This window comes from Meriones unguiculatus, chromosome 11 (assembly GCF_030254825.1).
Source record: "Meriones unguiculatus strain TT.TT164.6M chromosome 11, Bangor_MerUng_6.1, whole genome shotgun sequence".
Lineage (NCBI taxonomy): Eukaryota > Metazoa > Chordata > Mammalia > Rodentia > Muridae > Meriones > Meriones unguiculatus.
The window spans coordinates 75,097,659-75,168,676 of NC_083359.1; the positions used below are offsets into that span (position 1 = coordinate 75,097,659).

At 47.2% G+C, this 71,018-nt stretch overlaps 1 protein-coding gene across 12 annotated transcripts; it reads left to right on the forward strand.

The window, feature by feature from the left end:
• The first annotated feature begins 17,924 nt into the window (after positions 1-17,924).
• Positions 17,925-59,292, forward strand: Rgs8 (regulator of G protein signaling 8). 12 transcript variants are annotated; one of them, XM_060364464.1, is made up of 8 exons: positions 17,943-18,190; positions 19,265-19,353; positions 30,176-30,249; positions 32,136-32,264; positions 34,685-34,786; positions 35,684-35,748; positions 53,995-54,161; positions 54,322-59,292. In XM_060364464.1, the coding sequence occupies exons 4-8, from the start codon at positions 32,239-32,241 to the stop codon at positions 54,502-54,504; spliced, it is 543 nt and encodes a 180-aa protein (XP_060220447.1). In that variant the 5' UTR covers positions 17,943-18,190; positions 19,265-19,353; positions 30,176-30,249; positions 32,136-32,238; the 3' UTR covers positions 54,505-59,292. The 12 variants fall into 12 exon arrangements, with proteins under 12 accessions (XP_060220451.1, XP_060220445.1, XP_060220447.1 ...); XM_060364468.1 differs by lacking the exon at positions 32,136-32,264 and having other exon boundaries at positions 17,925-18,190; XM_021632885.2 differs by lacking the exon at positions 19,265-19,353 and having other exon boundaries at positions 18,129-18,190.
• Positions 59,293-71,018: the final 11,726 nt, after the last annotated feature.

The window sequence follows — 71,018 nt, forward strand, 5'->3', positions numbered from 1 at the left end:
CCTGCTGGAGCACAGAATTCATTAGAGTCCCCAAGGGACCCCTTTCTTTTAGATCTGGGAACTTTTGGGGGCAGGCATAGAGAGATATCCGCTCTGCCAGGAAGGCCCCAGGCTTGTGGCACTCCCTGAATGTTTCCCCTGATTCGGAAGCCCATGGCCACCCCCCAGGGCTCTGGGGCTCTTTCTGGATTCCTATGAACCCTGCAGCAACCAGGTCTCTCGGGGAACGGAGGCACTGGGCTCTGCGTGGAAGTTTCTGGTGTCACAGCCATATGGAGCATGTCTAGACTGCTCTGTAAAGTGTTTTCAACTTCCCCTGTGGCAAGTGTCGGTCCCTGGGGGCTGGGAGTGAGGAGAGTCTCCGGGAGGCCGCCTGCCAAGGATGCTTGGCTCCCTTAGCTAATCTCTGCTCCCAGGAAGGAGCTGTTTCCAGAAACCCTTGCTTTTTCTCCCCCGCCCCCCACCTCCCGTCCCCTTCCCCATAAACCAACCAAATGCCTTTCTTGACTTCTAAATACAGCTCGGTGCCAGGAAAAGAAAAGCCCTTCAGCGGTGGCTGCCTGGCCAATGTTTCTAATCCCAGGTAGAAGGAACGATGTGAATGAAGGCCTGCCTCAGTGGCGCTGTGACACCTGGCCCAGGTGATGGAGATTTGAAAGTACAGTCTGAGAGGTGGCCTCTGATATAAAGATGAATCCACACGCACGGATTGTAACTTCTCGGCTGTGACCCATCTTTTGCTTTACCCCTTCCAGAATTGTTAGCAAAGAAACTAAAAGCGAAACGAACGTAATTTCTTCCAAACCCCACTCCCCCCTCCCCGCCCCCTTTTCATAGACATACAGTAAATCCGAGCACTCGTTGACATTTGAATATATGTAACTCCATGTTCACTAGAGATTTGTGTATGCATTAATCTAATTCGATGATGGTTCTCATTTTGTGCATTCAAAAAAGCCAAAACAAGAACAGAGGAGGCACAGCAGGATTGAGTCACTTGCCTAACATCACACACCTTTTTGTTTGTTTTTGTTTTTTGAGACAGGGTCTCACCGGTAGCCCAGGCTGGCCTAGAATTACATAGCCCAAGTTGGTCTTGGACTCGCCTTGATCCTTCTGAGTTCAAGGACTTACAGACATCAGCTGCCACAACTGCCTCTCATACCAGCGCTGTCAAGCCCCCTGGGGGCTTTGCAGGGCTCTAGTTTTCTCCCTTTTCCTCAACTGGTTTTACATTTCCCCTCCCCTCAATCCTGCTCACTAGTAGACCCTATGACAGCGTAACAGGGGAAGACAGGACAGAAACACCAAGTCTATTCACCTTTAACAACATTTAGAGGTTCTAGTGGTCCCTGGGGTTACAGTGTCACATTGGATTCTCTGAATCCCAGACACCACGCTAAAGCGAGGGAAGCTCAGCCATCACAAACATGCTCCTTCCCTTCTCCCAGTTCAGCTCAAATCATTTTAATAAGCACACAGATGGCTTCTGGCCACAGAGACTGCTAGCCCAGTGGAGTTACAATGTCTTATTAACTGATTAGCTGAAGGGTGCATATGTTTTCGCTGTAGCTTTGAATTTTGAGGAGAATTGAGCTGGGGGGGGCGGGGGGAGGTGGGGAGGTAGTCAGCAACCTTTCCTCATTACAGGTGCACAGGGATTGTATGACTTTTTGGGTATGGGACTCTTAAAGCATGCGTGTATGTGAGGGAGGAGTTTAGAGTTGGGAAGACTGTGTAGTTTACTTCTATCTTTTCACCAGGATAAAACCATACTCTAGAAGGCCTTTGGAAGGCTCTCCTGATGTCGTTTCCCTCTCTAGGTATCTGAGTTTTGATTACAGTTGTCAGGTAGAGTTCAGATTTGTTCAGATATCTATTTTAATAATAGCTTAAGGGGTTCTATTTTTTTTTTCAAGACTAGAGAGAGATTGTTTTGTAAGGAAACCAGTTCCTGGATGAGCTGTGTATTTCCTTTCGGGGAGGAGGGAAGCTGGCTTCAGGGCTGACCCCTACCAGGCTAGGAATTGCCTGGAGATTCTTTTATTATTCTTTGGGAATCCCATACATGTGTACAATGAAATATGATCATATTCATGTTCCAGCTCCAGCGCCCTTCATAGTGCCCTCAGCACCTCTTTCTAACTGCTTTGTCTTTTTCTTCCTCCTCCTCTTCTCTTCTTTCTTGTTCCTCCTCCTCTGGCTCTTCCTTTTCTTCTTTGCTAATTCACTAACTCCAGTTATCATTGATGCCCAAATAAATGTATGTGGGTGTGGGTCATCCTCTGGAAAACCTAGCAGTGGTCACACCCTCAAAGAGAAAACAAACAAACAAACAAACAAACAAACAAACAAACGATTGCCTTCTCCCAGTAGCCTCAGTAAGCGGTGCAGCCTGAAGATCCTCTCCACCATTAAAGCTGGAGATTTGGGCTGGCTTGTTCTTGGGGGTAGTTTCTGTGTGGTGAAAATGGCTGGTGTGAGTTCATGGTGTAACAGCCACGTTCAGTCCAGGAGACAGAATTTCACAGCATCCCCCTCCACATTTGCTAGCTCTTAATTCATTGTGTCACCTCTTCCATGATGTTCCCTGTGTAACAGGAGTGTGGGTGGGGAGGCGATGGCCATTGTCTAGGGCATTGCCAAATTGGTTCTCTGGCATGAACAAAAACCCAATGACCAAGTAAAACAGAAGATGAAGCTACAGAGGAAAGAGAAATATTAACTTTATACAAAGAAGGAACTCTCTCCCTTCTTGTTTTGTACTGTCTGGGGACCACTTCTGCATCCAAGGCCATTTCTAGCAGACACTGGTTTGCATTGGAGGAAATGTTCAAAAAGCTATGATTGTCCATGATCTTGCCGTAGTTTGAAAGTTAGACCTGATGTGACAGGCCTCCTGCCCTAGCATTTCTGTGTTGTAGCAGCTGCATAGTGTGACGAGTGGAGGAGATGAAGTGGGACATGGTGATACAGGCCTCTCATCCTAGCCCTTAAAGTTGAAGCAGGAGAATGGAACATTCCAGGCCACAGAATTTTAGGGAACTGTGGTGGTTTAAATAAGAACAGCCCCCCATAGGCTCATCTACTTGAGTGCTTGGTCACCAAGAAGTGGCACTATTTGAAAGGATTAGGGGCGTGGCCTTGTTGGAGGAAGTGTGTCACTGAGGGTGGGCTTTGAGATTTTCAAAAGCCCAAGCCAGGCCCAGTGGTTCTTTCTTCCTGCTGCCTGTGGATCTGGATGTAGAATTCTCGGCTTCTTCTCCAGCACCATGCCTGCCTGTGTGCCACCATGTGCTCCACCATGATGACAATTAATAAACCTCTAAAACTGTAAGCAATCAAAGGTTTTCCTTTGTGAGACTTGCGTTGGCCATGGTGTCTCTTCAAAATCAATAGAACACGGACTAAGAAAAGAAGCTTGAGCCACAGAGTGAGATCTTGTCTTAAAACAATAACAACAAAAATCAACAAAGACCAAAGTGAAAATGGAGAAGAGGCTGTTTCTCCACAGGTCTTCACAGGTCTGTCACAGGTCTCTGGAAAATTCACAGTATGGCTCTCCGGTCTTATATGTCTGCTTTCTGTGGTGATGAAGCTCAATGCCTCCTCCAGAGTCAACAGAGCACATGAGGTGAAGACACTCCTGAAACATACCCATCAGTGCCATTTCTGATTATGGTCCTCTGGCGTTCTGGAGAATTGTTTGATGTATGTATGTATGTGGACCAATGAAAAAGCACCAAAGAAAAAGTTAGCAGTGACTACAGAAAAGTTAAAGAACCTCTCCCCCCAAAAACCTAATGCCCTAATGCAGTGTGTGTGTGTGTGTGTGCATTTCTTCATAATAATTTCTATGTATATATACTTATATATGTAAAGAATTATCCTTCATTTTGCTATCCTTTATACTTCTTTGAATTAAAATTATCTTTAGTCTATAAAATGATAGTGGTAATAAATATGATTTTTAATATTATTTGGAAAAATGAAAGATTGATAATTCTGTACTATTAAGCGAGAATTTAGAAAATTTTTGCTAGGTTATGACATACAGATGTGGAAATTCTATGGCACAAAGTGCTGGGTTTGTTAATGGGGAATATGTGTGGTAGATTAGCGAACTAATACATAAAAGAAAAAATTAAATCAGTCACTTTGAAGAAAAAAAAAGTTTGATCAGTCTTTTAGAGGACATAGTCACAAATAAGTTTTCTAATCCAGCCTGGATTTCATTAGGTTCCTGTGTCAATTTTCAGGTTTGATATTAAGAATGAAGTTGGGTTGTATACATTAAGAATGTCTGGCAGGTAACGGAGCCTCAGTGGAAAAATTTCAAGCCAGGGTCAGTGTGGGAGATAGTACAAAAGAGCATGGGTAGGCAGCACTATGAATAGGTGAAGGACTGCCATGCGAGACACCTTTAGCGCCTTCTAACACCTCAGTGATGGCTTATTGGATCACTGTGTCATTTGTTCATATTGCCTTAACAATTTATTTCAGATGAGACTTCCAGCTGGCAGGTGAAAAGTGGAACTCAGAATCGTAGAAGAGGAAACACATATAGAAAACCTAGTAAATATGGAGGCTCAAAGATCCAAGTGGGAACTGATTACATGCTTTATATGTCAGTAGTTGTAGAACCTGGCGTTTTAGTCACTGTGAAGAGACATCATAACCAAGACACCTTTTTAAAGAGAAAGAATTGCCCAGCAGTGGTGGCACATGCCTTTAATTCCAGCACTTGGGAGGCAGTGCAGGTGGATCTCTGTGAGTTCAAAGCCAGCCTGGTCTACAGAGCAAGTCCCAGGATAGCTAGAGCTATACAGAGAAACCCTGTCTGAAAACACAAACAAACAAAACCACACAAAAAAAGGAGAAGGCATTTAGTTTAGTCTATTATCTCCAGGGTAGGCAGCATAGCAGTGTGCAGATAAGTGCTAGAGGAAGAGTGAGGGGGGGTGGCTTGGCCTATGCCTCAAGGCCCATTCCCAGTGGCACACTTTCTCCAACAAGCCACACCTCCTAACCCTTCTAATCCTTCTAACCCAGTTCCACCCCTTGGTGACTGATCATTCAAGTATATGAGCCCGTGGGAACCATTCTCATTCAAACCACCACACTTGGAGAGGGATAAAGTGCCGTTTCATCATTGAGATTTTGATGAGACAAGGAAAGCAGAGTGAAACAGGAGAACTGGTTCTTGTCTTCAAGGGATATATAGTCTAATAGGGGTGCCAGAGACAGAAGAAAGACAAGATAGTACCTGCACACTGAGGATGGCTTTGTTTCTAAGCCAAGCATAGGGTGCTAAGGGGAGTGTGGGTCATGCAGATGTAGAGGGGTATCATCCAAACTCATCCAGTTTCATCAGGATTCTGTGATGACCACAGGGAGGTCCCTATTTTACAGAGAAGTACACATGGTACAGAGAGGTTAGTGAGTTATTCTAGGTCACGGAACTGATGATCGCCTGGGCTAATGCTTAATACTCAGACTCCAGGGTCCATCCTCTTCATTGTGCACGTCTGTTGCCGATGGAAACAGGAAAGCGAAAAATGAAGGTTGGGAACGGAATTCCTGGTAGGTACTTTAAATTCTGTTTGCTTCAAACAACCCGAACATACAAGGTTTAACCCACCAGCAATGCATGCACACATGTGTGTGCCATGTACCCATGCGCCCGTGGGGACCTCTGCTCATCGGCTCTCAAGTACTGGCTTGGCCTTTCATGGATTTCTACATCAACTGATACATCTGAAGAGTTCAGAAGCTTATTTTTTATTTTATTCTATTTTTTGTGTCTTTGACTATTAACTATTTCTATCCATCTGTCTACTGATCAGCTCATCCAATTTTCTTTCTATCTGGAACCTTCCGGCTCCTTCGTGCCTTAGGACTGGGCTATTTTGGTAATATTTCTGCTGTTTATTTTCTCTCTTCCCTCCAGCTGGCAGGCTCTGCTTTCTCGTGGTCAGACACACTCTTTTTCTGTTGCAGGAGGTGGCCTTCTCTACACTTTTCTTCTCCCAGGGCCTGGGCCTTAATTGTGTTCCCTGTCATAGCCAATACTGTGTGGGAGGGCAGAACCATCCTCAAGTGCAGCTAATTGATCAGAGAGCTAGAGCCATTTTTCCTGGAAGTAGGATCTGCCTGGGAAGGGAAGAGAAGGAAAAAGAGTCTAACAGGTTATTTAAAGGTGGGGAGGGAAGGAAGGTAAACTTTACATATGAAAAGCCACCATTTGGTTGGCTTTTCATTTCTGATTCTGCTTTTTAACAGTCTTCTGTATTCCTGCTTGTTTAGTATTCATTGCCCTTAGTATTTAGCTTCTACCTAAATGCAGAAATACCCTTACTGCTGCCATTGCTGCTGTACCAAATTCCACACACGCAGCAGTGACTAAGCACAAATTCATTATCATACAGTTCTGTAGGCTAGAGGTTTCACCCGCGTCCAATGGGCTAACATTAAAGTTGTTGATTGGGTTGGTTCCTTCCTAAGGCTCCAGGAGAGATCTGCTTTCCTGCTCTTTTGGCTCTTTGCATTCAATTCCCGGTGTTTGCAGACTGGACATCTTGCATCTTTGATGTGGTTTTCCAGCTACAAGCGGTAACTGTATCCCTTGGTTCTTGGCTTCTCCCTCCATTTCAAAGCCACAAAACAGGGGTCAAGCTTCTTTCATGGGTTGAATCTCTCCCACCCTTCACCTGTTTTGTCTCTCATCTTCTCTTCTGTCTCATTCTTCCACTTAAAAAATAGATTTGTTTTCATTTCATTTATGTGTGTGTGTGCGTGCGCGGCGTGTTGCAGATGCCCACGGAGGCTAGAAGAGGGTGGCAGATTGTCCTGGAGCTGAAGTAGAGGTCATGATCTGCCTGACAGGAGTGACTGGGAAACCAACTCTGGTTCCTCTGCCAGAGCAGTAAGGGCTCTTAAATGCTGAGCCATCTTGCCAGTGCCCTGTTCTCTCACTTTCAGAAACACATGTTATGGGGTGTAAAGGCGTGTCCTACCAAGCCTACTGACTTGAGTTAGATCCTGGGAGCCCACAGGGTGGAAGGAGGAAACTGACTCCTGCAAGCTGTCCTCTGACCTTCAGATGCACCCTGGGCCCTATGCACTTTACCCCAAACAAATACAAGTGTAATAGAAAGAGAGTGTTATTAGAAGGTGTTAGGATGCCACTGGGTCAGACAATCCAGGAATGGATTTCCACCCCTTCGTCATTCACCTCCGTCAAATCTGCATTCAAAACTCCCCGAGATTAGCTGCGGATCTCACTAGGGCCATCTTTCTCCCACCACACCCCGTAGCTGTGTCTCACTCCGCTCACCCACCTTCACAACCTTTTTTATATCTTCCCTTATTTCCTTTTTTTCCTCCTCATGTTCTCTGTCATTCCCATGCTTATTTCTTCCTTAAGAAACCAAGTTTTATTTGGGAGGGGTTCGTATGTATGTGACAGGCACAGAGTGGGACACTAGTAAGAAACTGATGAGGGCTGAGTTGGTAGAGTGCTTACCTGGCATGCATGAAGCTCTGGATCCTATCCCTGGGGCTAGGCACAGGCCTATAATCCCAACACCTCGGAGGTGGAGGCAGCAGAATCAGAATTTCAAAGTCATCCTTGGTTACAAAGAAAATTCGAGCCACAAGTACATGAGACATTATGACATGGGCCCTCAAGTAGCTTACAATTGGATGGAAGCATTTAGTTAAAGGAAAAAATGTAGCAGAATATGTTGCTCATTATAGCAAGTCTCTGTAATGTTCCCCTGTACTCACCAACTCTTCTTAGAGTCAAAATAGAATAAATATTGTAACTAAACACTGAAAAGGCTACACCTGCAGGTGACAGTATGCATGTCACTCAGGGAACACTTGTGAGCCTGGGTAAGTGTGTCACAGACTACAGTGTGTGCTTCTGCTGCTTCTTTCATTCCTCCACCAAGAAAAGGGTGCTTGAGCAGGGAAGTTCATGCAGCCTCAAACCTTGATTCCTTCCTCTCTGGTTTGCTTGTCTCTGTAGCCAACAGTTTCTTTTCCCTGACTCTAAAAACTCCACCTTGATATTGCTTGCCCTTAAAGCTACAGCCTCCTTTTCTCTAGTCTCATTTCTTGATTCAATTTATTGCAACATTTATAAGGTTCTTGTACTTATCTGGTACCGGGGATACAAAGAGAAAAGAGTTTCTGTTCTTTAAAGCAAAATATGTTTTTGTGGCTCTGACAAGCCAGTCACATTCTGCTGTTTGACCCCTTTTCATTTCATTTCTTTAAGTCGAGCCTTCCCAGTCCATTAGCTGAGCAGATCTCTCCATTGCTGAACTATTTCTTCTCTCGGTCCTAAGGAACCTGGATGAATCCTTCTAGTGTCCTCTACAGAAAAAAAGACATACTGGCCAGGCACTCTCAGCATCAGGAGGCAGAGGCAGGTGGAGCTCTGTAAGTATGGAGGCCAGGTTGGCCCACATACCATGTTCCAGGATAGCCACGGCTACGTAATAGAAAGATCCCATCCGAAAATGAACAACAAAACAAAATGACATTCTGCTTGTGTGACAGTGTGAATACCGTGGCACAATAATCCTCTTGACCCTGATGTCCTCATGTACAGTGTGGGGCCTGCATAATTCCCAGCGATCACTGGGAATCTGCTTGAGATGCAATATTTATAATGTTAGTAATAAAAATGTACTAAGAATATCTGGCATGGAGATTATTTTCTTCCATCTTGAGGAAAGAAACAATACTGTCTGAACCCTGCTAGACCAATGGAGAGAGGAGGAAAGTGATTCTCTGCAAGAAGGTTGGTCTTTAGTCTCAATCCAAGAAGGGTCAAGAGGGCAGGGACAGAGAGCAGAGGGATCATCACATGATATTGGGGTCCAGGTGAGATGTCATGGACCTTTTAGCTGGCCCTCAAAAGCAGGAGAAGAAACACATTTGCTCTCTCCTTGTGGGTGACATTCTTAATGATTGTGTTCATTTCTTACCCTCAATGAGACTATCATTCACCCCGTGTATCTGTGACACTTAGGGATGCAAATTCTTGGACTCTGTTCTAGCCCTACTGACTTGGCAACCTGGGGTGTTGGGCCTCCCAAATTCACTCTAGAGGGTGTGTTTCGTCTTAAGCTTGAGAGCCCTTGCTCTAAGCCGAGGTTAAGGCTCCTGCCTATAGCTACGATACAAGGTTGGTCACGTGTGCCTCTCTTCTCACCCACACTGATCCCTCTTCAGCATTTGACTCTTGTCAGTTTTCTGACGTCTGGGCTCCTTCTCCCACCTTCTCTCTACCTGACAGTTATTTTTCCCCCTAGTCTTTGTTTGGCTCTTATTTTCTTTAAACTTCTTCAGGATCTTTCCTGAACCTCTCTCTTCTCACCATTGTTGAGGGATTCCATCTGTTATGCCAACTCTTGTTTTCCCTGCCTTTCCATCTTCTCTTTATCTTCTGCTTCACAGAGCTCAACCAATCCATCCCCAGCCGAGCACTGTACAGGTTTTACCAGCCCAAAGCTGTTCTTCTCAGCATTTACAACTAGTTCTCAAAGGATAGCGTACAGTCATTCTCACATCCTCCTGGTGTTCTGCTTTTCTGAATTCAGCCCTCCTGCCAAATCAAGTCCTGTTGATTCGCCCTCCACAAATCTCTGTAGTTGCTCTCTTCCCCTCAAGCCTGTTGTCTTACTTGGCTTCTCATCCTCTCTTACCTTTGAACTTATGGTAATTTACGACTACCTTCACCTTCCTCCAATTCCTCCCAACTCAGTATGTGGGGAGCCGAGACTCAGATGCCACTAGCTGGCGCTGACATCTCGCCCTCAAAACTTAAACCTCCAGGGTGCACGCGCAGATGCGTATACACGCTAAAGATTGCGTGAGCACGCTAAGGATTGCGTAGGCACGCCGGTAAGAGTGAGCAGCCAACCAGGGTATTGACACGTCACAAGGCCGCTAGCATAATGGTCCTAGTCATCAGGCGGGGTAAAAGTAAGCAGCCAGTCAGGGTATTCACACGTCACTCAGGTGCGACCCCGGCTTATATAAACAGCGCCACATCGGGGGTCTCTCTCTCTCCCCTCTTCATCGCGTGACTAATAAAGTTTACTGCGGAAGGATTCCTGTGGTCGCGTGCGTTTCTGCCGGCGAAACATTCACGCGGCGGCTCCCAACATCTGGTGCCGAAACCCGGGAACATTGCTGGGTAAGGAGGGCCCCCTTTAGTGGGGAGGAATTCAGAACCGCAACATTAAGGTTTGTCCTGAAAGACATGTTCGATCTCGACTTATCCCGTTTCTCATTTTGGCTAGCAGAAGCCCTTATGGCCTTCTCTGCTGTGATAGCCGCCATAGCTTTCCTTTTTTTGGTCTCGTGCAAACTCAAGGACTGCCTCGGGAGAAAGAGGAGTAGCAGGAGATTAAGGATAGGGAGGTTGCAAGACAACATGCCAGAATCAGGACATGAGATGAGGTTAAGGGCCCCAATGGATAGAGATAGGGACGTCTCTAAGAAAAAAGACCCTTCTGTGGACGTTAAAGCCACGGAAGAGAGAGGTCAGGGGAAGAACACCCTGGGATTTGAGCAGCTATATCCCTCCGACAGAGAGGATTTGGAGGAAGAAGCAGCCTACTATGAGAGAAAACGATACCATCCGGATGAGCGGCCGTCACTATTATATCAAAAGCAAGGTAGTATGAGGAACAGGAAGGGCGCACTTTCTCAATCGGCCGCTCCGGTTGTCTCCAGTGCTCCCCCATCCTACACTGGGAGGCACTGTCCTGATTCCTTTTTTTCAACAGAAGATAGACACAAGATTTTTCAGACTTTTCCAGTATTTGAAGATGTGGAGGGAGGCCGTGTCCACGTGCCTATAGATTACCCTCTAGTCAAGGAGCTGGCAGAGTCAGTTAATAAGTACGGGGTGGATGCTAATTTCACAATTATGCAGCTTGAGAGGCTAGGCTCTACAGCAATGACCCCAAATGATTGGCAGACTGTAGTGAAAGCTGCCCTCCCTAATATGGGAGTATATTTGAAATGGAAAGCCCTATGGTATGATGCCTGCCAATCCCAAGCTAGGGCTAATGCCAGTGCAAAAGACAATCAACGACACTGGACATTCGAGCTACTAACAGGACAAGGTTCACATGTCCAGCAACAGACAGATTATGATTGGGGAGCGTATGGCCAAATATCCGCTGCTGCCATTAAAGCATGGAAGGCCCTTTCAAAGAAGGGTGGGACCGAGGGCCATTTAACAAAAATTATCCAGGGTCCTCAGGAGTCATTCCCAGAATTTGTGGCCAGAATGACGGATGCAGCAGGCAGGATATTTGGAGACCCGGAAAGGGTCCGGCCAATGATAGAACAGCTGGTGTATGAAAATGCTTCACCAGAATGCAAGGCAGTCATTATCCCCAGAAGGAACAAAGGACTGACAGATTGGATAAAGGTTTGCCGAGGACTAGGAGGCCCGCTTACCAACACCGGGCTGGCGGCAGCTATATTACAGAGCAATAACCGCCCAAGTTCTGAAAACAATAAAGTTTGTTTTAATTGTGGTGAAATGGGTCATTTTAAGAGAGATTGTCATGTGTCTGTGCAAAAGAAAGTTCCTGGGCTTTGCCCTAAGTGTAGAAAAGGCAATCACTGGGCTAATGAATGCCGTTCAATTAGAGATATTCAGGGAAAGCTTATCCAGCATGAGAACCCCCCTGATGAGAGGAATGAAAATATTCCAAAAAACGGATTTCAGGGCCCCAAGTCCCAGGGCCCCAGAAAAAATGGGGCACAAACAGACAGCAGGAGGGCTTATCCAGCTATAGAGCAACCAGAGGATCAGCAGGCCTGGACCTCCGTTCCACCTCCCAATTCTTATTAATGCCACACATGGGGGTGCAACCTGTCCCAGTGGAGTTTAAAGGTCCCCTGCCTGAAGGGAGTGTCGGTCTTATTCTGGGTCGCTCCTCTCTCACTTTAAAAGGACTTATGGTCCATCCTGGAATTTTAGATCAGGATTTTACAGGACAGCTCCAGGTGCTTTGTTCCTGCCCCCAAGGTATATTTTCTATTTCCCCTGGAGATAGGATTGCTCAATTAGTCTTCCTCCCAAGTCTTCACGACTGTTTCCCATCTACCGAAACACCAAGGGGCGCAAGAGGGCTCGGTTCCACAGGAACAGATTTTGCTCATTTGGTAGTTGATCTTAAGACCAGGCCTACCTTACAATTACAGATAGAAGGAAAAGGTTTTACTGGTATTTTGGACACCGGGGCTGATAAAAGCATTATTTCTTCCACCTGGTGGCCTAAGGCGTGGCCTGTTACACAATCGTCCCACTCCTTACAAGGGTTGGGATATGAGGCCAGCCCTGCAGTTAGTTCACGTTCCTTGAGGTGGCAAGCACCGAAAGGTCAAACAGGGAGTTTCATGCCATATGTTCTTCCTCTCCCTGTCAATCTCTGGGGAAGAGATATTTTGCAGGATTTAGGATTAGCATTGACCAACGAATACTCTCAACAGGCAATTGATATAATAAAGGGGATGGGTTATAAGGAAGGAAGAGGCCTTGGAAAACAGAAACAAGGGAGATTGCACCCAATTTCACAGGAAAATAATACAGGAAGACAAGGCCTGGGTTTTCATTAACTGCCATTGGGGGTTCTATACCCATATCTTGGCTCACAGAGGAAGCCATATGGGTTCCCCAATGGCCCCTTTCCTCTGAAAAGCTAGAAGCCGCTACAAGGCTGGTTAAAGAACAGGTACAGCTTGGTCATTTGGAACCATCTACTTCCCCCTGGAATACACCCATTTTTGTTATAAAAAAGAAATCAGAAAAGTGGAGGCTTCTCCATGACCTGAGGGCTATTAATGCACAGATGCGATTATTTGGAACAGTCCAACGAGGCTTGCCTCTGCTCTCAGCCCTACCTAAGCAATGGAGAATTATAATAATAGACATCAGGGATTGTTTTTTCTCCATTCCATTGTGCCCACAAGACAGACAGAGATTTGCCTTTACCCTACCTGCTGTTAATCGCCATGAGCCAGACCAGAGATATCAGTGGACAGTCTTACCTCAAGGCATGGCTAATAGCCCCACCATGTGTCAATTGTATGTGCAGATGGCTCTTAAACCAGTTAGACAGCAATTTCCTTCCTTGTTACTGATTCATTATATGGATGATATTCTCTTGTGCCATGAGAAGTTAGCCGTCTTACAAGATGCGTATCCTTTATTGCAAAAGGCCCTGCAACAATGGGGATTGCATATTGCCACTGAAAAAGTCCAAATTTCAGAAGTGGGCTCCTTTCTAGGGACTGTTATTTATCCGGAACAAATAGTTCCTCAAAAAATAAAAATTCGCAGGGATCATTTACGTACCTTAAATGATTTTCAAAAATTATTAGGTGATATAAATTGGCTTAGGCCGTTTTTAAAAATTCCTTCTGCTAAATTAAAGCCCCTATTTGATATTTTAGAAGGGGATGTTCATATTTCTTCACCCAGAGCCTTAACACCGGCTGCAAGCCACGCTCTGCGAGTGGTAGAAAACGCTTTACAGGATGCCCAATTAAAACGTGTAGATGAAACTAAGGCCTTTGACCTGTGTGTCATTAAAACTAAACATTTGCCAACTGCTGTATTATGGCAAGGTGGGCCCTTAGTGTGGGTTCATCCCAATGCCTCTCCTACAAAAATTATTGAATGGTATCCGGATGCAGTCGCTCAACTCGCACTTCGTGGGTTAAAAACAGCCATTACATACTTTGGGAGGGAGCCAAAGTCTTTAATAGTGCCTTATACGGCTCACCAAGTTCAGGTATTAACTGCTACCTCTGATATTTGGGCGGTGCTGGTTACCTCTTTTAGTGGTTCAATTGATAATCATTACCCAAAACATCCTATTTTACAATTTGCCTTAACTCAGGAGGTAGTCTTCCCGCATGTAACGTCCCAAAAGCCACTTCGAGATGGACTGGTAGTCTATACAGATGGGTCAAAAACAGGAATAGGAGCTTATGTGGTTAATAATAAAGTTATTTCTAAGCAATATCATGAGACCTCGCCTCAAATTGTGGAATGTTTAGTGGTGTTAGAAGTTTTAAAAAAATTTCCAGGTCCCTTAAATATTGTTTCTGATTCTAGTTATGTGGTAAATGCAACCAAAATCTTAGAGGCTGCTGGATTAATTAAAGCGTCTAGCAAGCTTGCAAAAATTTTTCAAAAGATTCAGTTTGCCTTAATTACCAGAAGATACCCTGTTTTTATTACACACATCAGGGCTCATTCCGGTCTACCGGGGCCCATGTCCCGTGGAAACGACCTGGCAGATCGAGCCACAAAGATGATTGCATTTGCCCTCCTTTCAAATTTAGAATTGGCTAAGGAGTTTCATAAAAGATTTCATGTTACAGCTGAGACATTGCGTAATCGATTTAACATAACTAAAAAAAAAACTAAAGATATTGTTACCCAATGTCAAAATTGCTGTCAGTTCTTACCTGTGCCTCATGTTGGGATTAATCCCAGAGGAATCTGTCCACTACAAGTGTGGCAGATGGATGTCACCCACATTTCATTTTTTGGTAAACTTCAATACTTGCATGTTTCTGTTGATACTTGCTCTGGAGTTATGTTTGCTTCTCCCCTGACTGGAGAAAAGGCAGCCCATGTTATTCAACATTGCCTGGAGGCATGGAGTGCCTGGGGAAAGCCCAAAATTCTAAAAACTGACAATGGGCCAGCCTATACTTCTCAAAAATTTAAACAGTTTTGTCATCAGATGAAAATAACCCATCTCACAGGGCTCCCCTACAACCCCCAAAGCCAGGGCATCATTGAACGTGCTCACCGCACCCTAAAATCCTATTTAATAAAACAAAGGGGAGGAGTCCAGGAGGCTCTGCCCTCAGTGCCACGAGTGATGGTTTCACTGGCACTCTTCACTCTCAATTTTTTAAATTTGGACAGTCAAGGCCATTCGGCTGCTGATCGCCACTGTTCAGGGCCTAACAGGCCCAAGGAGATGATTATATGGAAGGATGTCTTAACTGGACAGTGGAAAGGCCCGGATCCTATTTTAATAAGATCCAGGGGAGCTGTCTGTGTTTTTCCACAGGAAGAAAACAATCCATTCTGGGTACCGGAGCGCCTCACGCGAAAGCTCGTGACAGCTGAAGATGATCTTCCAACAGACACACCTGCTACTGCTGAAAGAATCAAGGACAGCGAGGAGGACCACTAATTCTACTCGAGTGGATTCATTGCCCACAGACTGGCTTTACCCTGGGTTTCTTCTGCCTTTTCTTACTTCAGATTGGGTGGGGGTCGGAATGTTTGGTGTAGCATTGTGTCGTGGCTTAGTGTTTTTTACTCTGGTTGTTCTGCAAACTCTATACCCAAAACAAACGTGACTAGGTCGCAATCGCGCAAGCACTAGCACCCTTGGAACAAGGATCGTCTCCCAAAAATTTGGTTATCCATGTTAAAAAATTAAAACAGACTGTGACACTCAGTCGATGCACCTCAGGGGTTTCACCCATTGCACTGAGTCGATGAGTGATCCAGGTTAATGTTGCCTTTGCCTAAACGGTTATGGTACCTAGACAGGAGGGTGACAGCTCTTGCACTCCCTGGAATTTTATTCCATTGCACGGGAATGAGTGTCACCTCCTTTTAAAAATCTTCTCCCCTAGCCCCTGCACCCAGAGGACTTGTTTCCATTGCACCTGGTGGGGTAAGGGAGTAATCTAAAGCTTTTGATCGCTTACTCCCCAAAGAAGGAGTTTGCTTGATCGAGCTTAGGGCCCTCTTGTACCGTGCTTATAGGCTTTTAGGCAGTTTTCATTTATTTATTTATAACAAAAAGGGAGATGTGGGGAGCCGAGACTCAGATGCCACTAGCTGGCGCTGACATCTCGCCCTCAAAACTTAAACCTCCAGGGTGCACGCGCAGATGCGTATACACGCTAAAGATTGCGTGAGCACGCTAAGGATTGCGTAGGCACGCCGGTAAGAGTGAGCAGCCAACCAGGGTATTGACACGTCACAAGGCCGCTAGCATAATGGTCCTAGTCATCAGGCGGGGTAAAAGTAAGCAGCCAGTCAGGGTATTCACACGTCACTCAGGTGCGACCCCGGCTTATATAAACAGCGCCACATCGGGGGTCTCTCTCTCTCCCCTCTTCATCGCGTGACTAATAAAGTTTACTGCGGAAGGATTCCTGTGGTCGCGTGCGTTTCTGCCGGCGAAACATTCACGCGGCGGCTCCCAACACAGTATCTTCTCAAAACATATATCCAAGGAGTAAAATGACTCCTGCTTTCTTAGAGAGATCCCTCGCTGCTTGCCAGACAACTCAGCCACCTCTGGGCTCTGTACTTCACCCAGCCATTCCTTAGCCCTGGCTTCTCCATTTCAGTCATTTTTGCTGATCAAAATCTGCCTGCGGCCATCTGTGTACTGCAAGAAGGAACCTCTTTTCTCCTGGATCTCTCAGTTGGAAGACATCCTCTACTTCCTCCCATTTCTATAATGATTTGAGCACCTCACTTTTTTGTTTGTTTGTTTGTTTGTTTTTTCGAGACAGAGTTTCTCTGTGTAGCCTTGGCTGTGCTATACAGATTTGTAGACTTAGGCTGGCCCAGAAAGTCACAGGGATCTGCCTCTGCCTCTCTGAGTGCTACCTGAATCTCTATCCCTTCCTCTAATCATCTGGCATGACAAGGATATCTGTTCCCTCAGCCTCACCTGTAGCATATAGTAGGCTCTCAGTAATGGCTTGCTATATTGATCTGACTGTGTTGAAACGGAGCAACAGTTTAGGCAGCAGCAAAATGATGATATGAGTATCTGTGGGGACAGGAGCCTGACTGGTCATCAGCGGTTTGTCTCTAGGGTCAGTGCTGGTCACATCCTTTAGAGAGATGGTTGGCGGAGGAGTATTAACTTGCAGGATGGAAAGATGGTTTCCTAGATATCCAAATCAGCCACTTTTTGCTCTCTACACCCTGCCATCTCCCTCCCAAGAAGGCCCGTGTTTGAGATCTCTTTCCTCTTTATTAGCTGTGTTTGTTGGAGCACTCCTCAGCTGCAGCTTCCTTAGGTCTCCTCTCTTCCACTATTTGTTTATTTCCTTGTCACCAGCTCTCTCTGGCTGTGTTGTAAACAGAGCCAGTGACTGTCAGCCTGGGGCTTGAGCAGTGAACCCATCACATGCCCGCTCTAGAATCCTGTGAAGGGCCCTCCCTGCTGCTCAAAAGCAGCTCTGGGCACTGGCCCAAACTAGCCAGAAGGTTGTGCTCCTGACCACCCAAATGGAACTTTACAGACAGAAGCATCACATGCCACCTTCTCTCTACTCCTCTGAACCTCTCTTTTGATCCTGTTCTTGACAGCACAGGCCCTGCTAGGTCATTGTCCAAGTGGCACAGGGAATAGTGTGGGTTGCCTCTGCATAGGGTGACAAAAGACACTGAGCACTTCCTGTCTAATACCCATCTATTCTAATATCTTCCTTGTCGTTGAGAAAGTTGGAGCTGTGCTTGACATGGATTGCCTGGCTATTCTAAATCCTAAGTCTAAATGGCTTTTCCTAGTTATGGAAGGGGAGAGGGATAACCTTGAAGCTAGGCCAGGAATGTGGGGTTGTATTTCCTCCTTCTCCATATCTCCAAGCCAATGCCCCTGCCTTGGTGGGATTCTTTCTCCCAGGTTGCTGACCTCAGCCACCCCCTTCTGCTCTCTGCTCCTGGCTGAACTTGCAGAGCACCCAGTGCTTGTGTTCAAGCCACCAACAGAGATCCACACAGGCGCTGCCATCCTGCTGGAGCCGGCGGTCCTCCCCCAACTGCGTGGCTGCGCATCATCTGTCAGAGTGCCCCTCTCCCCTCCCTCTGCCTCCCCGCCCCCTCCTCTGCGCTCGCTCCCTCGCTCGCTGGCTCCTTTGCTCTTTCCCTTTTCATGAGATGCAAAGCCTGGCGCAAAGCAGAGCTCTCGGAGCAGCATGTTGCAGGGGCTCTTCTAGGGGCCCGAGGTGAGGCGGCCGCGGCCCACCACCCTCACCCATGTACCAGGAGAGGGCTGACTCTGTCACTCACGGCTTCACCGAGCCATGCCCAGCTGGGGCCGACACCAGCCACATCTTTCCAGCTGCGCTGCCCATTACCAGACAGGTAAGAGAGACTATTTCTCACAGGGAGCCAGATGTATCTCCGGATAGGCCAGAGAGAAGCAAGACAGACAACAGAGAGCAGAAAGGCACTTCCCTCTGTCACAATCTCCACTTATTTTCTCTCAGAGCTCCTCGCAGCAGGGCAAGCCTGCCACTCTGGTCCAGAGCAAGGATTCAGGAATACCCTGTTCTTCCTAGTTAGTGGAGGATGAACTGTGCTCTTTCTTTTCTTTTCTTTCTCTTTAAATTTCTTTCTTCCTTTTCTCGTTTTTGTTTTTGTTTTCTATCTGTCTCCACCTCAACTCCCCAGGACACCCCCCCCCCGAAGTCTGCTTTCTGTCAGACAAGGATCCTGTTTCTGGCTACCAATTTCCTGGGGTGGGGTGTCCCTAAAAATGCTGTCAGTTGATGTCTGGACGGTGCCAAAGGCTTCTTATTTTTAGTTTCATTCATGCCTTGCTCAGCTGTTGTTTGGAACGGGGGTCGCCGGCACAGCAGCCTGGCTGCGCATAGCATCTGTCTTGTTTCAAGTCAGCCAAGCAGGTCGGCTGCTGGTGACCCAACACTAGTGACACATTCCGATGCAAAGGGACTCACAGTGACAATGAGTCTGAGGGAGATTAAAATGCATCGGAGGGTACCAATTCCTAAGTGGCAAGTTAAGGGCACACATACCAGCTACAGGAGGTGATAAGTCCCTGGCGTGGTAGCTGGTGATTCTTCTTTTTTGGGGGGAGGTGCTGTGTTGGAGGGGAGGAGCATGCTGCATTGGGGAGGGTGTTAGTTCTTCTCTCTGTCAGAACTGCTTGACGTCCATCCGTTGTCTGACCATGTACTGAAAATCACGCTCTCGGGTCTCAGTGTACTCTGAATTTAGGAGGCTTCTATCTGCAGCAAGGCAGGAAAGCTTAACCTAGCCTGAAACTTGACTTAAGTCGGGACCGCTTGTTCTGGCAGATTAGAGGGTACAGGGGGTGGGCTGGGGAATTGGGGGTGTGACAACTATTCATGAGGCACATTAGTGATTTGGAAAAGACAAACATCTAAAAACAGGCCACGCTGTATTGTCCTGAAGGCAGCTCTTATTATCCTCTCGGAAACCACCACAGCCCATGAGCCATCCACGAAGCAGTCCAGTCCACATCTCGGCACTGACAGGCCAAGGTGAGTGCTCCTGGCTGTCAGACCCTCCTTGTTTTATTTTATCCCTATTAATTTTTTTTTTTAATGTAGTGCCTGGATTAACCACTTTTCCTGTTGCTACGATAAAATGCCTGACAAGAGCAACTTGAAGGAAGCGTTTATTTTGGCTCACGGTTTCAGGGTGCGCAGCCCGCTATGATGAGGAAGGCATGGTAGCAGGAATGTGAGGCCGCTGGTTACATTGTATTTGCCGTAGACAGCAGAGTGTCGCCATGTTCTGTTTGGGACACCAGCCCATCAAATGGTGCCACCCACAGTTAGAGTTGGTTTTTCTACCTCGGTTCACCCCATGCAGACGTGCCCAGAGGTTTATCTCCTAGATTTTAGATCTTGCCAAGTTGATAATTTATCATTCATCACAGTGACGAGCACACAAAAGGAACCTGGAAGGGTAATCAGATTCTGTGTGTTAAACCTCCTGCTTATGGCAGCAAAGCCTTTCTGTCATGGGTCAGTGAGCTCTGACCTGGAGATACAATCTTAGCCACCATGGCCTTATGACGAATGCCAGGTACTCACGGCAGAGATGCTGGCCAACCGGTTAAGCAGAACATGCTTTATGAAGACCCTTCTTCCCAAAACTGTGGATCTCAATGACGGGGCAACAGGTGGACATGAAGACAGTGTGCTGGTAGGGTGGAAAAAACCTCTGGTGATCCTGGATTGCAGACTTGACTTTGGTAATCTGAAAAATGGGAGCAATCACAAGTGCTCGGTTATTTCTGAAGGTTTGTGTGTGTGTGTGTGTGTGTGTGTGTGTGAGTGTGTGTGTGTGAGCCTCGGCTAAAAGGGGTATGATAAAACAGCCTCCTGTGATGAAGACACACTGAGAAACGCTGCTAGGAACTTTCCCTTTGTTGTGAGGCGTAATCTCCAACTTCTTGGGAGATAAGATAAGGCTCAATGAGGTTAAAAACCATGATCAGGTTCGGCTGAGAAGGGCAAGCACTTTGTAAGTCTCGACTGTGTTGCACAAGTGAAAGATCTGTGATGTGCTCATGACTTCGCAGCTGCTGATACCTTTCCTGACTTACTGAGATGGAGGTCAGGGCCTCATTCATGCTGGCCTAGCACTCTACCTGAGTGAGCTGCCTCCTTAGAGGTAAAATAGCTTTCCTGTGAGTCCTAGCACAGGCTCCCTATTTTGTGGTTTCTCACACCTTCTTCACCCAAAGACCTACATCACTGGAAAATGCTCTGCTCTAGAACTTGTAGGTTAAGATTGTCCACTATCCAGAAATTCCAGCCCTCTCCTTGGGGGTCTTTAAAAACTGCTGCAGTTTCCAATAGCCTTTTGCAGTTTTCAGTAAGAGGTTCTAGAAGGAAGAGTGTCTTGGAAAAGGTTTAAGGTGGTTTTCTTGCCAAGGCCTTGCCTGTCTAGGCAGAGGGTCAGTGAGAATTTGCTTGGTATCCCTGTACAGCCCCGTCCCTCCTCCCATCCCCTGTGCCATCACTAATGTGAGCCGGGCATCTGCCTGGAAGTGAGGCATCTCAGGGAGAACACTCATTTCCCAGAGGGCTCTGGATTCAGGAGCACATCCAGAGGGCCACCCCTCTTCAGGGTCCCAGTGTGCACAGCAGTATTTCCTGTGGCTATAGCCGTGCCAAACCTCCATGTCATATTCCAGGTTCCGAAGGCTGTGGATATCCCCCCTACTGATTCAGGTGGCTGGCTAGGATGATACTGGAAGGGAGGACAGGAAAGCCATTGCCTGAAGCCAGTAAAACAGAGGGTTAGAAAGAGATTATTTTATACTGTGTGTGTGTGTGTGTGTGTGTGTGTGTGTGTGTGTTTTAGCAGCTTCTGCCCACAGCTGTGGACACTGATAGTGAATGGTGAGGCTTTTGTTACTTTCTAAGAAGGGAAAGAAATTGATAACCTGGGAGCGATAGAAAGGAGGACAGAGTGATGTTCCAACTGTGGCAGTGACTTCTGCCCATGGGCCTGGGAAGCCAGGACCCCTCTTTTCTCATCCCTGGCCCCACTGTGCTCTTCACGACTGCAGCCTCCATCCCATTCCCATTTGGTCTTGGGCCTCTGCCTTGTCTGGTGGGATGCTTGCTATGGGCCCTTATGCTTTCTTGAGAATGAATAATTTCTAATCCATGTCTGCTTTGACATTTTCGTGAGTTCTTGTACAGTGACATACAGTTCTTGTACAATTGGCCTTGTTTTGGAAACTTTAATTTCACAGATTAAGAGAGAAAGATCCTAAGAAAAGCTGAGAACTTGAACCCCTATCAGTGATGTCAGAAAGCCTGTGGCATTTTTTTTCCCTGACTCCCATGTTGGCCAGCTTCCTGCTCCAGACCAAGACAGGGGTCTCTCTTGCCTTACTACTCATAGGCTCAGGCCATTTTGATACTGTAGCATTTTCTTGGTTTCAGGAGCCATGCTAAGTTTTTAGGGAGGTACAGGTGGAAATTTTTTTTTTTACCGATGTAAGGTACGTAGGGAACACAATGTGCTCACGTGTGACACATGGCTTGGCATAAACAGTATGTATGTTGACTATCACTTGAGTGAAGGAATAAGTAAGTAAATACATTTCTGTGTCCTTGATGAACTTAGAGTCTTACAAGGCAAGAAATGTAGCTAGCCACCTCCCTGCCCCGTGCCAGGTAGACAGATATTCCCAGGAGCCTCAGGGGTATGGAGGGTACTTGCTACACTGAGTTGGGCAAAGGGGGGGGGTTCCTCAAGTTCAGTTTGAGGGATGAGTTTGGTTAGGAAAGTCAAGAGAATTGTAGGCAGGTGGACTGAGCGAATAAAGTCTGGGGACATAGAACCCTGTGCTGAGTGAGTGAGCACTGCAGGGTGTTGGAGTTCAAAGCTCAAGCAAGGGGAGTTCCCAAGGGAGGCAAGACCCAGGTCAGAGGGAATTTGTTTAGTAACATTTTTTTTCCTTTTTTAACTATTACAATTTATTTACAATTTATTCAGTTTGTATCCTGGCTGTACCCCCCTCCCTCATCTCATCACCATTCCTCCCTCTTCTCCCCCATGCCCCTCCCCTAGTCCACTGATAGGGGAGGCCCTTCTCCCCTTCTATTTTACCCTGGCCTATCAGATCTCATCAGGACTGGTTGCATTGTCTTCCTCTGTGGACTGGCAAGGCTGCACCCCCAAGGGGGTGCTGATCAGGGAGCCTGCCACTGAGTTCATGCCAGAAAGTCCCTGCTCCCCTTACTAAGGACCCACTTGGAGACTGAGTCTATAGGCCATATCTGAGTTGGGGTTTTAGGTCCTCTCCATGCATCCTTGGTTAGGGTATCATTCTCTTCAGGGCCCCCAGGGCTTTATTAATGTTTTCATTAAACTTGAACTTTGTGCTTAAGCTAGGAGGAGAAGGGAGCATAATCACATTTGGAACTTAAGCATACAATTATGGCTACAAATAGAACTGAGTTTAAGGCCACAGACTGGGTTGCAGAGAGCAGATGCTGTGAGGACATTAGTTGGGTCCATGAGGACATGAGTCAGGGTAATGGCAGTTGGGATGCAAGGCAGGAGATAGATTTGAAAACTAGGAAAGAAATTTAATCAGCATGATTTGATAATTGGCTAAAGACAGGAGCTGAGAGAAAAGGAGTTACCTCTAATTACTTCTTTATTTTTGGCTTGAGTTACATAGTAGAGGGTGCTATCAAAACCTGATCTCACCAATGCCAGAGGGAGCCAAGGGCTATGTGGGTAGGAGGGGGATGGCAGGAGGGGATGACAGCTAATATAGGTCGGGAAAAGGGAGATGTGTTGTGCTTGGGTTGTAGGTATATATTGGTATTTGTTGTGCCTGTGGGCTACCAAAGGACTGTGTTTGGTAGTACATGGGTTAGAGGTGCCAGAGTTGGAGAAATGCTCTGTACACCTAAAGGCAGTGAGGATGAGATTACCCAGGCAGCATGCAATAGCAGCGGGACAGGAAGACAAGGTTAGAAACAAAGCCTCATGAGATGGGTAGAGGAGGAGCCAGCCAAAGAGCCAAGGAGAAGGGCTGCCAGAAGATCGTCAAATATCCAACCAGTGCTCTCATATTTTTTTCTCATCAAATTTTAATCATTTTTTGAACAGAATTGGGACATGATATAAGGTCTGTGTATTGCATTTTTTAAAAAAATGAACATTGAAAAATCATGGTCCAAAAGATGGGATTGGCTAACTGTGCCTTCCAATTTTATGCCATTTTCTCATTGTTCCTAGTTTTAGGTGCCCCAAGGAGCATTTGCAGACTTAGGCACCAAAGTCTCTGTGGTTCGATTTTAAAATTTCTTTCTAGACACACTTAGAATTGGGAGTACAGAGACAAGAAAATAAAAAGGATAGAAAGAAGAAAAGCCTGCGGTGAGTAGCTAGGAGATAAATGGATACCCAAGAGAGATAAAAAAGTACCAGAAAGGCGACAAAGACCAGAGGCTCTTGCAACCTCACAGATGTATATCTTATATATTTTTGTATTGCCTTGGTGAGCAAGTGCTAAAACAACGAGTCTTTAAATAATAAGAACATTCTATTTCTATGGCACCTTTCCCCAAATAGCCTAGTAGATAGCTGAACAGACAGCTGCTAGGTAATTCCCCTGTGTCAAGCAGGGAAGTAGTAGGACTCTAATTCCCATCTACAGTTGGTGAAGTATTGTTGATAAAGCTGACGATAATACAAAGGTGCTTCCCCATTAAGGGCCACTTGCTACCTATCAAGCACTGTGGGAAAAAGCCCTTTGCCATTACCTCACGTAACTCCTGGTAAAAGCCCGAGATATTGGTATGGTAGTTGTCTTTATTATATCCCACAGTGATTATGACACCCAGAATGAGTCACTGGGCCACAGTCATAAGTCTGGAAAGTAATATTCCTGTGATGGAAACTCTGGACTGTCAAATCTACCGGACTTCCCTCAGTTCTCTATTTTCTCCACTAAATTAATAATCTTAGGTTTGTTTGTTTGTTTGTTTGTTTTTGTATATACTTGTTCACTGTCAAAATTCTGTTTAAATGAAAGCCATGATCACCTCCAAATATAATAACAGAAGGCCTTGTGCTAGAACTTATAAAGTACTCACAGAATTTTTCACTTATTTTTTTATATTCACCCTGGAAAATAGACATGGCAGGTGTGTTCATTTGAGTTTTATGATGAGAATTTTAGGAATGTGAGTATTGAGACAAAGATGATTTTTAGCTCCTCAGCCTCTTGTCTCCCCTTCTCAAGGGCCGGTCTTATGGGTGAGTGCCACCATGCTTGGCTCAGAGGGAAAATTAAAGTTCAAGAATTCTTAGTCTTGTTCGTTGGTGAGCACAGTACTAATGCAGGTCGTCAGTGTTTCAGAGCTAGTTAACGGGAGCGATACACAATGACCCTTTGTTCTGTACTTCAGTGTTTTCCTGTAGACCTACCTCATGGGTTCTCAGTGTTAGCTACTGACCTTCTCCCTGACCCCCTGATACCCCTTGGGGGAGCCCAGGAAGGTCATTACAAGTTAAATATCTGGATGCTTGAGCTGATGGACAGGAGATGAGATGGGGCTGCTAATGCTCAGAGGGATGAACGTGAGATGCATGTTTTTGTTGTTTTAATGTAGAAATTTTGGGTCCGGTGTCCTCTTTCTGTCCTGCCCTTCCCTGTGTCCTTCTAAATCTCCATGGAAACCCCAAATCAATGCAGCATATGTTGATTCAGATTTCTACTGTTACTAGGAAGCTGAGCGGCGGCAATTGCTTTTAAAAGATTTGTGGAAGAGCTTGAGCGCGCTGACCAGAATTCAAATCTGATATCCAAATGATTTTTATTGAAAGCTTTGGATATGGTGCTATCCTAGGTGGTATGTTGATTAAATAAATACACAGCGGGCATTTGGCAATGAACCTCTTTTTTCTGTTGAGGCTTTTAAAAATATTATAGTGCAGATTTTGATTCCTTTTATCTTCAATTTAATTATATTCTTGGGCCTGGGTGGCAATACCAGGTGCTCCCTTTGCTCCTGATTAATTCTGCCTTGCACAGATCAGGCTGCTGGGACAGTTTATAAAAAACCTTTATATTTGCGCTACTGTCCCCCAAAGCTATCAGCATTCTGATGACTTCAGTCCTGACCAGGAGACTGCAGAGGTCTTAACACATTTCTGCCATAAGAAAGGCTTGGTGATTTCATCTCCTCCCCCCACCTCCCCCCCTTTTTTTTTTCAAGAATTTAAAATAAGGGCTGGCAAGATGGCACTTGTCACCAGCCAAGATGGCCTGGGTTTGATTCCTGAGACCCCCATGGTGGAAAGAAAGAACTAACTCCAGCAACTTGCCCTCTGACCTCCACATATGTGCTCCCCCCAATAAATGAATAGAATGGAGAACTCATGAATGGGAGTTAGCCAGAGTATGGAACACCTATACCATACGAATCACTGAGAGTTGGGAGAGGGGCTGTCTTCCTGGAGTGGAAATCAGTTTGGGAGGATCGGAAACCACAAGTGGAATGGCTCGACTAGACTGTGATGGAGGCTTTCACGAGGCAAGGTGGTGGGACTGGGATAGACGGGCTCCTCTCACTGAAGTCATTCTGAAAGAGCTCAGAAGGAGAGCTTTTATCTCAGAGGACAGGGATTGGCCAAGGAGCTGGGAGCTAAGAGGCAGATACAGAGTAGGACAATCTGCATGGGGGAGCAGGTGCATGGGCGTGTATGTATGTATTTGAGAGAGCAATAAAACCAGACAGAGAAGCACGACCAGCTTATTGTCAGGCAAATAGAGGAGCTGCAACGGAGCCCATCAAAGATTATTATACAGATGATCTGCTTATGGCGTCTGTTCAGTGGGTAACTGAGGTTTGTGGGTGGGCGGGGGAGGACTGGGGCAGGGAGATCTGTGCTGAATAACCTCTGTGCCAGTGGATGGGGGGGTGAAGCTAAGGAATAATTCAGAAACACAATGATCAGATTGGAACACCGATTTAGCAAGAGGAATGAAGGAGATGCCAGAAATATCTGCACTTGTTACCCCAGGGGTGAGGGTGCAGTGATGTCACGGGCAAACAGAGGGAGCCCTGCAGGAAGGAGGGGAGGGCTGAGAGCAAGGTTGCTGGGGATACCTGGAGCCTGTGGGCCTGAGGTGCACAGAGCTGTACAGCAGAGCCCTGTTAGCACAGCCCTAATTCCAGAGAGGTGCAGACTGGCCTGTGCCTGGTAAGGTAGTTCCCAAGGAGGGGGTGGGGTGGGGAGTGCTGTAAAATGGAAAGAGCAGAGTGAGTCCTGGGTCACCCACAGAATCAGATCAGAGCTTATCATCACAGCTTGCCTGGGGAAAACCAGAAGCTGGGGCCCGTTTTCAGCCAGGATGTCAGGAGCAGTAGCAATAAAAGCTGGACATTATGGGCCATGGCTCTCAGCCCGGGGAACACAGAGTCCAAGTGGGTGAATTCTGGCCTCCTAGAACTGTAAACTTCTTGTGTTTTTCTGCCTCCTTCATCCAGGAAAGAAACTCATTGGAGGATGCTTAACTTTGAAGCCAGCTTAATTTTTTTCCCCCCTGGAGATTTGGTTGTTGTCTTGAGACAGGGTCCTTCCTCTGTTGCCCAGGCTGGTCTCGATCTTGTGGTTCTTCTGTCGCAGCCTCCCCAGGACTGAAAGGACACCTGATTTCCCTCAGGAGCTCTTCACATAGCTGTCTCTTCAGAAGCTTCTGGTAGAGCCCTCCAGTGGACAGGTCTACCTTAGGTTTGCGCTTCTCAGAGTGGGTGTTCTATGCTTCCACATTAGCGCTCAGGGATGTTCGCTAGAAACTTTTGGACTGGTTTTGATTTTCTTCTTTTCCTAATGTTTTCCATGCCCCTATTTTCTTACCCTTCTGTTCTTTCCACTTTTGCACTTTCCTTTGAAACTTTACCAATTACGGTATCTTTTGGGAAAGATACTGTAATTCAGCTTATTGATTGCATTATTTCTCTGAGGCTAATTGAAGACTCCATTATCTGGCTAGTATTGGTAAGCACCTGACTCGGACTCAGGCCCATCTGTAGCCCCATCCCCTCTCTCTTTGCGTTTTCTCTTTCTGGATATCTGGACAACAGGAAACTCTGGGAAAACCTTGCCCTGTATTAGTCCTGGGGACGGGGGGAAGAGTCCACTAATGATATCACCTTTATGTGAGAGGGAGGGGCATGGCAGGATATTAGACAACAGGCACCAGCTCTGCTGTTGATAAAGGACTCGTCTCTGTTTTTTCACCTGTGAAAGGGGCTGATGAGAATGCTATCTTGGTAAATTTGTTGGGATTGTTAAATTAACTGGAGTGCAATGCCAGGCACAGTGGCTTCTACATACAAAATGACCCTTAAATATTAGCTCTATGAACTCATCTTCGGATGTAAACATGTCTTGGGTGAGAGACGTATTTATTCATGGAATTTTTTTTTCTTCTGGTACAAAATACCAGGAAAAGATCTAGAAAGCAAAAAATTCTCTTTCAGCTTGCCTTTGAATTCTAGCTAGCATCATGTTTCAAGACATCTTACTTGGTAACGTGAAGTTGCCTTTGCCTCACAGACAAATGGTGTGGATGTTGTTGGAGAGAGGCGGTGAGTCACTGTGGCACCATCAGGGTTTCCGTCTCCTCTCTGTGCCAGGCAGTGAATGATTGCAGCACATTAATTTCTCTGTCAGAACCTGGGTTATGCACCAATAGATACGCCCAGAGACCATGTCCCAGCACATGATGGGAGCAAAAGCTCTGTTGTCAGAGTCATAAGACAGATTCTGGTCCTTGTGTTGCCACTGCGTGTTGGGTCACTTCGACAAAGAAACTTTATCACATCTAGCCTCAGCTTTCTCTTCTGTGGCATGGGCATAATGAGCTTCCTGACTGTGGTACATGGGACTGTTGAATAACAGAAGGTGAAATGTTTTATGCTTGGTTTGTGACGGTGGGGGTGGCTCAGGCTGTTCTTGAACTCCTCATCCTACTGCCTCAGACTCATGGGTGCTGTACCATCAACCTAGGTTTGCTTTAAACACTTAAAAGGGGTTAAATGAGCTGGGCCTGATGGCAATAGGCCTATAATCCTAGCTATTTGGGAGCCTAAGATAGAAAGATAGCAGTTTCGAAGCCTGCCTGAGCTATAGAGTGAATTTAAAGCCAGCCTTTAAAAACAAAACAAAACAACAAAAAACCGTAAGAAGAGGGGGTGGGAGTATAGCTCAGTGGCAGAGCACTTGCCTAGCAAATGTAACATATGCTAGGCCCTCGGTTCAGTCCTCAGCACTGACCAACAAGTCAAATAAATGGGATCAGTTACTTTAATTATAAAGCCAGAAGAATTGTCCTCTAACTTCTGGCTTTAGAAATGACTTGCCAGAAATGTCAGGTGTATTTGGAGCCAGTTCCTGAACCGACATGGAGATGGCCTGAGAGACTCAGAGTCTAATGAAAAAGAGAAGGCGAGCTTTATCTCTGATGGGTTTGCAGACTTTAGCATGTGTGGGAATTCCCAGGCATTCTGGGTCCCACATGTAAGTTTCTGCCATGGAAGGTCTCTGCATGGGGCCTGAGCCATGCCCAACACACTTCCAGGTGATGCTCAGATTGCTGGTCTGGGTACCACTTTCAGAGAATTAGGACAAACAGGAAAAAAAAATAATCTTCCTTCTGGAACAGAGGCAGGCAGAGCAAAGATCTATGTGGGTATATAGGTTTGGAAAAAAAAAAGAGATAGGAAGACAGAGATGATGAGCAGATTGGGCAGAACAAAGGAAAAAGTCGAGCTCCATCACAAATGCAAGTAGGGGTGGTGGTGGGGGGAGTTGCTAGGTGATGATGAGGGAGAGAGGTGAGTTTCTACTGTAGGAAAAACCAGGTGAGAGGCAGGAGCATGGAGTTGGAAACCTGCACCCTCCAGGAGGCAGAGGAGGTGGAAATGTTTCATTAAGGAGCAGGGAGCAGGGTGGTTGGTCCCGGTGGGGTGGAAACAGGCTAGGGGGAGAGAGAGGTTTCTTCGTTGAGTAAGGGGACAGCTGAGACTTGGCAGAGAGGGGTAATTTCGGGGCTGCACGGTTTGGCTTGGGAGCGCAGTGCAATGGGATTGGGAGAAAGGGGGTGGAATTTAGATGTGTGACCTGCCCCGTAGCTTTCTCGCTCTCTGCATTTATCACATCACATCACACCCAGCAAGACAGGCCCCCTCCTCCTGGCTCATTAGGAGATTTGATTCGGCTCGGCTCCCGCTGTCAGCAGCTGTCTGGGGCAAGATCTTTATGCTCCCTGCTCCCCAGCGCAGCCACCAGCCCCTCCAGCCTCTCAGCCAGGAGCAGAGCTCATTAGGAAAGCACCCTTCCCTGGATTTTCAGCTACTTGGTGGCCTGAAAAGAGTTAATTCCCACTCTTGGCTGGGGGGCAGAGCAGCTGCTGTGGGCTGGGGAGAGAATTCTCTCCTGAGCCGCAGCCAAAGGAGCTGCAGGTTAGTGAGGCCGAAAGGAGGAAGGTGCAGGATGCGTGCCAGGTCAGCTCTGCTTGGGGGCATCTCCTGCCTGCGTCCTGCCAATGAGGATGGGCGTGCAGACTGTGCCCGGGAGCTGAGCCGCCGCCTGCTGGGTGTAGGCTGCTTCAGTATTTACTGGATGTGACAAGCGGAGAGAAGAGCTTTTGGGGCCGCTTGCTGCCTGGCTCAAATGGTGGGAGGTGTGTTGTGCATGCATGCTTCTGTCTGTGTGTATGCATGCGTGAGCCTATGTGTCCCTGCAAACATGCCTTCCACCTGCCAAGGCTTTCATTGCTAAAAGAAAGATCTACTCTTTCCGTAGAGCTCCTTAACCCGAAGCCTCTCTGACCATCCACTTGGCAAAGACCTGCAGGCCATGAGGACCGGTCAACGGCAGTGAGTATTGGCTCTGCCCTTCTCCTTCCTCGCTGGGGTGTTGGAAAGCTGGTTGCATTATACATATTTAATTAATCTGCCTCTTCATGCATATTGATTGCTTTCTCCCCGCCGAGCTTAGTTTCTCTTCCCTTCTTTATAAATCTTTGCTTTTTTTTTTTTTTTTTTTGCTCTTATACCCCCCCTACCTTGAATGCCATCTCTTCCTACACTGTCTGCTCCAGTCACATGTGGCTTGGTGCCCACTTCCAAGAATATATGTACTATGGGGTGGGATGGGGTGGGCGCATCACATCTTTGAACTTTCCAGGCTCTGGCCAGCCCCTTCTCTGCCCCTTATAAGTCAGTCTGGGGCTAAACGAGGTAGGAACCCTGAGGGTTCTGGATCCTGGAACAGACAAGGCAGCTGGTTCTCATTTGTGAGTCCAAGGCTGACCTCACTCAAGGGGTGATTTGGGAGGTGCTGGGGGTGGGGGGAGAGGAGACAACTGGATAGCATTAGCAAGCCAGTGTGGGCTGACAGAACGAAAGGGAAGGAGGGGTGATAGGCAGGGACTGAGCCCAGTTGCCCCCTGCTCAAAACGACCTTGCCTGTGGTGTGTGCGGGTGGTGATCTCTGGACTGCCTGGCAGCAGAATAATGAGGGCCCCTGGGGACACAGTCTATAAGCAAGAGGCAATGAGGCATAGGTGCCCCAGACATGCTTTCTGGAGACACTTAGGGCTGTTAAAGGGCTTTGATGGCTTGACTTCTGGAAAGCAGGTGCAATCCCAGTTAGGACATGATTAAGGAAATGTCCCCTGTTGTCAGGGGACCTGACCCGGTGGGATGAGCCTTTACATAAAAACTGATTCTTGTTGTTGTTGTTGTTGATTTTCTTTGTTTGTTTGTTTGCTTTTGGGTTAACAAAGTCATTCTTCTACATTACCAATATAATTATTCTGAAAGTGATTTTTAAAAGTATTTGCGAAACGGTCAGGGTGATACCAAACCAATTTAAATGGCACAGTCAGTGAGGATTCTTATCTATCTAAATTAGGTTTCTTTTAAAATGGAGTCTACGTTTGGTGGCAGGGTTCCCCAAGGGAACCTTTTATGGATAGGTAGGCAGCTCTTCCTATCAGCTCTCTTTTGTGGGAACAATGGTCTGAAACGCTGCCAATGACACCCATGGGAAGGAGAGGCTGCAAGCCAATCAGCCCTCAGCCTCCATATCCCCTTCCCCCATCTCCAAGTCTTCCCTGTTTTGGGTCAAGAATGGGCCAGACTGAGGAAGGCTCACCCCCTTATGAGCTAGAAAGAGTGGCTTGCATATTCATCTCTTCAGACAGTGTTTGGGGTCCCTGACAAGGAGCATGCCCAGTGGTGGGGTGTCTGATGGCTTATCTCCAAGTCCCTGCAACCCCCCCCCCCACATACCTTGCTCCCTTTTTCTCCAACTCTGGCTCATTTCCACCTGGGACAGGTGTCCTTGGAGGGAGGTGGGAACCAGAGCAGCATCCAATCAGATTATTTTGGAGCAAGTATGCTGGCCTCTTCTCTCTGGTCCCTTCCGGGCTGGTCACTTGGGCATCAGTCTAGCGAGCTAAAGAGAACAGTCATTTTTGGTTTGCCAGGCCCATGCCTCCCTAAGGGTACGTGTCCCAGTTTTGGTTGATGGCCAGTGGTTGGGGAAGTAGGAAGTTCTGACCAACAGTCAGCAATGTGAAGCCACCTGACATTTGCTCCTGTCCATCTTTGATTGGCTGCCCTTGCTAAGAATGAGCTGACATCTGTGGGGGCTGCGGGGAAGCACTCAGACAGTGGCGAGCCATTGGAATGGTGTGTCATGCAGACAGGTGTGAGGGGGTCTAAGAGCCCTCTTACAGCAGACTCTTTGATTTTAGGTGAGAGAACGTGAGAGGGTAAACCCCTGAACCCTGCAGTCTTAGTTCCTGCCCTGACGTCCCTGCAAACCAGCCCAGGGGGTAACCATAAGCGGATGCCTGTATGGCTGCCTTACTGATGCCACGCAGGTAATGAACTGATGACCTGTCTTCCTGTCTCTGCCCCTCTCTTCTTTGCTCCACCCTCTGGTCTGTCGTCTCTCCTTCTGTTAAGCTCTAGGTGGTCCTCATCCTGCTGGGGCCTCTAGTGTGCATTGCGCTTTCCTTTCCTGTGTGCTTCTTATGAAGTTACAGCCTTGCAAGAAGGACCTGCCTTAGTTCCGTGTCCTCTTGTTGACTTGGTAGGCTCTCTTGGTGATGACTTTTGGGGCAGGATAATGTGCTGTGTGTGAACTTAGATGAAAGTCTGTGAGTTACTGGTTCAGGGGTTTGTAGAGAAAAGATGAGGAAATGATTCTTTTCTTCCCTTTTCTTTTCCCTTTTTCTTTCTTTCCTCCTTTTCCTTCCCTTCCTTCCATCCTCTCCTTCCTTTCTTCTGCCCTGTCTTACTTCCTCTTTTTCCTTCCTTCCTGCCTGCCTTCCTTTTGTCGAGTCTTCCTCCCTTCTTTCCTTCCTTTCTTTTTTCTTCCTTCCCTTTTTCCTTCTATCCGTCATCCCTCTCTCTTAGCCTCTTACTCCTGTGTCTGCTCACATCATTTCCTGCTAAGCTAAGGAGATTGAGATTCAGGTCTTGACTAGAAAGATAGAAAACCATTTTGTCCCAAAGTAAATTTGCTTTTGTGAACTCTTTGAACAACTCAGAGTTGCCTTGGGAGTAAGCAGTACCCTTTTAAAGTAGCCTGTGCCAAGCCTGTATAAAACCTGGCATGGACTTGCCACTTTCTGAGAGTTCTGTTTGTTGCTTTTGAGGGCAGTGACCTGAGTGTTTTTGTGACTGATGATCCTAAGGCACCAGAGTGGGCTGCAGGTTGGAGCCTGACCTGTGGTACGGCCTGAGCAGGACCTTTGCTTGAACTCACAGTAGTGATGACTCAAAGGCCTTTTAATCAGTTGCTTGAATGGCCTGGTGCTGGGGACCCTGTGATTTGTAAGAGTGAGTGGACACATAAGATGTTCTCTGTTTCAGGAAAGAGAATGGTTGTTGCAACCGTTTTTTGAAAAGCCACAAAAGAGATGGTGGCACAGTGCAGCCTGCCTGGGAGGGGGGGTAGGGGCAGAGACCTGCCGACTGATTTCCTGCGGGAGAGGATATTTCTGGAAACTTGGATGCTTTAGCTCTGAGGGGCTCTGTGGAGATGTGTTGTGGAATACAAATGTCCATCCCTGCCAAGTATAATACCGTCTCAGTGGACAAATGTCAGATAAGATTTCTGTAAACGAAGACAATGAGCAGGCCAGGGAATGGAAATCCATTTGAAGTCAATGGGAGTGACTGAATCGGAGGACCTCTAACTCCCTTATCTAGTTTTAGGATGTGTGGAAAAGAGGGAAAGGAAGACAGGCCATAAAGGACTTGCTTTCTGCATGCGAGGATGACACATTGTAGCGCTACTTCCGTGGCGGTATCTACCACGGTGCACATGCTAATTCCTTTTGTAAGTCAAACTGAAGTCCTGGTGTGGTTATACCAATTCCCCCGCCTTCAGCGTGAGAGGTGGTCATGGTTAAAGGTCAGAGGTTAGCTAACTTCTGTTGTCCTGAGTCTGAAAGTAAATATTTTCAGCTTTGCTACCGTCTGTACAGTCAATATTGCAAACTACCTAACTTTGCCCTTCAAGTTGAAGGCATTTTTAGACAGTATGTGAACAAATGGTGGTGTTGTGCTCCTAGGACACTGTGTACTCAGACACCTCACGGGACTAGTTTGCCAGCCCCTGGCTGAAGGTAAATAGGATAATTTAAGCAGGCAGAGCTGTCAAAGGGGACTCTGGCTCCGCATTGTGGGCATCACCCATTGCTCTTCCATCCCTGCTGGACCACAGCCATTTGTGTTCTTATAGCCTGGCTTGGTGGGATGAGCTGAGAGAAGCTGATTGGGAACTGACCTGGCTTGAAACCCCACGCTCTGTGCTCTGACTCTCTGTTGTGTGCCCCTGCATTTTGAGGCACCCCCCTCCTCTGTGTGCTGTCGTTGCTTTCATGGGTTTGTTGTAAGGGGCCGCCGGGACACCACCAACCCTGCCTCTTTGCCCTCCCAGTGGGAAAGCAAAATGTAGATTGTTATTTTGTAACTGGTGTGTTTCCACTCCCCACAGAGAATCCTAATTTAGAAGTTCTCCCAAGCTAATGACCCTCATTGACTTACCATCAACTTGCCCTGTCAGCTTCAAAAAACCTTCAGCCTTGAGGGGAAGGGCAGAGGACGGGGCTCCACACCTATTATTATTCCCAGAGCGAGATGAGGCTGAGCATAGCCCTTGCCTCTCTTCTTGCTGATGGACTTTTCAGGGGCCACCTGGGGTAGGGAGGGCAGCAGGTCCAGGGGCCCTTCATGGAGCTGGCAGTTGTGGTCATGACAGCTCCCTTCCTTCTGCCCCGATCTGCTGCAGGAACAAAGGCATGAGGACTCGACTGGGATGCCTGTCGCACAAATCGGACTCCTGTAGTGACTTCACTGCCATTCTTCCCGACAAACCCAACCGTGCTCTCAAGTGAGTACTACGGCTGCCTCGCATTCCTGGGTGCCTTTGGGACCTTTCTCTCTGGTGAACTGTTGGCCAGATAAACTATAGGACAATAAATTCTTCTCTCTCGGCAGCTCCTTTCCTACTCCCGCATGTGAGCGACAGGAAGGCAGCATAGCTCAGGTGGAAACCCTCATTCCCTTAAGAAACAGTATCGCCCGTTTGTGCCTGAAGCTGTGGACGGGGAAGGGTATCTCTTGATTCTACTTACTTGTCTACCTGTGCTCTCAGTTTGGAAATAAGCATCCAAAGTTACGCTAAAAACACTGAGATTCAGATCATCTGGATTCAGCACCTACTCTGAGCAGTCACTGTACTCAATGAAGTCACTGGTGTCACCTTGGTTCACCCTCCCTCACCTCTGTAAGGGGCTTTGCTGTCTCCATTCCAAGAGGTGAAGAGTTGGAAGTGACAGTAAGAGGCGGAGTTGTGAGCTGAGCCTAACTCTTTTCCCTCCAAACCTAGGTTTCCCCCTCTCCTCCACTGTCACCTTGACATCTCAAAATCACATAGCTGCATCCCTTTATTGTTCTGACCGGAAGTGATGTATGGGATTCTATGAATACCCATCCAGGGTGATTCTTTTTTCTGGTATCGGGGGAAGCAAACCCAGAGCCTCATTCATGCTAAGTAAACATGTTACCTCTAAGCTATACCCTCCCCCCACCCCTCACCGCAACACACACACTTGAGGGTTCCCCAGCTATTGCTTGAAAATGTGCCAATTTACAGGAGCAGAATTGCAAGAACCCGGGTATGGTACGCATTTGCTCTCCACCAATCCAAGGAGTCCTGGGCCAGCCTGAGCTGTGGTTGGGGGAGAGATGTGTCAGAAACGCTCAGAGAGATGCTATTGCCTTCTAGGAGACTCTCCACGGAAGAAGCGACGAGGTGGGCAGATTCCTTTGATGTGCTTCTCTCCCATAAGTGTAAGTAGAATTCAGGTCACATCACTCTGAAACAAAGCGTCCATGTGACAAGACACAGAGAGGATGTCTTCTAGGCTCAGGACACTGTGCTGGGATCCTAGCACCCTATAGTCTCACACACGACAGAGAGACGAGAACACTGGTATTTTAAAGGTAATGGGCTTAGGCTCTTCCTGCCTGTTTTCTGTATTTAAACCATAGTCCCAGTAGGCCCCAGGCTCTCAGTAATCATATCATATCATATTGTAATTTATCAGATATGTGCTCTCATTGTTGACCTGTCTTGGTTACTAGATACTTGGGTGGTCATGGTGGAATCCCTGTTTTGTTTTGATTTTTTTTAAGCAGATGCCATTAAAAGTGACTTTGCTTTTCCAGGTCTGGGAAGGTAGCTCAGTGGATGATTCCTTACCTAGCATGTGAGGCCCTCAATCCTCTTTAATCCTCTTCTTGAAACAGGGTTATAGCTTAGGCTGACCGCCCTCAGACTTGCTACACAGCCAAGGATGGCTTTGAACTTGGGATTCTCCTGCTTCCGCCTGCCACATTTTAAGCAGGCACGTCTCACAGTGGCTGGCCTCTCGGCAATTCTGATGAGAGAGAATTCGGTTTAGGTGACTGGAGCAACGGGTGACTGGAAGAAGAGGTTCCAGGCTAGACCTCACAGAGGGGAATGCGCCCCTTTCTCCAAGTCACTGGAGAGTTCTGGGCTACTGAGTGAGCTGAACATCACGGGTATTTCATCCCTCTCATTGACAGAATCCACTCTTTATCTCGAGGGATGACTATCTCAGCTGCAGTGTGCCCCCACTTCCTGGCTAGAACTCCACTCCGCTCTCCCCTCCCCTCTCCTATTTCCTCCCTGTTCAGCTGTTGTGTCTTTTGTTTCCTACAAAGGCAGGAAGAGTTGTGCAGAGGGCGATTTATCATTAGTCAAACTTTTCAGCTCTCTCTCTCTCTCTCTCTCTCTCTCTCTTTTCTCCTCATCATGAGCAAGTCCAAATTTGTTGGGCTCTGAAATCCCTCTGGCATTAAGCACATGGAAGTGGCAGAGCAGGGGCGGAAGGGAGAGAGGGGGTGTTCTGAGGAGACAGGAAGGTTGCAGACAGATATTTGGTATTCCTCCTCAATTCGTCACAGTCAGTGTGAGATCTGGGAGCAGAAGGGCTGCGTGCATTTTGGCGTGTTGTTCCTACTTAGTTGGAGAATGTGGTTTTTGGACAAGTAACTAGAAGGCTGTGAGTGGGATTCAGCTCTGTTCTCCTTGTTGCTCTATCTTGGTTCCTAGATATAGGGTGGTCGTGGTGGAGTCCCTTGGTTGTTAGCAGATGCCAAAGGCTGCTGTCAGCTCTCTTCTCCTCTCACTCTGTCTTATTTATAACACGGATTTATTTGTGTGGGTGCGTATGGGTATGTAGGTGTGTGGGTTCATGTGTGCCTATTGAGGTCAGCAGATAACTTCTGGAAGTTGGTTCTCTGCTTTCACTGCGAGGGTCATGGGGATGGAATGTAGGTGTCAGGCTTGGTTGCGAATGTTCTTAGCTGCCTTATTATTATTATTATTATTATTATTATTATTATTATTATTATTTTATTGAGGTGGTCTCTCCGTAAACTTGGAGCCTGCCAATTAGGCAAGATTAGCTGGCCAATGAGATCCAGGAACCTTCCCGCCTCTGCTTCCCTGGGGATCCTATCTTTCCCAGCCCTTCTGTCTTTTCATGTGGGCGCTGGAGATCGGGATTCAAGTCCTCACACTCGCACCACGAGTGCGCTGCCAACTCAGCCATCTCCCCAGCTGAACAAACACTTTTGAATAGATTTTAGAATAAATGGCAATATCTAAGAATAAGTGCATATTATAAAAAAGAAATTGTGACTCTGGTATTCCATGGGCTATACGTAGGCAGGGAAATAATTCAGTGTGGGGTATATGACATATGTAACTCACAGCTGTGCCCTGATAGCAAGCTCACACGGTGAACTTGCCAAGGTAGTAGTGTATGCATGATGATGTTTAGAATTAGACGGTAATGCTTTTCTGAAAAGGAGGTCCTCGACTATTTTTCTGGAGTCACGTCCCGTGGGACAAATGTCACTATCGCTTTGCATCTTCTTTTCTGGCTGGCTTTGATTCAAGGTCATCTTCAAGTTTGGTTTCTATTTCAGCCTCATACTGATTCACTCAGTTCAAGTCCCTGAGGCTGTTTCCTCATTCCAAAATGGGGTTAGAGATGCTGCCTGCTCACTACCACCTGCAGACAGGAAACTGAACAAATAAGTGGGCGCATGTGACGTAATGATGCACTGATGCGATGGCTTTTTTTTGTGTGTGTAATGATACATTTATTTATTAGATGCAGAACAAATACCTTGACAGTGAATTTTGTATCCAATTCTTACTACTAAGCCAGTATGAGACTTAGAGATTCAGTTTTATCTGTTTGAGTGAGTGACTCTTGGATCTGCAGACACTTGGTCCTCTAGTTAAAGAAGCTCTTAATTTCCAGGAATGCTGTAACACTTCCCTGAGATAGTGAGATAGGAAGTCAGCTAACTGGTCACAGCCGGCACCAATTTGCTACTTTGCTGAAGTACTTAAAAAAAAAAAAAGGCTTTTTGAACGAAAATTCTTGGAGTCTGAGGTTCTGCTTTTTTTTTTTTTTTTTTTTTTTTTTTTTTAAATCTTTTTCCTTCTGTTTAGTATAGAAATAAAAAGCCAGCGGCATGAGAGTTCTTAGGAAGAGAAGAATATTTAGGGTCACTGGCAGAAGAGCTTCAACCTTTTAGGATTTGAATGTTTATTCCCTGTGAAGGCTGTGGAGAAATCAGAGCCCAGGCTTAAAGAAAAAAAAAAAAAGGAGGCAGGCAGATCTCTGTGAGTTTGAGGCTAGCCTGGTCTACAAAGCGAGTCTAGGACAGCCAAGGCTACCCAGAGTTATCCTGTCTCAAACTCCCTCCCCCAAAAATGTGCTGACAACTTTCTAAAAGTAAAAGATGCTTTCTAAAAGCATCTTTGCTACCCTTGTTCTGCGATTGTTCTGGACACTTATTTACTTATTTCTTAAAGGTGTGCTTAGTCATTATGCACAGGGTCTGTTCAGTAGAGAGGTAGCCCCAGAGAAAGAGGCCATGCTCTATCTCTGACGGAGAAGGAAGGTCTTTGAGAGCTCAGGTTCTCAATGCTCACAAATAATGCAAGGAAAGGAGCCAGGGTTCTCATCACACACCAGGTGGCCTCGGGGTTGCAAACAGAACCCTGACTTTTTCAGCATGCTCTTAAATTCTGCCTCGTCAGTGGCAGAAGTCCTACTGGTCTGGGGCGATGCTTTCCAGTTGTCAGGTACCAGGCTTTTGGACTTTTAAGTAAAACCTACCAGCTGGCGTCAGATCTGTGATCCTGATTCTTGTCCATCCCCCACCCCCTCCCATTTACTCCTGGAGAGCAAGGTGGCCCTGGTGGAAACCTTGGCTATTTAGGAAATCAGATTTCTCACCTGTCTGACAAGGGAGCTGGAACCAGATGTGTCAGAGGCTGAATTGGACTCTGCCCTTCCTCCGGGGTGTTCTCTGGAGCAGACTAAGGCTGGGAGATAACCAGTCACCTGTGGCAGGTGGCTTAATCAGGCGCTGCCTGCCTTCGAGGTTATGTAAGAGTGCTTTTCAGCTGAAATGGCTCCAGCAGCCAGAAGGGGGACCAAAGTACCTGTGTTCTTTCCTTGGAGCAGTACAAAGGCACAAATCTTAGGCAAAGGAAGATAACTTCACTATCTTCAAAACCTTAGAATTAAAACAAAACAAAACAAAATGTGGGAGGAAAAATATTTAGAGTGATTTTCTTTCCCATTGTATTTATTTACAAATGAGCACAGGGAAAAAGCACTCACAGATGCCTGAGAGGCGATCACTTGCTAAGTGCTTTTCTTAAAACTAACAAATGCAACGGAAATTGACATTGATGATGGCTTCATTAACTAGAAGGATTTCTAATATGTGCTCATTTGGAAGCCTTTCCCCGTTCATCCAATTACAATTAGACTTGATATCTGAATTGTGCTTGTAGTCTGCCCTGGAGGGGGATGACTGTGTGTGTGTGTGTGTGTGTGTGTGTGTGTGTGTGTACGTGCGTGCGTGTGTTTACATGCCTAGAAATATTTCTGCTCTGAAGATAATACCTAACAGAACCAAATCCCAGTTTGTGGGAGATCCATTCTGTTTGCCAGCTTGAAGAACAGGGAAAAAACACTGTGTTTACCTTTTGCTTTTATTTTTTTATGAAGTTTAGGCATGCGCTTATTTGTCCTGCTTTTTGAGAGATATTTAGCCCTGAACTCAGAAGAAATATTCTTTTTTCTGCTTTTCCTTCCCTACAGTCTTTCTTGTTTCTTCCCTCCCCTCCCCTCCCCTATCCTCCTCTCCCTTTTGTTCTCTTCTCTTTTCCCCACTCCCTTTCTCTTTTTCATTCAGTTTACCTCCTCCTTTTGTCTTTTCCTTGCTCCTGCATTCTTCCTTCTTTTGTATTTTTTTTTTTTTTTTGGACAGAACATTTGAGTTACAGTTTTAGGTATACCTGATGCTGTATGAGTCTCCCTTTTCACTTTTTATACCTGATCCCACCTAGACTGCCCAGTGCCAACCTCTAGGCCTGATGTGGAAGGCAATCTTGTTTGATAGTTTGCATGGAACCTGCTGGAAGGCTTCTGCTCACTTGACCCCATTGGGCCTGGGGAATGATGGGTAGGGAAAACAGGACCACTAGAGTCCTTTCGAAGTCCTAGCATTGTCTGTCTCTGTAAAACAAGACCAATGGAGAAGACTTTTGGGTATAAAACTTAGCCCCCTTTCAGATAATGGTTGAAACATAAAAACACATAATAAGTTAAGCTGATCACGTAGCCACTAAGCAAAAGATCCCAAATAAAAACTACGTGGTCAGCTTGTGGGACACTATATTGTTCTTCTAGGCAATCTTTAGCTCTAGGGCAAACAGTCAGGCTTCTACTTACTATACAATTCTCTTCACACTATCTTTAAGCCAAAAGATTCTAGAAAATCTTATTCAAAGTGTGAACCAAGGTAGCTGCAGCAACACCGGCAGGAGCTTCTAAGAACATTTTGGGATCTTATCTCAGATATACAGAATCAGAATCCCTGGGGCTGGAGACTGGGGTATGTTTTCCCACAAGTCTTTCAGGAATGTGGAATTCCCCCACCCACCCCAAAGCCTGAGAAACTGCTACCAAGCACAAGTATGCAAAACAGGAAAGAACGGTGTCCTGGTGGGACAGTATTTTATTGTGTTGAGGGCCTCAAGTCCTCAAGCTGCACCTGCCTTTAATGGCGGATCAGTACCACAGAGCCTGAGTGTGCAGTGTGGAGGTTTCCACAGGTAGTAAAAAGAGAGAAAGAAAAACAAACAACAGAAGAGCACAGGTGGAGTTTGCTATGTGAAATGGAGATAGGTAGAAAAGAAAATGCTGCAAGCTTTACTCATTGCCTAGAGGAGTACAGGGCTATCTGCCGCTCCTAAAAGGTCTGAACAGAAGCAGCCATACAACTCCCTAACACTCATTCTGTCCGTTATCAGCTCTGCCACCTCATGCCAATGGCCTAACCTCAGTGAACCTCAGTGAACCTCATCTTTGAAAGAAAAATGATGGCTGTACAGTGCAAGAATTCAACACAGTTTGCTTGTTCCCAAAATTCGAAATGTGGGGACTGGCGTGTGGAAGGCCAGATAAAGGATAGCTGTTTTATTATTTTGGCTAGACCACGCTGACTTCACTGAGAAAGCATGCATTCCATGTATCCCACGTGCCTGAGCTAATGTGAGCTGAGTAGACAGCTTGGGGCAGCACAGTACGGGGAGAGTGAGTCCCTGGTGGAAACTGATGTTTCTTCTGCCTCAGCCCTCCTGAGCTTTGGGATCCCCCGTGTCTTCCTCCCTACCTCCCCTAACAGATGTAGGAGAACCCTGCTGGGAGTGAAGTTTTTAAAAGCCTAGCAGGTAAAATCTGATGTGTTCTTTCTTTCGAGAGTCCCAACAGTATTCTTCCATCCAATACCTCTGAGAAATATTCTTTTGTACTGAATTTGGAGATCTTTTAGGCTATGGAATACTGTCTGTGAGGCTTTATAGTACATTTTTGTTGTTTTGTTTTTGTTTTTCTGAGACAAGGTTTCACTCTGTAGCCCAGGTTGTATCTCCTTCCTTCTGCTCCTGTGTCTTAGGAATAGGAAGCCATGTAGTCTCAGAACATCTCCGCCTCTTTGTGTCCTGGATAGGGTGTGATCATAGGTCTCTCAGGTCCTTTCTGACACAGAGACTGATGTCCTACTATATAATACAACACTCTGATATACTGCCACTCTAACACACACACACACACACACACATACACACACACACACCCCACATGTGCGTGTACACACACACAGTTTACATACACAAATAAAATAGAGATCATTTAACAAAATCACTAATCACAAAGAGATATAATTAGCATCACAATTGCTATCATGACAATTGCATCATAACTGGCCATAGTTTGTTCCCTAAGTATAATCCTTACATAACACTTGATTAGCCACAGTAATTTGCTTCAAAACTTTTGTCTCACAGGTGACACAGAGGAAGAGTCTGACCCTGATGTGCTTCTCACTACGAAATTCAAATCACTGGCTTGGTCAAACAGGATTTGGCTTCTCTAGTAGCCTATGCACATTTTCCTGTTCCTATCCTCGGCTTGACTCTGGGTCCTATTCAGTGGGTTATTTTCTCCCATTGATCAGGAGGGCAAGAGGATGATGGTCTTTGAGATAGTACGTTGGTAAACATAGTGCTTAAAAATATTTTTTTTTTTTTTGGTCTGTTTTGTTTTCCCAAGCCCTGGAACTGAGCGAGGCTCAAGTCCACTCTTGATGGCAGCTAAATCGGGATTGTTGGACCTTGAACTGTTACCTAAGCCACCCTCCCTCCTGCACCAGCTGCACTGCTCATTCATAGTGACCCAATTTCTCCCCTTATGTAAGCACCCTGCATGAAAGAAGGGAGAAAGCCGGCAGCCGGCAGCCGGCAGCATGTGCGGCCGCGGCGTGTTCTTGGAGGTTCTGTGGCTGTTCGAAAGGACGCCAGCGTCCTTCCCACTGTTCCAGGAATCCTGGACACACGCCAGTCCCTTCCTGCTGCTGGCAAGGTGCCAATCTCAAAACTTTGTGTGGTGTTCAGAGCCTTGACTCCTGAGAGGGTTATTCAAAGAAAACCCAAGTGAAATGCAAATGAAAACAACTAGAAGGTAGAGCCCCCCACCTCCCTCCTCCTTTCCGGAACTGCACATCCCCCGCCTTTAATCGGTCAGGTCTGCATTGGCATTACATGTTAAGTTCTGGGTCATGACTCCACCAGAATGTGGGAATGACAGTCACTGTTTATCAGTCAGGCTCTGCATGCCACTTATGCATATGATCTCATAGCATCCCCCTCAACCCCATGGAGGAGGAGCTGCTGGTATCTGCATTTTATAGCCCAAAGAATCAAAGGACAGAGAGGCCACACCTCTCTACACCACTGTTGCACACCAACTACTGTGTGCCAGAGTCAGAACACAGGAGCTTTAGGGTTTAGAGACAAGTTTCCCATACTGTGAGAGAGCTCAGGAGAAAGGTTCTAGAGCAGATTGGAGCTCCAGTCTTCCCTGTGCAGAGTACACAGGCCCCTAGCATCAGCTTTGGTCCTAATGTAAACATGGCCACCCCCAGAGGTTAAGAGCAGATGCTGCTGAGCTGTTCAGTGATAAATCAACACTCTGCATTTGGAACCAACTGCAGTTTGTGGACAAATGGCAGGAGGGGAAGAGCGTCCTGCTGGAAGGAAAGTGAGTGATGGCAGGACAGGAGAGAAAAATGGAAAAGAACAAGGAGCAGGAGGGGGTGGGGTGGGGAAAGGTGCAGAGGAACAGATGAAAAGCTTGATGGTAAGAGAAGGGGAAGGAAGAAAAGATGTGAATGAGAAGAAAAAGATGTCGCTGCTCTCTCTTGTCCTCAGTAATTCACTTGCTGGGTCACATCAGCAAGAGATGCGAACCAGGCCTGGAGCAAGTGATCTATACTGAGGCTGCTGCTGCCTCCTGCCATCTGCTGCTGGCCAGGGTGGGGGTTGGGGATGGACTCCTGAAGCAGTGGTGCTCTCCCCACCCCCAAGAGCTCCTCCCACTCCCACAACTCACTTCTATTGTTCCAGGATGGAACTTTCTTTGCTCAGTGACCCTCCATGGCCTGCCTGCAGTGACACCTGCTCTGAGAGTATAAAAGGAATAGGAGAAGGCTATGGCTGAGAGGAGGGTGTAGAGAAAGCGGGTGAGCTGGAAAGGCCTGAGGGCAGGTGCATCAACGCAGGGCTTTGTGATTTGTGTTGGAGCGTCTTTGCTGCAATCTGTTCTTGTTTCTTCTCAGATCCAGACGCCAGGAGAGTCCATGGGAACAGGGTCATTCTTTCTATTTTTCTGGCCTCTCAAACTCTCCCTTGAAATGTCTGACAGCCCCAAAGTGCTATAAATGCCTGGGCCTATTCCTTGCTCCCTCTGATCCCATCCCTTCCCGAACTACAGGCACCAGTAGATTTGAGGCCTGGAAGAGCACAGTATGTTTCTAAGAAGACTCATGATTCCTAGCTAACGGCTGGGAAAGCCACCTGGGAAGATACGATGGCATGTTGAGAAGGACAACATGCCCTCTCTCAACGAAAGAACCGTTAGCGACAGGCTAACCGTCAGAGTTGCAGGATGGAAAGAATTTAGGTAGATTCCAGGTTCTTAGGGGTACCTAATAGCCTCAGTTCTCACCACAGAAAAGGCGATGCGAGCTGTCCTCCAGCTGGACAAGTCCCAAGTCTGTGAGCCAAATGGCACCTTTGCAGGGCTGTGGCCGTATGCTCAGGGTGTTTGCCTGACTGAGGTTACCATTTATCCCCGCCTCGGAGAAAGCGATCATTGGAGGGGAGAGCATGTTCTGACGACATCCAGAAGTGTAGGCAAATCAGCTGGGCTCCTTCTACCGGCTTAGTGACCTCAGGCAAGTCTGCTCTCAGAGCTCACGTTCCTTTTGTAAACCAAGCCCCTTTAAGGGCCAGCACTGTTGGCTGCTCATAGTCGGCATGGATTGCCTCATTTGATCTGTTAACTATCCAGTGCAGTGAGTCCTGGCAGGGTCTTCATTTCCGTCGTGAGCTTCAAGGTGTTAGGGTACTTTTCCACAGTCACATGGGATCTGAAACCCAGAGCCCACGTCTTTGTCTCTGTCTATGTGTACACATGTGTGGAGATACACAACACATGTGTGCACATTTCTTTTTTCTTTTTTTTGAAACAGAGTCTCTCATTGACATGGAACTTATATCTAGTAGGCTGGGCTGGCTGGCCAGCTTGCTTTTTGGATTTGTTTGTTTGGCGTTGATTCTGAGGCCCCGAGCTCAGGTTGCCATGCTGTGGCAAGCCCGCTGATGGTGGCGCCATCTCTCAGCTCTACAACCTCTTCTTGGTCGCACTGATGTAACGGTGCACCGAGTTTGGGAAGTTAAGATGACCATGGCCTGGAGTGAGTCCTCCTTGTGTGGCAGTGATGTGGTGTTGACGGATGGGGAAGAGGTGGAGTGATGGAATCAGAAGTGAGGTCGGCTAAGAGCCACGTCTGATGAAGGCCGGTCTATGTTGGCTCGGACACACGACAGAGCGGTAACTCTACCTGGGAGAGGTCTTCAAAGCTACTTCCTCCTCCCGCAGTGGGGACGATGAGACCAATAACGCTGCATGTGCTGGGCCACCTGTGAGTTCACTACACACATCCCTGCAAGCCTCTAACCTGTGCAGTCATTTCATTCTGGGCAGTGTAATTCATCAAACTCTGAGGCCCACACCTAGCTTTGTTTCTACGTGTTGTTTTTAAATTAAAGATGTCTCTACCTAAATGGCTTTCTTCATTTTTTTTTTCCTCCACCCTACCCGTTGTGGTCACTCATAGAAACTCCTACAGTGTTCCTCATGGCTCTCTGTCTTGCCTTGCATGGGGCTGCTTTCTGTCTCTCCACTTCAGCAGCTCTTAGGAACCCAGGCCCTACAGGTCTGGAGATGAGCCCATATACCAATGTTAACTTCTTCCTTATTTCAGATTTATTTATTTTATTTGATGAGTACGAGCGCTCTCCCTTCACCTATGTGTGGTCATCTCATGTGTGCCCAGTGTTCCAAGAATTCAGAAGAGAGAGCTTGATTTCCTGGAACTGGAGTTACGGATGGTTGTGAGCTGCCAGCTAGGTGATGGCAATCAAACCCAGCTCTTCTGCAAGAGCAGCAAGTGCTCTGAAGAGCTGAGCTGTCTCTCCAGCCCCTTGACGATGCTTGCTTCTTAACTTGGCGCTCTTGCCACTAACCAATCGTGCGACTGTGGCAAGTTATTTATCTTCTGTAAGGGTTGTTTTCCTTTCCTTTTCAATGGTAAATCCATCGGGGTCTAACTACTGCGGATCTACCCTGAGGTTCAGAAAGCACTTGCTGTGGCCACAGTGCTCAGTAAATGCTTGTGGAGAGTGTGTTAAGATGTGTATTCTGATGTTCAGCATTATTTCAAAACTTCTTCTGTTCTTCTGCCTTTCTTTGTTCTAACTTCTGCTTGCTGCTCTCTAGGGTCAAGGTCTGTTTAGCACCTGGACTGAATGGTGCTATCTTTGAAGGATAGGTGCATCCCCAAGTTAAAAAGGTCTTGCTTCCATCTTTGTGCATAGGAACTACCCCGGAGTCCAGGTCTAACCTTTCACAACGGTTTTCTGTTTCCTGCTGCACGGAAGGCCATTTCCTCCAAGGTAGCTGGCTGCTCCAACTCCCTCCCACCCTCCTCGGTGCCTCTCCTATAGCATATCCGGCGCTTGTAATGACACAACCCGTTATTTTATATTACCCCCTCGTGCTTGTTACATTAGACTGGCTGGAGAGTGAGGTGGTGATTTCATGTGACGTATTTGTGCTGAAGCTCAAAACGTAGCCTCACTCCCAGGCACTCACCCCAGATTAATAAAGATCAGGCTGTCAAATTTGAGGCCTCTCCAATACGTCCCGGCCCTGGCTGTTTCCGTCTTCAAACCACTGTTTTTGTTCATTTCGTCCTTAAGGAAGGCAGGCTCTCCCATTTCTTCTCAGTCCCTTTCTGAAATCTGTCTTCCCAAATCCTAGCTTTTGTCCTTTGAGTGTTGCCATTTCCTGCTCTTTTCTTTCTCATAAACACTGTGTAAAGCTCTCGCCCTGGAATTGTGTGGGCCTGGTAAGGTATCTTAGCTCGTACCAGCTACGCAGTTGGGCTGTTTACTTGACTCCTCAAGGTTTTTGTTTCTTTGCTTGTTCCCTTTCCTTTCTTCCCACCTCTCCTTCTTTTTCCTCTTTCTCCCTCCCATCTCATTCAGCTTAGGCTGGTCTCGAACTGACTATGTAGCTGAAAATGACGTTGTCTTTCTGATGGTCCTGCCTCCGACTCTCTCAAGCTGAGTTTATGGAATTACAGACTTGCACCACATCTAGTTTTATGTGCTGCTGGAGATGGGAACCTGGGCTTCATGCTTGCAAGACTAGCATGCTACCTGCTGAGCCAAACCACCATCCTGCATGGTACCTTCTTATGGAAAATGTGGGATTCTACCTATTACTGATGACCATTGCTGTGAAAATAAATTCAGCTGGGGTCTTGTAAGATCTTGAAGAAGATTCAGTAAATCAAGCTCCGTGACCCAACACTCCTAAAGGAATGAAGTTAAAACCGTACCTTTCATAACCCCTTCACCTCCCGCAGCTATAGGATGGGAACTCCCTCCGAGTCACACCTTAAACTAGAGCCTCCCATTGCGGGTCACATAGTGAGTCCTCTCTTGTGCCATCATTTTAATTCTGTGCTCAGGCCACTTCTCTGCCTTCTTTTCAAGCCTTTCTTTAAGTCCTCTTACTCAACAAGTCTTTTCTGACCATATCAACACTTAAATGTACTCAAAGCCAACTTGAAAGCACACAGAGAAACTTCTCTCATCCCATGGTTCCTTTTAATTATATTGTCTACTCTCCATTTCCTTTTTTTTTTTTTTTTTGCCAGATTTCTTTGGAGAGATATCTGAATGAATGCTTCCCACTTCCTCTTCTCTCTTCATCACCATAGCACCACAGCACAGCCTGGGCCACACCACACCCCCAACACCATTCAAACCAGTAGTTGCTGCATCCAGAGGCCCGTCTCCCCTCTGTCCCGCTTGACCTCTCTGAGGCATTGCACACAGCGACCACTTCCTCCTTCACACAGGCCTCTTTCCTGGCCCTTTGTGGTGCTGCACAAACCTCCCTCCCCCATCTCTTCGGCCCTTTCACAGGTCTCTCTGTGTATGCCTGTCTGGAAGGGAGGCCCCTTGAGTTTGATCCATTTTCTTAGTAACTGCCAATCTTTCTGAAGCACTTCACGTTACTCTGAATGAGTTTTTTTAAGTTTTCACCTGTGCGCGTGTGGCTCTTTCTTCCTGAAGTCATCTTCTCTGTTACCCTCTTCCTTCTTTCATGTTGCTTCCTTCTCCTTTATTTCCCCCAGCAGCTGAGGCGCTTCCTCCCTGCAAATCTTTGTTCCCACCTCAGACTCTGTTCAGGTCCCAAGTTAGGGTCCCTTCATAGCACCTTGTCCTTCCCTATCATATAACTTACCCACCATATCATAATCGTCATTTTTTCCCCCCAGTCTACCTTTTGCTGGCATATTGGTTAATTTTCTTATTGTGGTGACAAAGTATCTGACAAAAGCAACATAAGGAAGAGTCTGTTTTGGCATATAGTTTGCAGGCATAGCAGGGAAGTCATGGTGCCAGAGGTGCCAGGAGCCCTGACCATACGGCAGCCTCACTCAGGAAGCAAAAAGAGACAACTGTTGGTGCTCAGCCCATGCTGTGTGTAAGACCTCATTGTGTCTGTTCTCTGCACCTAGTGGAATGGCTGTGTCACCCAACAGGGGGAAATGCGAGAATCAATAGAAACGGAGTTGTTATTTCAGTGAATAACCCTCCAAGGCAGTGTGTTGTCCACTATGAGGTCAGGCAAGTTGTTGCTCAGCTTCCCCACCCCTCTCTGTAAGCTGAGGAGGAGGAGGAGGAGGAGAAGGAGGAGGAGGAAGAGGAGGAGGAGGAAGAGCAGGAAAGCCCCATCAGGAAGCACTTTGCAGGTGTAAGCTCTTCTATTCTCTACCAAGACCCACCAGAGCTGGGATCTAGGTGACGAGAGGTAAGGTCTGTGTCCTGAAGAGCTGGGGATGAAGAAACTTTGCCTTAGCAGAGCTGTTTACCAACACAGAAGAGGAAATCGGAAATGTGATGTTCTTTATCTGTGACACACGCATTAATGTGGTCTCCAGCACCTGTTTCTGTGCAGAGGAAAACAAAACAGTGAACTTGAAGTCTCCTGTGCAAGGGATTTAGTTGCCTCTGGCTTAAAAACAGCCAGGAGCTCTTCTGAGTGACTTCTCAGGGCTTCCAAGTCAGTGGTTCTCAACGTGTGGGTCGTGGCCCCTTAGCGGTGGAGCATCCCTCCACAGGGGTTGCCAAAGACCATCAAAAACGGGGATATATACATTATGGTTCGTAACAGCAGCAAGATTACGGTTATGAAGTAGCAACAAAAGTAATTTTATGGCTTGGGGGGGGCAGTTCTCCACAACATGAGGAACTGTATTAAAGGGTCACAGCATTGGGAAGGTGGAGAGCCACTGGTCTAGGTAAATGAACAGTCGGAGGATCATCTGTGCTCTCTTTTCCAACCCTTTCCCTGACATGACCTTGACCATCTGTGGTACCTAAGAGTAGATCTTGCTGAGGTTTAGAGTGGCAATTAGGAGCTGTGGCGGGTAGGGAGGGAGGGAGGAAGAGAGAGGCCTGGGAAGGTTGGTCAAGAGGCATAGTTAGAAAGGAGCGAGAAGTTCTGGGGTACAAGCGCACAAGAGGCACTTGTATATATTGTACAGTGATGTATTATACAAGCCAGACATGATGGCTCACACCTGTAATCCCAGCACTTGGGAAGCTGAGGCAGGAGGATTCCTATGAGTTTGAAGCTGATATGGGGACATAGTTGGTTCTAGGTCAGCCTGAGCTAAAAAGTGAGACTCTGGCTCTAAACCAAACCAAAGCAAATGTGTTACAGATTTTTAAAAGTTAAAATTATTTTGAAAAATTTTAACACCAAGAAAGGGTAAGTATTTAAATGTTTGACTTCAATATCATACAATATATAGAACATATATTATCTCATTATTCATATAATTTCTGTTTTTATTTATTTCTTAAGATAGATTTATTTATTTATTTATTTATTATGTATACAATGTTTTGCCTGTATATGTGCCTGCACACCAGATGAGGACACCAGATCTCATTATAGATGGTTGGGAGCCACCATGAGTTGCTGGAAATTGAACTCAGGACCTGTGGATGAGCAGCCAGTGCTCTTAACCTCTGACACATCTCTCCCAGCCCCCAATTTCTAGGTTTTTATACATCAGGTAAAATAATCTTATTATGAAAAATAACCCCTGTGGAGGATGGACAAGATGGAGGCTAGTGGGGAGGCTCCGTGATCCTTGGGTTTCCCTGTGTACACTGTAGGCCACTGATCCGGGTCCTCCCTTGTTGACTCAGCCCTTTCTGGGTGGGTTCTCAGGGTCGTTGCTTCTGTCTTCCCATCTAACCTGCTTGCCTGCGGCTTCCACCGCAGAGGACCGGCTGCCAACAGTGGCCATCTCCTGGCCTGGTGCTTGTAACCATATCTAAGTTTACTCCGGAGCAGGCAGAAATGTCCATAGGTCCTCCGTGGGGAACTATGAGGGCAGAGAATGTGGGAGGGTCCCAAAGAGAGTAACCGCAGATGCTAGTGGACCATAATTTTTGAGATTTGTTCTCTGAACAGAGCTGTGTGGACCACTAGTCTGAAATCCATATGACACCGAGTAAGTTATTCCCAGGCCTGGACACTGAGACTGTTTTGTCGTTGGATTCCTTACTTGCTGTGCTTCTACTGTTTTCTCTTAGGGGTTTGACCCGTGTAGGAGTGGGTGAGGGAGGTACCTAGAACACCCCTCTCTCTCTTGAACCTAAATCACGTTACTCTCTTCTTCCTCCCCTGGCACAGGAAGATTTTGATTTCCATCCTGCCCAGTGGGAGGGAGCCTTATGTGATCATCTTCGTTCTCTACACTGGCTAAGTGCTGGGCCTTGCCTAAGGAGCTGTGAGTTCAGCCTGTTCATCCACTGCAGGGAACAATGGAGTCCCTCCCTTGCAGAACCCTTCAGGCAGGGAAGATAAATCACGCAACCACCCTACTTTTCTCAAGCACTCTGATGCAGCCCTGCCCCCAAGCTTAAAGCCCTGTGATGTAAAGCCTCACTCTGGGAGCCCCATGAAAATGCTTTTCTTGGGCTGAAGAGATGGCTCAGCATTTAAGAGCATTGCCTGTTCTTCCAAAGGACCAAGGTTCAATTCCCAGCACCACATGGCAGCTCACAACTGTCTGTAATTCCAGTTCCAGGGGATCTGACACCGACATACAGACATGCATACAGGCAGAACACCAGTGTACATAAAATAAACAAATAGAAATAAATCATAATTTATTATTCTTTAATAATTTATAATAATAAATAACAATTTCTTATTATTCTAAGAAAATTTCTTGTCTTTATCAAGTCCTTGGCTCTTGCCATAAAATGCTGTAGCTTTCATAACAGTCGTTCTAGTGTGGACATTGAAATGCCTACTTTGGGTAAGGTGTGGTGGTGACCCTGGCACTCAGGAGGTGCAGGAGGATGGAAACTGTGAGGAAAGCCTAGGCTACAATATAGTAAGTCTGTGTTTAAATACATAATATAAACAAACAAAAGAAGACAAAGACGTAAAACGATTTTTTTTTTAATCAGGAGAAATAAAAATGTCTTAGAATAAATATTTTAGGGCCAGTAAGATGGGTAAAGGCACTTGCTGTGAAAACTTAACAACGGGAGTTCAATTCCCAGAACCCACATGAAAGTAGATGGAGAGAACTGCACAAAGTCATCCTCTGATGACCACATGACGCATGACACATCACTCCACCCACACATCCTGCCTAGACTCAGAACAACAGCAATAACAATAACATTTAAAAAATGCTTAAAATCACACGGCACCACCAATCCACCGAGTTGTCCTGGCTCGTGCCCTCTCCTGACATAGATCAGTGGTTATCAGACGCCCAGGTCATTGATGACATGGAATTAAAAAGTGCCAGGGCCTGGGAGATGGCTTAGTAGGTAAGAGTGCTTTCTTTGCCATGAGGGTGACCTGAGTTCGAATTCCCAGCTCTCATGTTCCAGGCTGGGCATGACTCTACATTCCTGTAACCTTAGAATTGGTGGGGAGAGAGACAGCTGATTCCTGAGAGCTTGCTGGCCTTAGGAATTGACTTAGGTGAAACAAGTTTAAGCTTCAGTGAGAGGTCCCATCTCAGGACAATAAGGTGTACAGGCAGAGAGGAAGACACAGCATTCCGTCCTGAGCATGCCATTCACGGGTGCATACAGCTGCACACTCCAGTGTGTGCAACACAGGCACACAAGACGGAGACTGAGAGAGAGAGAGAGAGAGAGAGAGAGAGAGAGAGATTGCTGAGTTAGGATTAGTTGTGCAAGCCTGTCATCTCAGCCAAGCCCCACTCAGGAGGCTGAGGCCCGAAGATTATAAGTTTGAGCCCTGCTTGGGCTATGGATTGAATCCCAGACCAGCAACAACACAGAAAGGAGGAGAGACGGGGGCACACCTCCGTGGCAGAGCACTTTCATCGTATACTGGAAGGTTGGGTTCAGTGCCCAGTAACAAAAATGGTAACTTCTTGTACTTGTTGTAACTTTTGTACGTTTTACAAGAAGAAGTAAAAATGGTCACTGAATCATTTATTTTAACCGTCTTGGCATCTTATTCTAGGGTTTTGAGGACCCCTTCTAGAAGGCTGCCATTGTCATTCCTGCAGAAGGGAGTGCATCAAGAGTTAAAACAATTGATTGAAAAGTTTCTCAAAAAGAAAAAGCAGCTACTGGAAACGCAGGCTATAAATAGCTCTCATTTCCCTCCTGACCTGATGTGGTGACTCTGCTTATCTGTGTGGACTGGAAGCACTGCTTGGCAGGACATATGACATTGATTAATAAGAGGAAAGGCCGGATTAGCCATTAGGTAAATTAGCAGAAAAATTATAATCAACCTTAATTAAAGCGTTATAACCCAGGTCAGCGGGATGGTTTAGCAGGTAAATTCAGGCTTGGTAGCCTCAGCACCGTTTCCAGGACCCACAACCACAGCCGGCACACGTGTGTGTGTGTGTGTGTGTGTGTGTGTGTGTGTGTTTTGATATTGGGACAGAAAGGTGGCTCAGCAGGTAGAGCTGTTTGCCACCAAGGCTAACCCCAAGTCCTCTGACCTCCATGCTCCTGCCAGTTGTCCTTTGACTTACACAGACACACACATACAGAAACACACACACACACACACACACACACACACATCCAAAATAAATGTAATTTTAAAAATTAAAATAAATCTAATTTGATAGGCAAATTTCAAAGTAAAACAAACAAACAAACAAACAAAAAAACAAAACAAAACGAGTAGACTAAAATACCAAATACCCATCCTTCAGGGTTTTCTAAAAGAGACAGAGGATGCTATCCATGCAGCAGAGTGTATTTAGAGACTGCGTTTCTTGTGGATGTTTTTCCGATGGTGGTAAAGGGTTGGCCCCGAGTCATTCACATTCCTGTCTAGTTTGTCTTTCAACTCCCTGTGTCTTTTCTCTGGTGTGGACTCAGCTTAGGGCAGAGGATGTATAGTGCCTATTACCTTGGCCTGATGAGCAGCAACAGGCTTACCAGCAAACCCGGGGTTCAGCCAACTCTGCATTAGTGGAAGGGCAGTAAACTCTCAGAGTTCAGTCAGAAATGACCACTGTTGTCATTACTATGGGATTTTCTGCACTTTGGTCCATGGAGAAGAAGCATGGCTTCCTCTGAGGGTAGCCATGTGTCGTGAGGGGCTGTGGAGGAGCAATAAGCTTGGATGGTGAGGACGCCGCCTCTCCAATACTGCTTCTCCCTCATCTGCAGTCTTTGGACTTAAGCTTCCTCTTGTCTGTCTTTTCTTCCACCTCTTTCTGCATCCACAGATGGGGTGGCGGCCTTCCGTGCCTTCCTGAAGACGGAGTTCAGTGAGGAGAACCTGGAGTTCTGGCTGGCCTGCGAGGAGTTCAAGAAGACCAGGTCGACGGCAAAGCTAGTCACCAAGGCCCACAGGATCTTTGAGGAGTTTGTGGACGTGCAGGCACCTCGGGAGGTGTGTCCGTCATGACAACTGTCTCCTGTGCTCTTGGGTGGTGGGGTTGAGCCGAGCCCTGGGATTTCTTCCTACCCTAATGAGGCTCCCAACTCTGATGAGAAGAGGGTAGCCTTGGTCTCTGAGGGCCTGTGACCTTGCTCTCCGTTTGTATCTCCAGGTGAATATCGATTTCCAGACCCGAGAAGCCACGAGGAAGAACATGCAGGAGCCATCCCTGACTTGTTTTGATCAAGCCCAGGGGAAAGTACACAGCCTCATGGAGAAGGACTCTTATCCCAGGTTCCTGAGGTCCAAAATGTACTTAGATCTGCTGTCCCAGAGCCAGAGGAGGCTCAGTTAGACCTCGAATGGGGACTCTTGGAAGTCACTGGCTTTCCCTTCCCCTTGCTGCCAAGACCATATTCTAATGTGAAATGTCAGAGATGTTCAAAGGCACTGGGGTTTGGGGCGGGAGGCTGAGGGTGACAAGGGAATGAAGGGCTGTTCCAAAGTACGACCCAGCTGCTGGGGCTGGGCCTCTCTTCCATTTACCCAGATCTGTGTTTTGGTTAGAGGTAGCTCCTCTGATGTCACCCTTCCTTCTCTGGGTGGGCCAGTCACTGGCCCTTTATAATGCCTTCGGTCATCTCTACTGAGAAGGCAGATTCACTGTGCCGGGCTAATTTGTAAATAATGCAAACGCACTTGCCGTCACCTCACCACCACACCCTCTTCACTAGGATTCCAGATTTTCACCTTGTCCTTTAACCAAAGGAGGAGTAGCTAGAAGACTCAGGTTCTCCCTTGAGACTTACTGTCACAAACCAGTGGCCCAACCTGAGTACCTGGACCTCACCATTCCTAGCACCACTGACGGGCGACCTTTGACAAAAGACATATTCCCTGGGGTTGACTGTGTCTTCTGTTTCTGCAAGACCAATATGAGAGTCTGGGGTCCCTTCTTATCCTAAGGAATTCACCAAACTTCTTTATACTTGAGATTCCAAGAAAGGGTCTTGGGAGATTCCTCCTGTGACTTCTGAGTGGAGCTTCCCTTTTGAGAGAGAGGCTTTGTGAATCTTCTTTAATTCCATCAAGAGCTTTTCTAGAAGCCGGGTGACCAGGGAATGTAGCATCAGTAGACTTTTTGCTCAATGAGGCTCCGCATAACCTGTCTGTTGCCTAATGTATTCTGTGCCCTCACCTCCCCATGGCTTCACATATCACCGATCTTTTAGGACGAAAGGCAGCTTGGCAAAGGGAGGTAAAATTCCCCATAGCATGACAGCTTTCCTAGTGCCTGATGCTTTTCCTGTCTCTCCACCTCCTCCTTCCATGCGGGCCATGTAACTATGATGGGGGAGAATGGGAACCTAGGCGGAAACTCTCATTGCAGCTTGCTTCCTGGGCATCCTTTCTTAGGAAGGTTCCACTTTGGGCTGTGTAGAAATAGCTTCCTTCTTGGTCTCTAGCCTTTGGGACTGAACATGAACTGGGAAGAACACTGTGAATATCAGGCGGTGGAAACTTTCCGACAGTGCTTGTGTGGTACCCTGAGGCTGTTCTTGGAAATGCACCAGGATTGGAGGAGGCATGAGCAACGTGGAATCTCTGCAGTGACCCAGGAGGAAGCTGACTCTGCTGTCTCCTGCAGTGACAGGGAGATGAACCTTCAGCGTAGAGACCAGATAATGGAAGATGAACCTGGAAGCTGATGGCCTCTGGGTGAACCGAATCAGAGAATGTAGAGGAGTCATTCCTGGGATCATTCGCAACCAGTCAAGTCAACTTGGGCTTACTGACGAGCCACGAACTTTCAGCTTGAGCGAATGAAATAGTCCATGGCCAGGCTGCCCTGGAAAGCAGGTGGTAGAAGGCTGGGCTGACATTCTCCTTTTGTGAGGCGCTAGCCCTTTTGAGGTATTGTAGGGTTTGTATTCTGGTCTTGGAGAGTCAGTTCCTTGGTTGTAGACAGACAAGGCCAAGAAGGCTCTTAAGTCCTACCGTGTTAGTGCCAACCGCCCTTCTAGTGGCACACTGTCATTTGTGAGTGGGTGTTGGTCTCTGCGTGTAGACCTCAAAGAGGGAGAAGAACACCTATTTTCTAGGCCTCACACGGAAGAGAACCGAGGCAGTCACATTTAATAAGAACCCTGAAGCTTCAAATAGCATCCCTAGTTAGGTCAGATAGGTTTCCCCACCCCAATATAAAAATATTCTTAGCTAAAGCTGCCAGAACTAATGTGATGATTAAATCCTCTAACAGGGTATTTTAAACATTGTTTACATATGAAATGTGCATCTGCTGCCGATGCTACTGTCCAGTAGGAGGTGCATATATATCGGACCCGCAGTGATGGAAATGTCCTAGAAAGGTCTTCTCACCCCTTGTACTGTCCCGATGCAGAAAGGCTCCACGTACATCCTGCAGCACCTTGGTTTGGGGCCTAGAGTTCTTGCCATCTATTGGTGGAAAGAAGGCTGCAGAGGGTGATGCCATGATACCTGGTGACCCCTTTCCACTTGTGAGGCATGAAGAACCAAGTTTGTGTATCCTGATTTTTGTAGCTAGACACGGGCATGTGAGTTTGTGTCTGTGTAGAGGAGCAGATAGCTCTGTTTATGGTACTCTGATGGAGCATCTCGTGTGTGTGTGTGTGTGTGTGTGTGTGTGTGTGTGTTGTGAGTCTTTGGGCAGTACACTGCAGACATGATCTTCCCATGTGGGTAGCTTTTCACATACCCCATCTCCCCAGCTTCTCATAGGAGACACAGAACTTCTCACCCTGACCCCGCCTCTTAGGCCCTTTGGTCATGCTGGCCCAGATTGTGGTCTGTGATGAAACAGAGAAATGTTTACAACATCTAGAGCAATATCCAAGCATACCTCATCTCTGAGCTTCCACATGTCCCAGTCCCCTCCCCTCAGTTCTTCCTCTACGAGCCTTATCTGCCTCCCTGGGTTGTCATCACAGTGCTGCCTTTTCCCTTTCATGTCTTCCTTTGCTCCAGTCATGCAGAGAGTGCTGATGACTGGCCCTGGACTCAGGCCAGCCCAGGCAGCAGGGTACAATGCTGTGGCTTTCTATCCCTTGGTCCCACTGCAGTGTTCGCTTATTTTTGTTCGGGTGTGTGGTTTGCTGTTGCTCTCATGGACCAAGCAGATCTCAGTCATTGACAGCTTTGGCACTCTGGGTTGGATGGGAGAGTGATCCTCTGAGCAGGCAGTATATATTATTAAACCTAGGCATGAATAATAGGCGTCACCTTGAAAGCCCCTCACAAATGTTAATTCCCAGCTTCTGTACTCAGAGACGCTGATCTTATAAACTTAGGGAAGGGACCCATGAATCAACATTGAAAAAAGAAAAGAAACCCTCCTGGATATGTAATGGCGTGTGGGCATTGGACAAAATGGCCCAAGACTGGTTCTTAACTTCATTGCTCACAGGCTTACCTGGGGAGCACTAAAAAACAAACAAACAAACAAACAAAAAACCTGTTTAGTTTCTACCAAATAGCTAAATCAGAGAGGCCTGGAGGGAGCCAGGTGGTAGCAGTTCTTAATATTCCACTAGCGGTCCCAATGTCAGGAAGCAGTGGTAGCCTAAAGAATGAAGAGAAACAGACTGAGAGTGAAAAAAAAAAACCATAACAACAAACTAAACTAAACAAAACAGCAACAAACCCAGCACTGAGGAGAAGGCACAGCAGCCCACCTGGATACAAAAAGCACAAAGAGCAGGACCCCTTGCCTGCTCCGCAGCTGACTCTTGGAGTGGTTGCTTTGTGCCTCTCATTCCGACTCGCTCCTTTGAGGCCACGTTGGTGATCAAGCTATGTGACCAGGTGGCAGCAGGTCGTGCCAAGGCAGGGAACATGAAGGGCACTTGACTGAGAGCTGTTTTGCCATGCTTCCCCTGCCCTTCCCTCAGCGCTTTCTCCAGGCCTGCATCCTGGACTCTATCCCTGTTTGTTTTCATATACTCTTGTGTTTGGCCCTTTTGTGTCAGGCAGTGCCTCTGTACCCAAGGCCATGCAATAGGATAGCTGGAACATAGGTAGTGAGTGAAGAGTGTCTTGGTAGCGATGACCATGGTACAATAGCTTCCAAATTTTGTCCCTTCCTGAAGAGGATCAAATGGGGGGGGGTTTTCCAAGACTCCGGTGAGATGTGGTTCCCTGCTTCCAGCTCTCGCTAGCTATTTTCTCTTTGGTCCCATGTTGGGTAGGCAAGAAGAAAGCTGCTAGCTGGCTGTATTTTCTGGTGCTTTCCCCAGAACTTGCTGCCCTGAGAAACCAAAGCTGTGAAAAGGCGGATGCTCTGCCCAGGTGCTTGCCCTGGACAGGGCCACAAGCCCTGGACGGTAGAGAATCAGTCTCTCTGCTGTGAGGGGAAGGCATGAGAGCTGGGGGAGGGGGAGCAAGGGGGAAGCCTGAGGAGGAAGGGGCAGGGAAGGAGAGCTCCCAGCTACCAGCATGGTAGCTGCTTCTCCGTGTCCCGTGTCCCGGAGGGAAAGGTGAAGGGAAGGAGCACATTCATAGGCAGGATGGCCCTCTAGCAAGGACAATGCCAGAATCCCGATGGCCCTGCAGAGGAACTGTTGTTTCCCTTCCCTGCCTTCAATCTGCCAAGTGTCTGCTCTCCTTAAATCTGTACCCCTCCCATTAAAGCAAGAGAGGTGGTAAGAGCAGTCCTGGCACTGGGAGCCCATGCCACCGTGCCACTTGGTATGAGACTGAGGCAGGAGAAGCCAAGAGGAGAGAAGGCTTTCTACCCCTGTGGCTTCTCAAGGACTCTACAAGATGCTGTGGGCCACAACCGAAGACATCAGGACGGGACTACTGGCCGGGCCCGGTTCTGGGTTTGGGGTCCACTCCACAAACTGTCCATTTCTTGAACTTACTCCCTCTGCTCCCTCCTCTCTGCCAGGTTAAGAAAAGGTGACCAGGCTCCCCATGTGCACTGACAATGGTAGCCTCAGCTGGTCACTCCCGGAGCACAACAGATTCCTAGCAGCTCATGTGCCGCATAAACCGCTTGGCTGACGGAGTCCTCATTGAGTCGTTTCACTACCATGTAAAGCGGAGTACATTCACCTCTACTATACACAGGCTGTGAGAACATAATAAAACCTGAACAAGCTGCCCTCCGCTCTCTGCCCACGTTTCTGGCCGTCTGAGTCTTTATGAGGAAACTCTTCACACAACACGTGGCCTCCACAGGGGGAGCATGTGGGCCTGCCCTGCCACAGCTGGCACGGGGCTGGCCACCAGGAAGAGTCGGGGCGTGGATAGACACGGGTTGATTGAGAATGGTCTGGGGCTGAGCGTAGGGGGTGGTGATGAGAGCGGCTTTGAAACTGTGAAGTGCTATACAAAAGCCAGGTGGTATTTTTTTATTTGTGCCACCTACAGCTTGAAAACGCAGGGAGAGGAAGAAAGGGCTGGCGGCGGCTTGCAAGTTTGTTCAGCGGAGGCCATCTGAACACACAGTGGGTTCATATGGCTGCCTTTGTGCGGTGGCGTGTCCCTGAAAGGGGCTGCATTAGTCATCAAGTCTTTGTCCCCGGTGCTCGGGTCCTGCTGAGGGGACAGAAGGAGAATGAGACACCGATTCTTCTGGCAAAGGCTTCTTCTGCAGGTGGGGTGAAAACATGGAGATACACGAAACTTTAGCAATCCAACTAAATTGAAATTAAATTAAAATCAGACCAGGGAAGGTCTGGCTTTAGTGGAAAGTTGATTTTCCTTCAGTGGTAAAACCTCTGGGTTAGATGAAAAGGGGGCTGGTTATGCAAATGACTGACGCCCCTCACGTCTCAGTTTTGCAGACCAGAAATGATGGCCAGCCAGGCTGCTGCAGACTAAAGTGCTCCCGGGTGAATACAGGTGGCGGCTTTCTCTTTCTCCAGCTCTGCTTTTCAACTTCTCTTATTGCTAACTCTCTCCTAACTGTCGCCAGGAGAGAGTGGAGGAGGCAGAAAGAGAGGTAAAGGATCAGGCAATCATGCCTGGTGTGGATGCCACTAGCCTGGGCTGTGAGCTATCAGCCTGACTGGATTCTGGCGTGCCCTGCTAGTTGACTGATGACACTGTGTCTCAGGAGACACTCCTTGCAACACCCTCCACAAGAGTGACTGCCACTCTGGCTGTGCCTGCTGCTTCCTGGACTATGCCCTGTGATTTGGTGGCCTCGGCAGTCTGCCTTTTTCCACTGGTCAGAGGATGACCCCGTGCTGGCCTTCCCTCAGAATGCTCACGACTGGGGATGCTTAGGCCCGATAAAGCAGGAAACGGGCTTTGTTTGACAGCCAGGCTCCTTAGGCAGCCTAACTCTTACATCACTGACTTTGTTGGCTGAAATCAGAACCCCCATCTCTGGGCCTCAGGCATCAGGGGCACATGCCAGGCTCTTCAAGGGACCATGGATCCTGCTCCCTACTGGGGAGGTCAGAGTCAAACCCACTCTTCTCTTCTTCCTCTTCCTTTCCTTGCTTCTGGGGAGGGGTTGTGGTAGGGCTCACAGTTTTCAATAGCTTCCTCCATAAAGCTTCACAAACTCCCTTCTGTGGTCTTCTGCTCTTTGGACAGGGTATCAGGACCCCCTCACTGGCTTTCCACACCCTCCTTTAATGGCTATTTGGTTCAGAACTGACTCTTGTATCTTGTTCTTCTGAACTATGGCAGAAGCTCTGGACTTGGGGGCTACAGCTAGCGTCTCCTAAAACACTGCATCTAAGGGAAAAAATAAGTCCTACATCTACTGAGGGAGAGTCATTGCCAAGGGCAAGGAGGTCCTGGCTCCTGTGGAAAGCTGTTTAGCTGGGCCTGTCTTTACCACGGAGCTGCTGCAACAGAACACCACAGAGTGACCAGGCTGCTTAAAGACAATAGAGCTGTATTTCTGTTGTGTCACTGCCGAGGGTTAGGCCATACTTCTGAGTCGCAACAGTAGAATGAAATTAAGGCAGCTCTCAGTTCTCATTTTAGAAAAAGATACAAATCCCACCTGTCCATGCTTCACCCTGTGACACAGAGGGGCATCTAGGCCCACAGCCTAGGTCACAGAAGCTTGATGGGAAACGCACAGTCCAAGGGCTGCCTTCGACTGGGTCACAGCTACAGGTTCTTCTTGGGGTTTGGAATCTGATGCTAAAAATTTCTGGATTTCAATCTCAGTTTTAACTCTTGCAAGGTGTATGAGTCTAGGGGGATGTTCTCACTCCTGTGCTGCTTGTTGTAATATTAAAGAGAACCATGACCACTGAGTGATACAGAGCGGGAGGTAAACGCAATGGCTGCGTGAGCCTGGTGACAGAGTTCCATCCCCAGAGCCCATGTAAAGGTGTCTTCCAAATGCACACCAAGGCAGGCATGCCCCTGACACTGCAGTAAGCAACAATAATAAAAGACAGCCATGGAAAGCCAATGCTATGGCAAAATCAGAGTGCCATCCCTTCTTTGCTACACTGAACTCCCTGAGGACAGAGACTGTATTCCTCATTCCTTGTTCTAGTCCCTAAATGTTTACCGGAAGAATGTTGAATCCACAAGTGCTTTGAGGAGGCACCGGAGCACAGCTTAGATGCTAGCATAATTTAGGGGTGGAGGTAAGAACTCTAAGACCTGGGACCTCAGTGAACTTCCTTGGCTCTTACAAGGACTTTCCTTTTTGTTTGCAAGCATTGGTACCTGCCGGATGAATGTTGGTGGCTGTATACTCACAAGCAGGAAAAATAAAAGGAAGCAATTGAAAAGTCAGGAGCCTGGCTCAGTGATTTAGTTTCTTCATCTAACTGGATCCTTGTGATAGTTCCCTGAGACAGCGCATTAGTTTGCTATGACTGTCAAGACAAAATACCATGGATGTCATCCCAAGACAATAGAACTTTATTATCTCTTAATTCTTGAGCTAAAAGTTCAAGATCAAGGCCCTTCTGGGCTGGTCCCCAGTGAGGCATCACTCCTGGTCGTGTGGATGGCTGTGTGCTTGCTGCCGAAGGGAGGTACATCCCTGAACTGTAGGCTTCAGCCGGTCCTGTCTCTACTCCTACTAATACCAGCCTTGTGGGCACCTACAGAGGCTGGCTCTCTCCAGAGGCAGCTGATGGGAGAGCACAGGGGATTCGGGTCTGCACAGGTCAGAGACTCAGTGCGGATCCTGTGGAAACCTCCTGATTTCCAAGCACTGGATTCTATTTTTCATGCATGAAGTATGAGCCGCTTACATTCATTTGGTAGGTGTCAATTCTTGAAGAATGGAAAGTCCTCAGACAACCAAGGAACTCCTGGTCTCTCCTCCTCTTCTCAAAAGGATGGAAGCCATAATGGATTACAGATGCGTCCTTACTGCATTGCTTTAATTTCCTGGCCTCTTTGAAAGCCCTGCCTCCAAGGCCTGAGGTACTTGGGGTTAGGCATCGACCTTGTAAATTTAGGAGAAAGCAACTCAGCCCATTATCAGGTAGATGCTGCTGTTATCCCTGAGAACAGAAGAGGAAATGGAAGCACAGATGGGTTATATGCTATCCCCAAGGGCACACAGGGTGGAGCTGGCAGGACTGGGCACTCTAAATCCAGAGTCAACATCCCAGTGTCTACTGTGCTGTGGACAGAGGGTTCCTCGGGGGATGAGGTGGCGGAGGTGGGGAGCTTGGGGTGCTAGAACTGAGCTGTTGATGGGGCGGGACTGGTAAGTAGACACAGTGTGGGCTGACTAGAGCGGAGATGGGACACCTTCCTCTGCTTTTCTCCCTGGCTTCCCGCTACAGAACAACTATGTTTGGAAGACCTGCCGCAAAGTCTGCCTGAGGTTAGATTGGCCAATTATGTGCCAGGCTGTTCTCTGGCGATGAGTGCAGACACAGTCATTGAGTTTGATTTGTGTCTGCCCTGCCCTTTCTACCGTCTCCGCTAGTCCGTCAATCTGCCTTCCACAGCACATCAAGGGCACGGCATTATTTTTAGGGAAGCTGAGTCACAGCCCTGTGCACAACCTGAGGACACGTGGCTCCACTTTCCTTATCTGTTGTGGGAAGGTACATCCCCGGTGAGCAGACCTCAAAGCCATCTCCATCCCTCGGGTACTAACGTTGGCCTTGTGGACATGCATAGGGGATGCCTCTGTCCGGCGGTAGCTGGAGGGAGAGCACAGAGGATTCCGAGACACAGAGGAAAGAGCCTGGCTGGTGAGGCTGTCTAGGACCCTAGGGAAGGAAGGCACTTAGCTTCTCCTGGTCTTGCTTTTCTTATTAGCAAAAGGGGCTCAGTACGTTTCCTAGCAGGAGAGACACAAGGGTTATGGGTAATTTATTGACACCACCTGGAGCAGGTACTGGAGAGATTCTTCAAAGCTTAAGTTTTGGAGGTCCTGGTGTGGAAACATCTTAATAGTTGGCCCCTTAACTTTGTCTGGGATCAGAGCGTGTCCAGGGGCTGTTGGCAGTTAGTCAGCTGAGGTGGGTGAGGGAAAACTATGCTTGCAGAACAAAACAAAACAAAACAACGAAAACAAAACAAAACAAAACAACGAAAACAAAACAAAACAAAACAACTAGGACCTCTGTTAGCTTGGAACGGAGGTCTATCACTTAAGAGGGTATTGTGTTAAGCAAGTTAGATGTGCCAGGATTGGATTCTTGTCACATAGCTCTTGAATGCACCACTCCAGAGGCAAACAGATTAACTGGATGTTTGAGTTGGCAGAGTTAAAACAACAACCTCCTTGCATCAGATCAACTGATCAGGCACCAACTTCGTGCTCTTACCTAATGCCCCCCCCAGCAGGAAGCAAGCTATACTTTTGCCTTGTAGGCCCTGGGGAAGCACACACCGGTGGTGTAAACTACGCTGGAATGAATGAAAATGGAGCTGCTTCCAACTCACAATAGCTATGTGCAGGCTTGCTGGGATGCGAAGGGAAATGATTTCAGTCACATGCTCTAAAAATGAACACATGGGGGTTTTCCAGTAAAGATATTGTTAGGCCGGTTGTAGCTAGTGTGCAAGGATCATTGAGACCCGGAAGCTCCCCAAGGAGTGATTGGCAGCATCTCCCAGGGGATGGCAAGGAAGTGGGGTGAGGGGCTGGGATGCGGGATTCTCCAGTTAGGCTTCTGGGAGCCTGTGCATCATGATCGATCGTATTCGCATCCCCAGGACGTGCGGATCATGAATAACTCTTACTGCAAGGTCGGGGAGTCTCGTCCCCGGGGAGGTGACTGTGGACAATTACTCAGCAGCCAACTTGCTTTCTCTATGGCCTTGGCCTGGGTGGAAGAGGGAGGGGGCAGGCTCAGGGAGGACCCTGAGGGAAGCAGGAACACATAGCCTTGTGTACCTGACTCAGGGGCTGCCATTGCTGAGATAAAACAGCCTGAAAAAAGTGAGGAGTGTGTGTCCTGCACAGGGGTTTGGAGGGGAGGTGGACTGTGGGACTCCTGTTCCTCTCACTGCTAAGTGGACTTTTGCAGGCAGCTCTGCACAGGGACTTGGCTCAGGCAGGGGGAGGCATCCTCTCACAGAGGACAGCATCTGCAGCCACAGAGACAAGCTCTCTTTGTTGAAGGAGCAGCTGTTGGCCACTTGCTCACTGGCTTGGGCTAATCCCTCTTTTGAGCAGGGCCTGGAAGCCTGGATTCTAAAAGAAAAGAAATGGGAGAAGCACTGTGGCATGTTCAGTGCCTTCTGTCTGGGTCATTAGCCTTTTGAGGTGAGCCCAGTGTGCTGTATTTGGCATGCTTCCTCCTCACCTCATCTAAAGTTCTCAGACAGCACCCCCCTTCGCCCCCACCCCAGCATCTTGACAGCTGTCCATCCCTGAGGGCCTTTTTGTCTTCCTGACACCTGCCCCTGTTTTCTATAGTGTCCAGGGCCAGAATGGAGCGTTCTAGGCTGGACAGAAGCCAGATAATTGACCTCAGAGCATTAGACTGCCATCCCTGCCCCTTTACAGGGCATAACAGCCTATCCAATAGGCAGCTGGGCAGAGCCAAGGACTCTTGAGTGCCTGCTTGTGAGCATAGATTGGGGGTGCTTGGAAAGGTCTGGAGATGTCCTCTGAAGCTGTAGAAGAAATTGCATATCCATCTGCCACCTATCCTGGAGGAAAGAAATGGGTCAGAAGTACAGAATTAATACTTCCTAAAATCCCATAGAGAGGTCAGTGGGGGAGGGGGAGAGGGGGAGGAATACCTTCAGTTCCTGATACAGGGATGCTGTTATTCGCAGCATCTCACTAAATCGTCACCGCAGCAGGTGTGATCATTTCTGGGCTCTTAAGGGTTAACCAAGTTCCCTGGTGAGTGGTGGTTGGGGTGGGGGACTCTTGTCTGCCTCTGGAGTGTCCTGGCTCCCAGCCCAGGCTCTGCCTTTGGATGCCAGGCCAGGCAGGCCAGGCAGGCCTCTCTAGAGCACCTCCCCTGTGGGGGCACACTAAGCACTTACAGGACTTTTTAGCCGTTGTCACATCTCAGAGGACGTGAGGTGAGTCAAGGCTGATCTCTCTTAGCTGGCAGCCCTATTGCCCAGGACCCTGGTAGGTCATGTCAGTGATTCCCTGGACAAAGACGCAATTTCTCATTCTCTCTAACCATGGGGCCTCTACACTAGATGGTTCTCCTGAACTCTGTCCTCTAAACTCCCTTTAAAGCCCCAGCATGGTAGGATGCAACCCCTTTGGCAAACCTCTGTCTCCAAAAATATTTACACTATGGTTCATAACAGTAGCAACATTACAGTGATGAAGTAGCAAGGAAAATAACTTTACAATTGGGGGGGGTCACCACAACATGAGGAGCTGTATGAAAGGGTCGGGGCGTTAGCAGTTACCATTACCACCGCTGTGGCAAAAGCCACTAGAAGGTCCAGCCTATGAGTGGCCTTGTGGGAAAGCGAGGCTGCTGCCAGATTTTCAGGCGCTCTCTTGGGAGGGTGCCTATAGACACTGCAGAGAAATAGACCGATTCAGGAAGCCCTTCAGCCAGAGCAGCAACAGCTGGTCTGCCCAGGGCATATTTGCCTGGCAATTCTAATTTTTATTTGAATGCCCATCTGCCCCATCCCTGACATCACAGTGCAGCTGTGGTCTTGTTTTCCCTTCCTGTTGCATGCGCCCAGGGCATGGTCACGCACTCGAACTTGCTCCTGGGAAGTTAAATGGCTCCGTGGGTGGCCTCACCCTGGTTAGCCTGTGTGTGGGGTGGGGGTGGGCGCGTAATGGGCAAAGCGGGAACGACCAGGGAGGCTTTGGTTCTGGGTCGACGTGCCCTGGGGGAGGGGCACCTGTCTGGGAAGTATGGAGCTTCTCATCTGGCCTGAGGGAGGGAGGCAGTTCCGTGCTTCTTGAGCCCAGAAAGGGCTGTTTTGTAGCACAGAGGCTCAGCCCTGCAGATTAAATGGCCTCATGAATCTTGGGCACTTTAAGCAGACATACAAGGTGCTCAGCGTTGCCAGCAAATAGGAGTTCTTATTTCAAGGTAAGACTATGAGGTGTGGAGTTCTCCTCATTATTCTGATTGTGCCCTAAGCCCCGCCCTCCGATTTTCCTCACCCGAATTGTCCATCCTAGTCTGGCTGCTTGCTTGCTGTGTGTGTATTGCCGAGAACTTTCAGGGATCTTTCTGAGACTTCACTTCCTCATTTGTTAAGTGGGTCCAGTATCCTCAGAGGTGTTCTTGGGTGTGTGCTGGCCACCAAACGTCAGCAGCGCTGTTGGTAATAACAAAGGACTGGACATTTTACACCAAGCTCTCGTAAGAACCATTAATTCACAAGAGCAATTAATATCTTTATAGGAATGTTGTGCGACTGTAAAAATAATGGATGGTAGTGACACTCTGTGCCCCTCTAGATATGTAAAAGAAAAATTATTTTTAACTTAAACACAATGAAATTATACATATACACATATATATTTGGTTTGTTTGCTTTGAGATAGGGTTTTATAACATAGCCTGGAACTCCCTAAGTAGACCATATTGGCCTCAAACTTACAGAGATCCATCCCCCTCTGTCTCTGGAGTGAGGGGATCAAAGGCTACCATGCCCAGCAAAAACATATTTTAAGGTCTGGGTCTGTGCGCAGTAAATCTAAAGAGAGCAAGAGAGTGGAACGGGATGGGTTTGGCCTGGTTAGTGGGAGGCAGGGGAGGGCAGGCAAGGAGCATAGGGGCAAGTCTGTGATTCTTCTCCAAGTTCTAATTCTTGGATTCAAGTCTACTGCACTGTTAAAACAGGAGGATGAGAGAAAGAAGAGATAATGAAGACTCCAGCATGGGTCGGTAAGGAGAGTATAAAATGAAGCAAGGGTTATGACGAGCCACTCGAGCGCCGTGGTCTCTTAACAAATACAGTTGCACTGCACACGAGAATGTACAGTGTCCCATCTTAAATAACTCTCCCCAGAGGTTGGAATTTTATTTTGGTCTCCACCAAGGAGATTAGGGAGGGGAAGTAAAGTCTAGATGGCCTTACACAAAGCCTTACAAATTGTCATTAAACAAAACAAACAAAATAGTTTAAAAAAAAAGATTTATTTATTATTTATACAATATTCTGCCTGCACACCAGATCTTACTATCAATGTTTATGAGCCACCATGTGGTTGCTGGGAATTGAACTCAGGACCTTTGGAAGAACAGCCAGTGTTCTTAACCTCTGAGCCATCTCTCCAGCCCACAAAATAGTTTCTGTTGCTGTTGTTGTTGTTGTTTTGTTTTGTTTTTTTTTTTTTGATAGTTGACAAAGAGAAAGGTTAGAAATCCTTGCGCCCAAAGCCCAGGAAAATGGGAGGAAGCCACCAGCACAAGTGCAGAGGCGCTCCAGAGTGTCTGAAGGTGACATGGCTCATTATAATATTAAAGTGCACACCCCTGGGTTGAGACTTAAGATGCTAATGAGCTGTGCGGTGCATGAAGTTATACCTGGAACTACATGGCATAGAGCACACATGAGAAAGTCTGTGCTGTTCGAATGACTCAGCTGTGTCATGTAGAAACTGTACCCTTCTTGCAGCAGGGACTTTTGGAGCCACTAACCTTTTTGTCTCTGCTCTGGCTGCCTCCCACTCTTAGAAATGTACCCTTTTCTAATAAACTGTTCCTGTTTCTGCTGCTATCCACGCATCTCTCTTCAATTCCTTGTTCCCGGGCCCAAGAACCTGGAGCCCCCTCAGAGGTGCCCCGGGAACTTGGATACTGGCTAGTATCATGATGTAACAGTATTCTTACTGCTTTGATTATTCAGGGTAGACCCCCAACTCACTCACTCACTTTCATGCCCTTTGGCTCTTGTTCTGCTTCTTCCTTCTGAGACCAAAACTTCCCCCCACCCCCCATCACAGAGTGAAGCAGTATACAGAAGCTTTGGAGCATTAAGTATCCATAGAGAAACGTGTTTTCTACTTGCCCTGTATTCAGCTAGGAGAAAGAAAGAAAACATGGTTCTTGAGCATGGAGGTCCTTGAGTGTTTTTGGAGGCCTGCTCACAGGGCAGAAGGGAGAAGAGCTGCTGTGATCTCTAGTATTCAGGAAGGTGACAGAGGAGGAGACCCAAGGTTGCATCTGTTGGGAATGAACAACAAAAAAACTTATTCTAAGTGCTACCATTTTGTTTTCAGACTCCGTTTAATCATAGGGAGAAACTAAGTTCAAGGTCCCAGGCCCCTGGGGAACTTCCCAATCGCTGAACAGCTTCTGTTGTAAGGAAACAGTTGTCTGAGTCCAGGCATGTCAGGGACAGCTTGTAAGGAGACAGTTGTCAGAGTCCAGCCATTTCAAGGACAACTTCTCCATCTTGCTGCAGGTCAACTAAGTTCATGTTCCCAGGTCCAGGAACCAACTTCTATCCTGATTGATGGGAGCTCTCTTGCTCAACCCCTTATATCAAAATATGGCTGGACAATGCTACAGCCCACCTTGTTCCCCTTGCTTTATGGTTTAATCCTTTAAATATGCTGTGCAGTATCACTTCAGGCTCACAGTTCAGCTCCCAAGTCTGTTCTGCGGCCCCGATCGATCAGCAATGGCTTGGTTACAATAACTATTTGTCATCTGCATTGACCTGGTATTTGAATTATGTTGGATTTAAGTGGACCCAACAACACATCTGAATGACATCTATGGTCTAATGGGAAGAACATTAGATTTGGGGCTGTTAAATCTAAGGTATTGGTGATTTTTTTTTCTTGCCATTGTGACTAAAATAATTTAAGAAACAACTTATGGGGACAAAAATTTTGTTTTGGCTCATGGTTTCAGCCAGTCACAAGGGGACAAAAAAGATGAATGGTGAGATTCTGCCTTGGGTGGTGGGAGAAGGTTCTGAGCACCCTTCGATGCTCCCTGAGTCACACACAATTCAGATGTGACAAGTGACGGTCTGTGCCTAGTTTTTTCAACCTGTGTGTCAGATGGATCGAGGGGAAGAGACACCAAAAACAGGTCTGGAAGGTGGAAGGAGTCAATGGAAAGCAGCTCTGGGAATACAAGTGGATGGGAAGTGGAGAGAGGGGCTTTAAAAACTTGGTAGGCCCTGTGGCAGTCTGAGTGAAAATGACCCCGTGGGCTTACAGAATGGCTTTATTAGGATGTGTGGCCTTATTGGAGTGGGTGAGAAAAGTACCTTTCTTTTCCTAAAGAAATGAGTTAGTTTGGTCCAGAAACAAGATTCAGGGTAGGCCTGTGAGACAGACAGCCTGAGTGAACACGGCTGGTTATTTTCAACATAGAGATAGCACTGAAGACACATTACGCGCTGGGCATGAGGCTCAGTTTCTGTATGCCTAAACAAAGCTCATTATCCAACCACTGAATGTCTCCAAATACTTATTTTCCACACAAGAAACATAATGAAACATAATCATGACTGCTTCTCAGGTCAACTGCAGTTAAATAGAGATAAACACTGAAAATGTGGGCAAAGTAACCGGGAGTGGGGGTGGACGTAACTGATGGAGGTGGGAGTTGCCGACTGCCACAGACAGGAAGTGCCACGTCCTGTCTGGGGTCATGCTTGCCTGTCTCACTGGGAGGTGGGGGTGGTGTCTGTAAATTTTGAACAGGCAGTGACTATGAGGAAATACGTGTAGCATCCCTGTTCCTACTGTACCGCCACACTGCTGTCCTGTGGGCAGGGGAACACAGCGTGTCCGATTGGCATTTAACTGAGATGAAATCCTCACCCTGAAGAGGTGAGGCTGCCTGAGCTGCCAGGCATCAGCTGGGATTTGGCTAAAGGGAGGCTTTTGGCCACTGACCTGTCATCACTTTCTGGGGCAGAATTCTTTTCTAGTTGAAGCTGTGGCCTGCCACCTCCCTTTCCTTATTGTTCTATATATTTGAAATTCTTGGGGGTATTTTTGCTTGTCTTTGTGAGTAGGGAAAAGGCCTTTCACCTGTAGAAGCTCCTTTTTAAGAGATGAGGTATATGAAAGTGGATTATAAATAGGAAAGGTTATGTAAGTAAAAGTGATGGTTTTTTTATTCCTGCTGCCCATGGAGCAGCTCTAGGTGAAGGCCTCTGATCTCATTTCCCTGGGAGCCTCTCTCCCTTCGAAGGGCCTAACGCAGATTGGATGCTCAGAAGGACATCTTATATAACACTGAGATAACTTGAATACAGCTCCCCTTCTCAGTCCATATTTGGTTTTGTTTTTCAGTTAATTCTTTTTTTTTATGGTGTTTACTCCCAGACACTGTGCATAGCTGACAATATAAAGTAGAATAACACAACCCATGCCAGGTTTCTGTCTTCCGTGGCTGGACAGATCATCGGAGTGGCTAGGAGGAGAGTGGAAATTATCCTGTTAAATGAAATTTTACCTACATCCTCAATGCATAAAAAGCAGAAGGGGAAGCTTCAGCTGATATAGAC

Excerpts from the sequence above, each read along its gene's own strand:
- Rgs8 (XM_060364462.1), top strand. The coding sequence starts at position 18,083 with ATGTACCAGGAGAGGGCTGACTCTGTCACTCACGGCTTCACCGAGCCA. Across the intron at positions 18,191-30,175 it reads CGCTGCCCATTACCAGACAG|AGCTCCTTAACCCGAAGCCT; the intron begins GTAAGAGAGACT and ends CTCTTTCCGTAG. Across the intron at positions 54,162-54,321 it reads ACGTGCAGGCACCTCGGGAG|GTGAATATCGATTTCCAGAC; the intron begins GTGTGTCCGTCA and ends TTGTATCTCCAG.